The 72,089-nt window shown below is 36.7% G+C and overlaps 1 protein-coding gene across 2 annotated transcripts; it reads right to left on the reverse strand.

Moving 5' to 3' along the window:
• Positions 1 to 6,714: 6,714 nt before the first annotated feature.
• LOC145601664 (uncharacterized) lies at positions 6,715 to 23,677 on the reverse strand. 2 transcript variants are annotated; one of them, XM_081657714.1, is made up of 10 exons: positions 23,432 to 23,677; positions 18,930 to 18,998; positions 18,723 to 18,847; positions 18,471 to 18,631; positions 18,060 to 18,129; positions 15,705 to 15,759; positions 13,561 to 13,644; positions 9,013 to 9,051; positions 7,182 to 7,228; positions 6,719 to 7,030 (listed from the first exon to the last, which is right to left on the reverse strand). In XM_081657714.1, the coding sequence occupies exons 1-10, from the start codon at positions 23,501 to 23,503 to the stop codon at positions 6,928 to 6,930; spliced, it is 825 nt and encodes a 274-aa protein (XP_081513840.1). In that variant the 5' UTR covers positions 23,504 to 23,677; the 3' UTR covers positions 6,719 to 6,927. The 2 variants fall into 2 exon arrangements, with proteins under 2 accessions (XP_081513841.1, XP_081513840.1); XM_081657715.1 differs by lacking the exon at positions 13,561 to 13,644 and having other exon boundaries at positions 6,715 to 7,030.
• Between the last annotated feature and the right edge of the window lie 48,412 nt (positions 23,678 to 72,089).

The following is a 72,089-nucleotide window of genomic DNA, read 5'->3' on the forward strand; positions in this document are numbered from 1 at the left end:
TATTGAACATGTTATTTTAGAAGTACTCAATGTTATTTCAGATTTTATGACTTTAGAAGTATACTATTTTTATAACTAGTAACATTATTTTAAAACTGATAAATGTTTCTAATTACACTATTTTAGAAGTGAATCGCTAAACGACGCCCACAAATTTATCACATCGCCCGCATTTAATGAATGAAATTACAATGTTACCCCTAGTGCCAAACCGCCAAACAACCGCCACTACTGCCCACCTCCGCCTAATAACCACCCTCACCACTGTCCACCACCACCCAACAACCACCCCCACCACAGTCCACCGCCGCCCAATAACCACCCCCCAAATGTCGCATCTCCACTGCGGATGACTAAATAATTTTTTTTGCCGAAAAATGCTCCAACCGCCCTAAAAAAGCGATTTGACCATGGTCAAACCGCTCAGGCAATACGGTTTGACCGTGGTCAAAACGCCCAGGCTAGGCGGTTCAACCATGGTCAAACCGCCTAGGCAATACGGTTTGACCATGGTTGAACCGCCTAGCCTGGGCGTTTTGACCACGGTCGAACCGCCTAGCCTGGGCGGTTTGACCACGGTCAAACCGTTTTCCCTAGGTTGTTTGACCATGGTTGAACCGCCTAGACAGGACGGTTCGTCTACTTTTCCGGCGAAAAAAAATAAAGCGGTGGTGGTGGTGATTTAAAGTGGTGGATGTTGTTTTACGTCGGTGGCAGTGGCGGTGGTGGTGTTGGGTGGTGGTGGTGGTGATTTTAAGTGAGGAGAGAGAAAGAGGTTAAGTTAGAGATTGGGGGTAATAACGTAAATTCATTCATAATTTGCGGGCGATTCGAGTAATTTGCGGGCGTCGAATAACAACCCCCTTTTAGAACTATTTTTTTTTTTGAAAGGATTTTAGAACTAATTAATGTTATGTTTATAAATAGAAGCATGTTATTTTTATAACTTGGAATAATATTCCAATTCTTATAAAACATTATGTTATTTTATAACCAAAAGTATGTTATTTATATAACTTGCAAATTAACTGTTAAAATACATATTATTTTTAATTGACGTTATGTTATTTAGATTAAACTATATGTTACTTTTCAAAAAGAATTATCAAATTTGCAATTGCACAAAATCGAGCTGCCTTGCCCTAGCAGGTTGGTTCGTTCCTCTGTCATTATCAGGAGCTCTTGGCGAGGAATCTGCTTGCCAAAGCCTTACTCAACAAGTGCCATACAACTTGCCTTGGTTCGGGACGAAGCCAAGCCGATACAAATCGAACATCATCAGCCTTGATTCACAGCAAATTTCGCAAAATCATCTTCCATTTAGAAAAGTAATTGGCAAAAAGAGGAAAAAGAGTGATTGATTGGATTGAGAGAAAAATCAAAACGAAAATTTCGCAATTAGAAAAAAGACGATTAAATTCATTGAGATTGAAAAGTAATAGAGGGAAATAAAGTATATCAAGAATAAAATGGAGCAATTCGGGAAGGAGGGGACAATATAGAGGAAGCGCTGAAACACTGTCGTTTTGAACCCGGAGTACCATGCTCACGGTACTCCGGGAGTAAGGAAGAAATTGCGTATATATATATATATATATATATATATATATATATATATATATATATATATATATATATATATATATATATATATATATTAAATAAACCATCTACACTAGCCTAACCAAATTACTCAAATTGAACAAATTCGATTATAAGAGCACTTATGACAATAAAACAATAATGTTGTTTTATTAAAATAAACACATAAAATCAAATTTGATAAATCTTATTTATGTCCTCTAAAGCTATTGAAAATGGTGTTTTTTGTGGACACACACATAGAGCATATAAGTCAAGGGGTGAGGGAGTGGCGTCCACCAATTATGTGTATATCGCTCTTACTATCATATATTCATATTCAGTTAGAAAGAGTAATAAATACAAAGTACAAAAAACTGACATATGAGTAGCAATTTAATTAAGAAAAAATAAATTGAATTTTCAATTACAGTTATTGTGGAGTAAATTAAGGGCATAATTGATGCCAAGTTATACCAATTAAATATTAAATGTTATAATTTCCAATTCCAAAATCATGTTTAAAGGTAATTTCAAAAATTACATATCATATTTAAAGCAATTTAAGAAAATGTTCCAAGTCTTTCTTCAAAAAAAAAAAGAAAAGAAAAAGAAAAGAAAATGTTCTAAGTCAAACAAAATTGATTAGCATAATTAACAATTAAGAAAGGGAAAGAAAACCCCTTTTCAACTTTTTTTTTCTTTTAACATTAAAAACTTATTTGGTTTATGAATTTAATTAGTATATCCTATTGTAAGCTAATTGTCCAATTAGTTTGCTATGTCACTTGGAATTTAAAAAAAAAAATAACCTTCTTTGTAGCTAGTTTATGCCTCAATGGTTAGCTATTAGCCTGCTATTGAATGAGTTTGGCTTTCTCAATTACTTTTTAAATTTCATTTTACTAAAAGGTCAATCTCCTATACTTTGGAAACCTTTTCTTAAGCAAACTAACGTGGGCAAGATAACTATATTTTTTAAATTTAATAGTCAAGCTAATAGGTAGAGACTTTTGGAATTTGCAAGCAAATCCTCAGATATAATCATTGGAGGTGCTCAAGGTGCAGTTTTTTTTTTTTTTTTTTAATTTTTTTATGTATAGTAACAAATAGTCGACATAGCTATTTATTTCGTAGTTTACGCACACAACATATGCATATAGTTGCTTCTTTCTTTTAGATCAATCTTTGGGTCCCATTTTTTTTGTTGATTTATTGCAAAAGGTTATCATATTTAATCATTTTGAATACTATTACCCATATTTGAATCATATAAAATATATATCATTAATAAATACTATGCTAATCATAAGTGCAAATGTGCAATAAATAAGGTACCTTATGAAGTTTCCATTATCTAAATGTAGGAGTCAAAGGGGATACTTAATCTATGTTCAGTCTAACGTACAATAATTGCGGTTTAGATTGCAAGTCTATTCAGATTTTAATTTGAAGTTCCATTTTGATTGATGGGAAAGATTCAAAGAAATGAATTCTCAAATATCAAACCAAGATATTTATAATAAAAATTGAAAATTAGTGTAGGAAAGAATATCAAAGAAAAGCCCATTATAAAAATAGAAAAGGGCTAGAAAAGATTGATGGTAGACTATGGGTTATTGTTATTTTTAGGGCCCAACCTTTTTTTTTTTTTTTTTTTTTTTTTTTTTTTTTTGTACGGGAAGGGCCCAATCTTTTTGATGATAGGTAACATATATTAAAGCAGTCCAAATAATTATATGTGCCACATGGTAATCTCCCTATTTGTTTTTTATTTGATATTATCATCAAATTAAAAAAAAAAAAAAAAAATTAAAGTTACCTGTATAAGATTTAAGCATGTAACCTTCAATTCATACACTAGATGCCTTACCACCAAAATAAGTCATAGTTTATGTTCTCTTCTGAATACAAAATATTAATTTATAGTGAATGATATTATGTATAACAAATTTAATAACAAGAATTAGACATAGGTTGTCAAAAAAATTAAAAACAAATAAAAAAAAAAGAAGGTATTGGTTATTTGTCCAATCCCATGAGAGGGAATTGTAATCTAACAATCCAGTTTTCAATTCCGAATCTGGATTAGCCCAAGATCAAAAGGCTAAACTAGGTGAAAAAAAAAAAAAAAAAAAAGACATTGGTTATTTGTGATGCCTTAGTTTTATAATCTAACCTCTTTTTATTATGGAAAATTTGTCTAGAAGGGACATATATGTTCACCTTTTGTTTGGAAGGACCTTATATATTTAAAGTGGTGAGAAAGGACTTTATAAGTCTATTTTGTTGTTTGGGCTGACCTATAAGGTCAGAATCCGACCATTGATTTTTCTTCTCCGGTGTTGACCTCACACGTGACTGTCACGTGACCTTAAAAAAAAAAACCCTCCCCTTACATTTTTTTCCATATTTTCCCTCTATTTCCCCCTTTTCCCCCAAATTCTTTCTCTCTCTCCTCAAGATGTTGTTCCAAACCCTTGATCTACTTATCCCTTTCCAAGTCCACAACATTAAAGATTCTTAGAGCAGCTCATTATGCTTAAAAACAAAACCACAAAATTCGAGGAGTCCACAAAATCCCCAAATTACGCTTCAACCACAAAATTTGAGAAGCAATTACATTAAAAACCTTAATTTTGAAAAAAAACAAAAAAAAACATTGATCTTACCTAGTGCTAAACGTACTTAATTGAAGTAATGGAATGAATTCGATCAACTTTTGAAAGAGAATTGAAAGTATTAGGGTTGGGAACCCACGATTTTGAGGAGAGAGAAAGAATTTGGGGGAAAATTAGAGCAACAAAGGCGAAATGGGTGAAAAATGTGGAAAAAAAAATAAGGGGTAGTCATTTTTTAAGGTCGCGTGACATTCACGTGAGAGCTGGAGAAAAAAAAAAAAAAAAGTCAATGGCCAGATTCCGATCTCAAGGTCCCTCCAAATAACAAAGTAGACTTATAAGGTCCTACCTCACCACTTTAAATTTACGGATTTTTCACCATATGCCCGTGAGTTATTTTTTTATTCACCCATGAAATTTTTTCAAATTCACCATATACACTCAAGTTTCACAAAATTGTCACAAAATGCCCTAATGACTAACGACAGTTAATTCTGTTAGTCATTAGCATTAAGTATGCCACGTGGAGGCATATTATTGATTATTTAAAATTATTTTATTAATTATTTTTTTAAAAAAAAAACTTTTAAATTTTTTTTAACCACCTCCAACCACCTTCTGCTGCGCTAGGCCTCCTCCCTACCACCGCCACTCTCCTCGCCACCGGTGCTAGACCCCCTTCCCCACCGCGCTGGCGTCGCCACCACCCATTCCCCCAAGCCTCTCCCCTTAAACCGTATAAAATTAAACCATAACCCCTTAAACCGTAAAAACCTTTCCCCGCTTTTCTACCTTCACTTAAAACTAGCCACCACCTTGAAACCCCTTCACCAACAACACAGATTCCCTCCTTCCACATCGCCGCTGCCCAATTTGGTTGAAAACACCACCTAAAAATTCTAAAATCCCAAATTCGAAACCCTAGGTTTGAATTTTGGGTGTTTTTCTTTTAGGTTTGGCATGGTGTTTGAGAGGGTGGAGATGGCATGGGGAGGGACGATTTGGGTTTAGCGGCACAAGGAGGTGGGTGTAGAAGTCGAAGGTGGGGAGGGGAGATTTTTTCGAGGGAGAAAAGGGGTTTTGAGTTTGAGTTTGAGGTTGAGGGAAGGGTGGTTCACAAGAAGGAAACGACGCATAGGTTGGGTCGCTGGTGCGGTGTGGCTAGGCTGGGTCGTCGTCGGCACGAGTGGTGGTTGGTGATGGGTCGTCAGGTGGTGGTTGGGGCTGGATGTGGTGGGTTGGCTTTTTTTTTAATAATTAAATAATTATTTTAAACTTTAATTTATTTAAAATCCAACCAATAAAATTCTGCCACTTGGCATACTTAGCACTAATGACTAAAGGAGTTAATGTCTATTAGTCTATTGAGCATTTGGTGGCGTTTTTATTAATTTATGAGTATATGGTGAATTTAAAAATTTTCATGGGTATATGGTGAATAAAAAATAACTCGAGGGCATTTGGTTAAAAAGCAGTTAAATTTATAAGGTCTTTCCAAACAAAAAAGTGAACATATATATCCCTTTGAAACAAATTTTCCTTTTATTATTTCAAACGCTTGCTTAAGCTTTTATTTAACTCTAATTTTGCTTTCTTTGGCTTTTGTTTAACCCCAAATATAGTCTCCTCTGCCAATACAATATCATTTACAAAACTTACATGGAAAAAATCTTAAGGGATATCACAGTACTAAATAAGCACATTTTTTTGTACCAAAAACAAATCTATTGGAACCAACTTGAATTTAGGCCTATTTTTTGTACCAAAAGCTCCCCCGTCCCTTGCCAAAAATCCCCTCCCTCGAAAAACACCCCACTGTCGCAAAAACCTTAAAAACTCACCCCTTTCTCGTAAAACAGCCGGTTGGCCCTCCTCTCACCCTCAGCCCCGGTTGTACGGGGAAGGAGGGGTGAGTTTTCAAGGTTTTTGCGGGAGTGGGGAGTTTTTCAGGGGAGGGGATTTTTGTCCTGGGACGGGGGAGCTCCGGCGAATGACGAAGGAGGGGCGGTGAGTGGTATGGTGGCTGGAGAAGGTAGATAATAGGTCTTGTGAGGTGGTGGAAGTGGTAGCTTGTTTCCCTTTGTTATACAAAACAAACAACATAACAAATTTGGGGGTTGTTCATTGAATTCCTTTTCTTTCCCTCTATTCATTCCATTCCAGTACCCCATGCGAACCAAACGGCCCTTGAATGGCTGGATGTGTACAATAATTATGTCAGAATCAACTGCGGCCAACTCTCTTCCATCACGGCTCTCGAAGCCTGAATCCGTATATTTTTTTTCTAGCATCTTCTCTAACACTATCAAGCCATCTACAAAACCACCCAAGTTTAAATAGTCACTAGAGCCACTACTACTGCACTAGCCTGTTGGAACTTTCAAAGTTATAACTCGAGTGGGAGTATTATTCCAGTATTAACGAAAGTTGGGATTATTCTACATAAATTAGACAAAGTTGGGATTATTTTTTCTAATTTTTCCTAGTTTATAAGATACATCAATGATGTGGGAGAGTGCAAAGTGGTGCCTCAAGGGTTGTGTTTAAATCAAATTCATCGGTACTCAACTACTCATTACCTATCATATTGTTTTGTTTATGACTTTGTACATGTAATGGAAGAACTGTTAAGATTTTTATATCATCCTTACAAACAATTTACAAAAATTAAAGCATGCACCAAAGAAAACACTTACAGCAACAACAACTATAATCTCTCAGGCTGTTATGACCCATTTTGGGACAACTTCATCTTAAGATCCTTCAAAGCATCTACAACTTCTGTATCCAGATTGTGTTTTAGCAATTTCCCTTGCATGGAAGTCGATCTGAAAATTAACTTTGGAATGAGATTGTACATCTATAATATGGAAAAACAAGTATGCAAGCATGACAAAAGATCAAGTCTACTAGAATTTGAAGCTGCTTAAAAGGTAAAGTTGCACTACAGCAACATCACATTTTACATAAATGACACACCTCTGCTCTTGAAGCATTCTCTCCATCTCCTTCTTTGAAGCCTTTATCTGTAAACCATAGCAAATTCTAAAGTCAGACAATAATGAAACCATGTCATCTATAATACATACATAAATAAAAGTAGTAATAATAAGAATAATAAATAAATAAAAATAAAATGGAAAATAGATGATATCTAGCCCATTTAAATTGGTGGAAAACAAAATAGATTCTCAACTATCAGAAACCCAGATTTTTTTGGTTGAACAGTGTTGGAAGATCAAAGAAAAGCCCATTAGACAGAGAAAAGAGCTAGAAAGATTGGTGACTGGGTTTTTTCTGTTTCTGGGGCCCAATCTGTTTGATGTGTAAAGATACTTCAAAAAGCTACTCAAGAAGACAAATATAATGTCAAGTTGATATCTTCAATGATGGCATGCTCCATCAGAATTCAACATTCTCACAATATCGAACTACAAAGACTTGTTCATAACTAGCACCTTGAATTTACATGCAACTAGGTTTTAAGACTGGGCAATACCCTTACAAAATTAATCAGATATTGCTTGGTTCAGTGGTTATGAATTTAATATACAAACTTGAGGCTTTAGGTCAAGTCTTGCACAAAACATGTATGTGCAATAATTTTAATTGTATGTGAATCACAAAGTAAGATATCTAGTGGCTTCTAAATTTATTTAGGAATACTTTTTAATATACTAGTACAGATGATTTGCTACAAATCTTGCTTGTATCGATCAATACTTTTTAATATATTAGTACAGATATTTTCACCAACTCGTTTTTCTTCATCAAATAATTCTACTCTTTCCTAGCATCTCCAATCTTCTTTTCCAATGGGTTCCTAAGTTGATGAGTTCATGATTAGCACATAGGCAAAATAAATCGACTTCGTCAACTTCATTTCTGTCACCGTAGATGTGTGGGTGTGTTCGAAGATGAGGCTGATATTTCATTATATTTATTAATACTAATTCTAAGACCATATTTTCACAATACTCTTCTATAAATACAAAATTTAAGTTTATAAGGGTGTGTTAAAAGGTAACAACAATTTTGAATTTTGTAAGCTACTAATAAAATCATTGCCTTGTAATTAAAGGTTTGTTTGACACTAATAATTATAATATTGTCTTTCTTCTACTTATTAGCACTCCCAGAAAAGGGTGAATTGTTATTTCACTTCAACCCATTGTCCAAAGAGAAATAGCTTAAAAAACAGAGGAAGCATCACCTTTGAAAATAAAACAGAATTGTGAAACCATGTTTACAGCCCATTATATTTTAGCTTCAGGATATTAAAAAAGGAAATTGTGCTCATTTGTGCACCGGATAAGAAAAGCTTTCACTGTTCAAGGTTACATCCCATTAGTATTTACATCAAGATACAAAATTTTATTAACTTTAACTCTAACACCAACCCCATCCCCCGACCTCACAAAACATTTTACAAAACCATCTACAAAATTCAAGAGAAAAGTTCCAACACCTTCCCAAGCAACCAATGAACACAATCCAAAACAACCAAGGAGGTCAGAGGCTGCATTATTTTGAAATTTTGTCGCCATCAAGTTGTGGAGGAGGAAGAATGTAATTTAATGTGCCAAATGCAAAGGAAGTTAGGGGAGGGCACGGGAGTCGTGCAGTGGGGGGTGAAGATGGCGATGATGAGTTGTATGGGGGGATTAATGGATTAAGGTTACATAAATGGGGGTTGCGAGGAGGTAGCAACATAGATATCGTGTGGCTTTTAACATTTCACAAGATGTTGATAAATCACATGGAGAAAATAAGAGAAAATAATGTTATAAATATCAGTTTGTCAGCAAACCTCAGTAACCAGTGCCTTGCTGCTCCAAACAAAAGCTCCCTGAAAATATGTGAAATCAACATTAATTATTATAGATGAAAGATAATATAATGCTATCTCAAATACATGCATGCATAAACAAATGTGAGTTGTTCCTCAAATTGACCAACTTGTGAAAAAGAGCACAAGGTTTTCCTGCTAAGGGTACAATAGTTCACATCTGATCTTCCCTGGACTTGCTACTCCGCTCGTTAGCTTCTGCCTAAACTTCAAATTTCTTAAGATTAACTGAACCAGCCATAGTCCTTGAATGAAATTGCTGTATTGAGAAATCTCATGAGGAAAAATGGTTGAAAGTATGTCCTTCAAACAATGTGTATTACTTTAAATGATATTTTATAGGATTGAAAATAGATAACGATTGAAAATTGTAATTAAGCTATTGGTATTTAGCCAGAAATGGCTATCAATTAGCATGCATAATGTAATTGGACTTGCAGCTTAGCATAAATTGATCTTATGCACAGAAGCAAAGAACAAACCAACAATAAGCAAAATGGACGAAGCTCGTAGCAAGGCCGCATTATCACATCACCATAAGCCAGCCTAAAGGTCACGGGCCACATTAGCTCTTCACTGTTCGATTGTACGCAAAGACGGATCCAGGGGCGGGCCTGCCCTGGCCACGGCCCGCCCCATGCCCAGAAATTTCAGTTTATATAGTTAATTGTAAAGTATTTATACCTGAGTTGGTCTCTAGCCCTTTAGTGTCTACTTTGGTACAATAAGTAGTGGGTTCTATTCCTACGACAAGTGTATTCTGTTTTTCTATATCCTTTCTTTTATCTATGTAAGTTTTTAAGATCAAATTGTCATGGGAAGGCATGGTACAAAGGTATATTAATGTTCTTATTAGGTTCATCGCTAAATGATTGACAAGTGTATTACTTTTCATCATAATCTAACAAAAAGGTTTATTCCTAAATCAAAGAACCTTGCTAGAGTTCCCTGGCCCTGCATGAATTACCTAACGCATCTCATGATTCTCACCAATTGAGAGGATTAGAACATTGTTTAAGAATTTGACATAAGGACAATGACAATGGATATTGATCCCTCACTATAATGAAATTTCTTCTCCATGTCTTCCCAACTCAAACCTCCCATAAAACAGTGATAAATCAACAACGTAAGATATGTGCAAACCATTCAGCATTAAATGTAACCTTTACCCAAACACCACAACTAACATTAGGTATGATGTGTTTTAAGAAGACTCAATTCGTACCCTTAATAACAATACCCTAAACAACCAATGTTATCTCACACAAATTGCATCCTCACAATAACATACACTTCTTTAGGTTTCTTTTATTTTTCTTTTTCTCCAATCTTATAATATCAACTTTTTAATATAGATAAGAAAGTTACACAACTAAAATAGATAGCTAAACTGAATTACATTTCCAAACTTTCTTGCTTCCACTTATTATATTCCTATAATTTCTTACTCTTTCATTCATTTTCCTTTATTATTCAATAAAAACTACTGCATTTGGTATTTGAGGAGATAAACCCATAAAATAACTCTCTCGACCCAAATCACTACATAATTTCGCTTCATGACATAATTAAACCTTTCTTTTTTACTTCCGTACGATCAACACTTTATGCTCTTCAACGACATACCCATCCACATAACATATATTATTGTCAACTTTCCTCCTTTGTAAACTAATATATTAACATGATACACTTTATACCATCTTCCACTACCAATGTACTTATGTTCGTACTTTGTCAACTCTCCCGATGTTAACAAATTAGCACATGCATTGGGTACATATCTCAACATTGTTGATGGATTGAATAACACCATTATGGAACCTCATTTGCATATTTCCCATGTCTTCAACAAGTCACTACCCATGTTTATTTACCCAAAATCACCTTATAATTAAAAGCTATCAAAAATTGTTTTGTCACGACACACATGAATTGAGGCAACAAAATCTAACATCCACTTACATGGAACCATATCCTCGTTATCAATTTGAGTCATATATAAATCATCACCATAAACCACATAGGAGAAATCACCTTTCGTTGTTCACTTTCACCTTGCCCAAATTTCCTTATCTTTTATCTTTTAAATTCTTCAAGTTTTCTTATTTTGGGGCAATTACATTGCATGTGACCCTTCTTACGACAATAATTGACACTCTAAAGAGCTATAATCTCTTGGCAAAGATTTTAATCTATATTTTGGGTCATCGTTTCTCCATTTTCTCTCCCTCTTTCAAAACCCTCCACAACATCTATTTGTGTTATCATGTAGCACATTTTTCCCTCACAACTATTGTTGCTTCATTGAATGTAATTTTCTCCTTTTCTCCTTTCCCATAGCATAATGGGCATCTAGAATTTTGGTGATGAAGCCAATAACAATAGGGCATGCTCTCACAACTCCTATCTAGAATTTTCTCATTGGCATCTTGCAATAACACACTAACTGGGTATTGTGATTTTGTAAACTTATAAAATATTCCATTTTCAATTCGCACAATTCCCAATAGTCACCGCAAATTCTTTGCAGCTTCTCTAAAATGGCCACCTCTCTAACAAGACCTTCAAATCCATCTAACCTAAGATATCATACTACATATCTTACATAGCCCACTCCAACTTGTGTGCTTTCCTTCTCCACACATACATCCAAATTATTTTATGCTAATTATCTTCAACAATAATCTTCCGCGCTATGAAATTTTGGTGTACCTGTTTCATATTTCCTTTACGAGTTCCACTAGTTACTCTTTACCTTCGTCAGAATATCATCCTCTTAACACCCACTCTAATGAATGGAAAGAAATTAAACAACAATATACAAAAAGTAACACAAAATATTTACAGGAAAACCCCTTTGCAACGATAAGATACAAACCACTGTTCGAACCTCCAAGAACAAAAACCTTAATAATATTGATGTACAAACATAAAACACCAAAACTATTGTCAAGTACAATGTGTTTAGGGCGACTACAATTGGTACCCTTAATAATGATACTAGTAATCTGATCAACCCTCACCACCTAATGATATGTTTATTCTACACCAATTACTCCATAAAAAAATATAGTTTTTTACGTTTCTTTTGTTTTTCATCTTCCCCTCTCATCATTTTTATAAAAACTTTCAATATAAATAAGAAAGCTTCACTACTAAAATATATAGGCTAAAATGAATAGCATTCTAAAACTGTCTTGCTTCCACTTATTACACTCCTATAAATTTGCTTTATTTTTCATTTGGTTTCCTTTCTTACTTACTACTTCCTCCGATCCCCTTGTATTGTAGCTGGACTTTTACACTATTCACCCACTCTCTTAGACCATCAATTGTGAATCATATGTAAGGAAAATATAGTTTGTGTGACCTGTTAGATTCATCTCAATTCAAACTTTAAAACATCAACTTTTTATAATTTTTACTTATTGAAAATTATAGATGATAATGGTTAAATTTGTGTGATGGGAAGCTTAAAACTCAACATATTGCAACGTTTATGGTGCAGGGGAAATACAATATTTGGCATTTGGGGAGATCAGCCCTACAAAGACTTTGGTGCTCTTTTTGTAGAATATGTAGCCTCTACCTAGTCATTGGTTAGCTTATAAGGCCTTGAACTATGTATCATGATGCCCTAAATATGGCATGTTAAAATCAATATGAAGTGGCAAGACACAAAAATCTTCCTAACTAGGTTAGTTCTCGTGCCATGCACGGTACTTTTCAATAATTGATTTTAAAAACATGACAAATTAAAAAATGATAAAAATATTATTTGTTGATTTAATATTCACATTTTCTTATTTAAGCTCGTAGCTTCTATTACATGGTAGAAAAATCAAGAAATTAATATATAATTTTTTTTTTTTTTTTTGTAACAAATGTAAATAATTTATAATATGTCTTTCATTCCTTAACAAATTGTCCACATCCACATGTCACAAATTACTTGTATGTTAAGAATATTATTTTTAATTTTTTTGCTTAACTTATTAGTTGTCAATATTTTTTTTTTGGAAAGCTAAATCAAATCTTCTACTGTAATATATTTCATATGTAATTATTACTTATATGTAGAATTTTTTTTTTCTTATATAAGTTTTTTTTAAAAAAAAATAAATAAATAAAATAAAAATAAAATAAAAAAATTAGGGACACACCAGGAAATGACGCGTGTCATTGCTGGTGTGTCTTTTAGTATATAGTATTGATAGGAAATAATTAGTGTTTTACCTGTCCATTTGGTAGATATTGATTAAAATAAAGTGCAAGGAACTTCAAGGTGCTTTAATTAAAATATCCCAAGTGTCTAGAAATTTTTCATTCAGGTATCATCTACTTTCTTTCGACATATAGTTCAAGCCTTCAAGTTCTACAAGGGATAAGGATGATTGGAGAATCTTTAAGAATGAGAGAAACCTTTTCCAATGAACTTCCCTCATCATTCTTCACATTTTCCCAAACTCATTGCTTATAAATTAGACTTAGAAGATTACATACCGCTCCATGAGCTGCATGTTGTTGGGCATGATCAGAAGTCACTACCCAAACCTTGGGACAACCATCCTCCTTTAACGCCACAACCTGGTTTCACAAATAGGAAAGACACAAAATGGAAAATTATGCTAAGCACAAGTAACAATTCCAAGCAGCATAACTGAACAATTGGTCTTGTATGGATCCGGTCTACAATAAATTATTGTAGACACAAAATTTGACACTTTCAAATAATATAATCACATTCTGGATGATATAATCACTTGTTTAAATGATATAATTATCTTTGTGTGAGTCATATTTTGAATTATATAATCTCATATTAAACCATTTAATGAGATTATATAATTATCTTTAGGATGATAAAATTTAAAAATCATCTTTTGAATGATGTAATTTACTATTTGATACTTTTTATAATGATAAATTCACTTTTTGAGTGATATATTTACATAACTGTTTCAGGATGATATAATCACTTTTGTAGTAATATAATCACATATCGTATGATATAATCACATATCGTATGATATAATCATATTTCGTATAATATAATCACATTTCGTATGGTATACTAGAAGGTTGGGTCTACAATAAGTTATTGTAGACCGGGTCTATTCTAGTCTTTACCCAGAACTAAATCAAATAGACATTAAAGTTAGAGCAAAAAGATAAACAAGTGCTAGTTTGATAACAAGTGCTAATTCTTACTCGGTATATTAAATAAGATAATAAAAAGTACTTCATCGGTCTAGATAAGTCGGCAAATATTCCTTTGTGGGAAGTTTCTTCTTAACTGACACGTTTTGATTTTGGTAACGTATACATGAAAATATGTCAATTCTACCCTCACTAATTTTTCTTACCCCTCTTCTATCTCCTTTCACTATATCATATCAATCCTAACTTTCTCACTCCATCATCATCCTTAACATCAGCTTCATCTTCTTCACAATAGTTTTACCTGTTTAGTCGCGTAAACCCTTAAATAATGAATTGATGAATCCTTTTATTCAATCTAGCACTTACCTAGAATATAAATTGATGAATCCTTTTATTCAATCTAGCACTTACCTAGAATATAAATCTCACCTCGTCTCTCTCTCTCTCTCTCTCTCTCTCTCTCTCTCTCCCTCCCTCCCTCCCTTGCGCTTCCACCTTTCATGGTTTGACCCTTTCTTTCCCTCTCTCCACAAAAAACAAGCATCCTTTTCTAATGGATAGAATCTCGAAAGATGCAAAGTGCGAAAATTGCATGTAAGAGTTCATATCTTTTTCACCAGCAACGTTTCTGACAAGTGAATCTAGGCCATGATCCATAACCAAATTTGGAACCCTTACTGGAATTACCGCCCTTTTCCTACCATATCTCCCTCCTTTGGCTTCTCTGGAGATTTTTCAAAAAGGGAGTCTGGAAATCGCAACCTAAGACGATGGTAAGGAGGGCAGTGTTGGGTGGTAACGAAGACGAGGAAGAGAATGGTTGGGTTTTTAGTTTGGAAAGGGAGTGGAGAGAAGGTTTTAAGGTGAAGAAGAAGGTTGGGATGGCTAAGGAATAAATGACAATGGGTGGGGTTGCAACTGGTTGTTCTGTTAACTTGTCAAACAGATTAGCCATATGAAGGTAGGTGCGTAAAGGTAAAGGCAAGATAGTATAAACACTTTTTGTCTTTTTCCTTTCACTCTCACATCACCTTAATATATGTGCCAAAAGAAACCTTTGAACTAATTTGGAACAGAGGAAGTATACTAGAGGACGCTGATATTATGATGTATCACAAATGATAGATGATATTACTTGGGATTAGTGGTTCGTTGAAATGATAATTGATAGAGTGCTACATAGTAGGACTGTGTATATGAGTAACTTTAGAAAATTTCAAATCTGCTCAGATTAACTGGGTTCTGTCTTTTCTGATCAGGAAGTGATTATCTAATGTTTAGCTCACAAAATCCGATTCTAACAAGACTTCTCTTTTGAGCACAGATTAGTTTGTAGTATACAGAAAAGTAGAGGAAAAGAACCAGCAGAGAAAGAGGAAGAACGGGAATTCAACCAGGAGGATTAGGAACGTTCAGGTGAATTATAATCTTCAAAATTTTCTTAAATGCTATGGCAAATAGAGTATGCAAAATAATTCATGTACCTCCTTTTCTATCCATGAATCAGCACAAGAATCCCCAGAGAAAACTATGTCCACCCTACAAAATAAAAATTAAACAGTTGTAAAAATTGCAACATGAACATAGAACACATGAACTAACGGATTACACTTTTGTCTAATCAAGAACAAAAAAAGAGTCAAATGAAAGAAGGATACAACCTAGAAGGAGAAGATGCCTTCAAAACTGAAAAGTGATTATGACAAAGAGAGAGATAAAATAGGAGTACACAGTGATTTAAATAACTTTTGAGAGCCTAGCCTTAAGGAAACTGACAGTTATTTTATTCCATAATAAATCATGAGGATTGGCAAGTCCTGAAAAGATAAGAGCATCCCATTCCAGAAAAATGCATTTGACCAATAACCTTCTCCTTCCCCCACCACCCCCCCCCCCCCCCCCCACCATCTCTCTTAAATAGTCGGTTACATTCTCCATTTAAATGAACATCAAGTTATTCTGTCCCAACTAGCATTAATGGAACTTTAACACAGGCTTGTGGACTATTTGTTAGGGCTCTAAATCTCCGTGTAGAAGGATGAACAAAGCGAGGAAATCACGCATCAAAGGTTGTAATCTTTAACTATTATGTAATTTGCAGTTCCATACTATGTATATGCATGTGATCCTTGTTTCAGTGTTATGTATGTGATACATAAAATTTCGCTTAGTATACCTAAAATCTACATGTATTACAATTATGATTTTTGGTGATAAGTTAGTTATGGTTTTTCATTTATTAGTTATAACTTATAGGATTGGGTATAGTTATGATTTTTGGTAATTAGTTATGATTTTTAGTAATAGCTACGCCTTTTAAGTTATTATATACAATTTTGAGTTATTAATTATTATATAAGATTTTGAGTTATTAGTTATGCTATTTTCGGTTTAGTTATAATTTTTTAAATTTAGTCATTGTTTTAGAGTCATCAGTTATCGTTTTCGAGTTATTAGTTATGGTATTCGCCTATTCAGGTTAGTTGTGGTTTTCGAGTTTACAGCTTCCTCATGTTTATTTCGTATAATCAGTCATTACTCCTAGTCTGTCACACAGTTATGGTTCTCAGACTTCAATTTGGGGATTAATTAATTATTGGGGTGTAAATAATGGTAATTAGGGTTCAAAGGGTGAGTAAAACATTGGTATAGCCCCCACTAGAATAATTGCATAAAATCCATCATATTTGATATTAGGTAGTTATATTTTAGTAAAATAAGTTGTTAAGGTAGCTATTTCAAAAGATATTAAGTAGTTTTTCACAAATATTCCCAAGAGGTTCAGAAGCATCGTGAAGGGTTACAATAAGACTTCTACAAAGGGTATTGGTAGTATTTTTTGCACCACCATTAGCCCTCTTATGTTAATATTATATTTCATGTGGGTTCAAGAGAAAAAATTAATTAATCTACTGCCTTTGCTGGTCATATAAACTTTTAGCACAAACCCCCACTCTATTTTTACAAAACAAAAAAAAAAAGGAGGCTACATTAGTAAAGCTGGTTAGCAACGGAGCTGGAGAAGTATCACAATCGCATGAGAATGAACACATTAAAAAATAAAACTTTAGTCAATTTCTTAAGGGAAGGAGATAGAGGTAGAGTTGAAACTAAAGGAAAGCATAAAAAGGATATGGATCCGAAGAAAAAGATGAGTCAAACATGAATATAGAACTAGTACGGTAAGACCATAAAAATAGTCTCCTTGAAACTCATTAAGCCAGAAAGTTTTCTAAGATGCCCAAGAATTAAAAAATGAGTTTAATGAAAAAATACAAACAATTTTGACCTTTTTTTTTTTACTATTAAATTACAAGATGTGTACTTCCAAAATATCAACTTTTATAATTGTTACAAATAAATAATTTAAAATATGAATGGTCAACGCTGTGTATTAACATGCGTGACAAGTCAAAATGGAACAGATAAAAATATAGACGAGATAATTATATATTAGTGCACTCAAGTAAGCACTAATTGTTGATCATGAATAGCCACTGCTAAAGAATTCAGCAGCAGCAGCAGCATCAAGAATACTACAGACAACACAACTGGTGACTTTCTTGCTGTACTCTTTCCATAGAGTAGCACAAAGCTGTCATTCATACATTTCAATTAATCTTTTTTTTTTTTTTAAGTGGGATACATTTCAATTAATCTGATATCATATTTGTCAACACTTTCAGCTTAAGGGTATGATTCCAGGGTTATAACAACTTTTTTTTTTTGTCACTATTGATGCTTGAAAATAGCCAGTATCTCCGAATTACCAATGATTAGATGACCACAACAAGCTAAAGAAGCATAGAGAAAGTCACTTGAGCTTTAGAAGAGCATACCCGGCAAAAGTTTCTTTGTGAGTAGGTAGTCCAGACATCATAGCATCAAATACAGTCACCACCTTAACTTCTGTCAAAATTTTTAAAATTACGATATAAGTAGTGGCGCTAAAGTGTTAACAGCAAAGTTACAACCAAAGCAAGCCATGCCATTTCAATCAAGTATACACACAAACACACACACAGACACATGCAAATGCTACAGATTTTCACATGTTCAATGGACAGCTAGTGGATAGGCTTTCTTCTTTAGATACCCAAAATTCAATCTATAACATTAAGGAACATTTTAGAGCTATTTTTCATGTAATTAGTTGATTTACAATCCTTAATTATGTGACTATATATTGTTATTGTTATGCAGAAATCTTTAGTCAGTAAATTGCAAAATCTGAGAAGCAAAGCACAAACCTCTTACCAAGCTGAACTGGACAAGTTCATCAATTAACTTTTGCCGGGCTATATCAAGTCGTCCACTACTGAAATGCTTCTTCAACTTCACCCAATAGCCACAAACATTATAACCATCAACAAGCAATACAGGGGCAGCACAGTCAACAATCTGATTTGTACTGCATTAAATTGTTGAACAGAAATATCTTCATCAAAAGCTGAGAAGCAAAACTTAAATTAACTATAGGTTTGACCCGGGAGGAAACTTACTAATAGAGTGCCAAGGTTGGATCCTTATAGAGTTCTGTATCTGGGGGAAGGTCTTCCTTCTCCACCTTCTTTCGACGATAGCTAGTAGCTGGCTTAGGTGTGCTGGATTGTTTACTCTTGAACTCCTACAAAAACAACTATCTGGAGATTAAAGGTCAAGTCATCAAAACTAACCAGAGCTCTTCATACACTAGAAATTTTTGATACCTTCCATAACTTCAAAAATTGCAAATTTTGTTTAACATTTGTTGTGATCCTTGGAGGAGGTTCGGAATCCTACAGAGGGCCAAATTAATCAACATCAAATCTTTGTTAGCAGTCCTCAAGAAAGATGCATTCACATTAGTGATCAATCGATGCAAAGTTTTAAGCAACTTGACAAATGAAAACTTGAATACTGTCTGAGATATATTTCCCAAATATAGCAAGTTGGAACTGTAGTGAGACACTTCAGGGTATGAATTTTTAGTACAGTTATGGTGATGCAGGAGTCTTGGACTAACTGCATGTCGAGAGAAATAATAGAATATAGAGGAAGAGAGAAACTAATAGTGAGAGAGAGAGATCAGAATTTAGAAAGAAAACCAGAGGATCATATTTTTCTTGAATGATGTTTACAGCTCTGTATTCATCTATGTATGCAAGATAACAAGACAATCAATTACTGTACAGGAAAAAGCTTCTTCTAAACTCTAATCACCATAACTAATTTCCTGAAATTCTGCTGACTTCTTAAACTACTTTTGGCATGAAAAATCCAACTAATAAATTAAAGTGAATTTGGTGCCTAAAACTGCTTACTTCGTATATTGTAACATTATAACACACGGGCAGCTTGAGGAATAAATAAAAACGAAGTAAATGTGTAGAGAGAGGGAGAAAGAAAACAGGCTTCCTATATATAGAGGAGATAAGGGACGGATAAATCATGAAGAATACTGTTGAGAATGTTAACTTACTTTAGTTTATTAGTTGAGACTGAATCAATCATCCAGAAAGCTTGATCTGTTATCTTTAATTAATGTAATTCCCATTTCATCAATCAAAAATCTCGACTTGTTCCTTTGATTTTGGTCTCGATTTTCCTTTTTATTAGTCATAACCAGTACTTCTAAAGAGACTTACAAGAATGAGAAACAAAACAAGAGGAAAGGAAGATGAAAGAAGGTACTGATGCTTTGACACTATAATTTAGCCTATGTACCATCATCTCCAAGAAGAGTAGCAATAGATTTCAAGAGTATGTTACATCAACCCAAATAGATCAACCTCAAAATTAGATACCGTTTCAGCGTTTCCCTTTAACCACCACTTCAAAGGACATTCACCTCCTATATATAAACTTAGACCAGAAGCGAATAAAAAATAATCATTTCTCTATGCAGTTACGTTTGTCAAGTCGAAGGATGATCTAATGAGACATAAAATTCAAACTTTCAAAGGACCTAAAAGAAGTAGATAATACTCGAAATTGCATCCACTTGTAACTTTCACTCTTTTCTTGAATATAAGCTATGTAGAACTTTATTTCATTCTCAATATCAGCTATGTACAATTCAAGGAGGAAAACATCTATTGTAAAGAACACATTTTCTGATTAGTAATCTAAAAAAAGCTGAAAATGAAGAAAGTATGTTACAGTGACCACAAGTGAGAGGAGAGGTAGGGAGTAAAAGCCTTCACGTGGCAAGCGGCTTTCATGTACTATTGTGCACCAAAATAAAGATATGACACATACAGCTAAAAATACACCACCTCTACAAAATTTAAATCTATGTGTCATAAAATTGCCAATAAACCAGCTTCATAGTTTATATAGTCTTAATCTAATTTACTGTTACCAGAAAATGATAAAATAAGATAACAAAAAGTGAAAGATCAAAGTCAGAGAAAGGAGGCAATCTGGCTCTTCTTACTAGCCATAATAGTTACACCTACGAGCCTTGGAAAAGCATCGGCTATGCAGGATTTTAAATTTCTTCTTCAAGCACATTCCCCATTTGTATCCCCTTTTTTTGTCACTGCTATGCAGAGAGGCAGGAATGCAGGATATTGGAGAAGCTTCAATCTCAATATAGTCATGGAAGATAATTCAGAACAATGAAATTTCCATATTATAGCAACTACAAGCCCTAAATAAGACTCTGTAAATATCCATTACACCTAACCATCAGATAAATTTTCTACCTTAATCATGGAGAGCAATGCAACAAATTTTAATGCAGCCTGCTCTGGCCCATTTATTAGGGGACCAAGAGAAACTAATGTCGCAACTTTGTATTTGCTGTTCCACAAGCCAGTAAGCCACTGCTGCAGCTTAGCTTTCTTTAAAAAACATAATAAAGAGATTCAGAACTTAGAACATCAAAAACCAATCACTACAGGACTATTCCTAGTATTCTCAGAAAGAGCCCCATATCCCACTCCTCACTTATAATTCTAAACCCCTCAAAATATTTCGAAAGCTACACTCAAATATAATATTCCCAATGCCCACCCCATGAGACGAGTAGATGACAAATTTTGAAACCTTCTTCTTCCACTATCTAATGGCTTAAAACCTCAACCTCATGCTTCCATCTGATGTTTTATTCTATATAAGCTCGTTATCCCTCACTATTGGAAATCCTAAAAGGCCACTTCAGCTAGAGAATCACATACATAATGCTTAGATGACAAGAGCTCGAGATCTCCGATGCTATTCAGATAGGCATACTACTACAATGGCCTACAAAATCCCTTTTTTCTATCCTCTCAGACCTTTCTCCATCTGGTGAACCTACTAGCCTGAATAGTGACATGATAATGAAGCAAACAGGTAAATTGACAATGCTCTACAGCACGCAAAACTTTCCTTTTTATCATTTAAATTATTAACTTGAATCCCCTGGGTTGATGGATCTAAATCATCTTATGCAAATTTTAATTAAACTATTTGTAAAGCAAACCATTTGAAAGCACAGATAATAAAAGCGTGTGTCCATCTTATAAACATTGTTGTAATCAGTACAAAGAATCATACACAGATCAACAGAGCTAATGAATATAGAAACCGTGAAAATTAAAAAACACAAGTTTGGATTCATATGCAAATAATTATTCCCTCCATTCAGAAACAATATACATATTATCCTAACCCCTCATAATCAAGTAAATGACACAATATTACTCAAAAATTTTACTCAGTATATTCTAACTTGACCATTCGCAAACCAACCCCCAAAGAGAAAAAATACTCAATCTCATTTTTCCATCTGTTTCATAAAGATGTTTTAAAGTTTCATATGAAGTCTTTCCACAATAATGTTCCTGTTTCCACCTTAATCCTATAATGACAATGAAAAGTCTCTAACCTTACCCGACCTCATAGGTCCACTTTATCTATCTAATACTCCCTTCGCTCCTAAAATGTCACTATAATTTGACTTTAACACAACTTTGACCACATTTTACTAAAAGATAAAAATCAATTATTACTGTGTCACAGGATATCAGTGGAGAAAGTCTCCACCAATAATTACTCTCCTCACTAATGAGAATAACAAGTATCCGCTTATACTTTTAGACCTCATGTTGGTACAAAAGCCAACATGAGGTCTTCAAGTACCAACAGTCTTGTTCGTTTTAAAAGTACCAATGGACACTTGATATTGTCATTAAAAAAAAAAAAAAAAGAGAGTAATTATTGTTTTAGACAACCTCCTCAATGTATACTCTTATTTATCATTTTTGTATACTTCTATTAATAATTAATTTTATAATTATAGTTAAACTTGTGCATATATACTAGTCAAATTATTGCAGTTGTCTCTATACAAATATCTCACTCTACCCCCCATAAAGTCAAATGGAACCTACTTACATTTTTCAATTCTTGATCTTTGTACGTAAAATGACATCTTCATAGAACAGAGCAATTACAAATATGATAATAAAATCAATTACAATATACTTCTGGTGATCCTTTTTGTTCTACTCACTTCCGGATTAGAAAGGTTCAAAAACTTCTCATGTAAAATCTATTCATGCATGTATGTTAAAAAAAAATTCCCGTCAATTTTCCTCTATTTATTTGGTGAATGTGCCAAAATAAATAACCTTATTTCATTCAATATAATAATTTAAACAAATTTCCGTCAATTTTCCTCTATTTATTTGGTGAATGTGCCAAAATAAATATTCTTATTTCATTCAATATACTACGTAATAATTTAAACAAATTTCCACTAATTGAATTTTCCAATGCATGATTTCAATTTTTATCCATCATTATCTCTCCACAATCACCTCTTATCCCTCTTTTTTTCTTTTTTCTTTTTTTTTTTGGGTATTAAATAGTGGAACTAATTAATGGAAAAATAGAATCACTTTTATAATGGTTTCCCTTATTATGATTCATTGTTTTTTAATTAAATCCTCGCTTTCAAATGTGAAGAACAAATAGGACATAGGAGGGAGTAATATTCTAGTTTAAAGGCAATCATTTCCAAACATCCTAAAATTGTATAGGCAATCATTTCCAAACATCCTAAAATTGTACAGATTATTTACCAACAATTTTAATCATTATTCCCCAAACAAATACAATTCAATCCTCAAATATTAAGTAAACAAATAATCCTCTATAATTAAGCTGACATGCAATTAAATTAGCAAATTACTCACCAATTATTAAAAATAAAAATATGGTTTCAAAAAAAAAAATGTACCTTCGTGGATTGAGATTTCTTGACATTGCCGGCAACAACAACGATGCTACAGGGTCGTAACGTTGATTTCATAGTTTCAAAGAGTTTGGAGTTGCAGTGAGAATCATTCGTCTTTCCGCAAAAATTATGAGATTCATACAAAGATTAATCAATTTTTGAATACTGTTTGAATTGTGAAATTGAAACCGCAGTTGAATACTAAAAGTTGGATAATCGTCTGATGGGGAATGACTGAGAGTATTGTAAGCCACAACCCACAAGAGGAAGTACTAATCATTCAAGGTCTGTGATATATGAGAAAATATATAAGGAAGGGTAATTCAGACTTTTCGCAAACCATAAATGTCTAAAGTACTTCTGTAAATCAAATTAATACTCCTAGAGCTAGTGGGATTAGAGCATTGCCATGCCACATAAGCATTTAAGCTAATTATCATTTTAGCTACTTTTTGCTCCAATGGCTAGCTATTAGCTTAGTATTTAAGTGAGTCTCACTTCCTTAATTAGCATTTGAATAATTCATTTATTCTATTTTTTTTAATGTTGATTATTCTTTTTTAAATGTTGAACTGATCATTACGTTAATCTATGTTGAGCATTTGGAGTAATCTTTTTAATGTTAAAGTTCTTATTTTATAAATACATAGTAACGAAATGTAGAACAAATAGAGAATGACTAGTTAATGGTTACAGAATATGGAGAATATACTAACATTTAGGATTAAAATAAAAAAGGGTTTTTCTACATTATAAACCTCCAATTTTCCGTTTTCTACGATGTGTCCTCCCTTTTTGAGAAATCTACACTGTAACCTTAAAATATATTTAATTTCTATATGGTAACCTTGCCGTTAACAAATTCCGTTAGTGGGGCCTACTCACCATTTTATAATATTTTTTTATCAATTTGTGTGTTGAAAATGGTTCCGTTAAAGGTTTTGGGGGGTACTTTGGTCCAAAAGATCCAAATTGAGCTCAGATTTAGTAAAATAATAACACAAATGCCTCGTTTTGCATATTAAAAATGTCTCGATTTGTGTGTTTACGTATTTAATATGCAAAACAAGACATTTGTGTCATTTTTTTTGTGAAATCTAAGCTCAATTTGAACCCTTTAGGTCCAAAATACCCCCTAAAACCTTTAACGGAACCAAATCTAACACGCAAATCGATAAAAAAAATATAACTAACGGAATTTGTTAACGGCAAGGTTACCGTACAGAAGCAAAATGTATTTTAAGGTTACAGTGTAAATTTCTCAAAAAGAGGGGGCACGACGTAGAAAACGGAAAGTTGGAGGGTTATAATGTAGAAAAACCCAATAAAAAAAGTTGATCAAAACTTAAAATTTTAGGGAGATTTTTCCTCAAAAAATTTTTTTTTTAGGGAGATTAATTAAGGTCTAAGCCTCCAAAACGACTCCAAATATGCTCTACTAGATCCGTGTTTAGTTGATGATGCATATACTTATCTTGAATGGCTACATCTCTTTCAAGAAATGCTTGAAAATCCAATGCATGCCCTTGATGAACATCTTCGACAGTTGTTGGTGAAAATCACCTTGATCAAAGTTTTTGGAGTATGTGTGGCGTTCATCTTCAACAATCATGTTATGCAATATAATACATGCATCCATTATGTCGTGTAGTCTACTTTTATGCCAACAACGTGCCACTCCACGAACTATTGCAAAGCGAGCTTGAAGTACTCCAAATGCTCGTTCAACATCTTTTCTTGCACTCTCATGCCTTTGCTTGAATAGAAGCCTTTTAGGGTCTTGAGGTTGTGTAAAGGTCTTGACAAATGCAGCCCACTCTAGATATATACCATCTGTAAGATAGTACCCCATATCATAATTGGTTTGATTGATAGTGAAATGAACCTCTGGAGCTTTTCCTTGCAACTTTTCTTGAAACAAATTTGATCTACTCAATACATTGATGTCGTTGTTTGACCCAGCAACTCCGAAATATGCATGCCATATCCATAGATCTACTGAGGTGACTGCTTAAAGCATGATTGTTGGGTACCCATAATCACCTCTAGTATATTGCCCTTTCCATGCAGTAGGACAATTTTTCCATACCCAATGCATACAATCAAGGCTTCCAAGCATACTAGGAAAACCATGATATTTTTCGTGCATTTCAAGTAGTCGTTGGACATCATTATAAGTAGGCTTTCTCATGTACGCATCTCCAAACACGTCTATAATAGCACAAAAAAATTAAAATAAACACTCTAAGGCAGTGCTCTCACCTATTTTAATGTATTCGTCAACAGCATCAGCTGGACTGCCATATGCCAAGATGCGAATAGCAGCGGTGCATTTTTGAAAGGGAGACAACCCCAGTCTTTTTGCAGTGTCAACTCTTTGTTGGAAATATTCAGAATGATCAATTTCAGAATGATCATTCCAAAACTGTTTCCAATCAATGTAATAATGTAGCAAACATAACACATTACTCTATTCCATACTTTGCCTTAATAATCATGCATATTTGGTCGTGATTTTTCCTTGTGCCTTCATCCATAGTCGAAGTATCCTTGAGTAGTACCTCAAAATCAGTTTGACGAACATGTTCTTGCATCAATGTAAGTCTTTTTGTAGCTAAATCTTCAAATTGATTCCACTTTTCCTCAACAATTTCAGAACTTGTTTTCTTACCCCCCCCCCTTCTTCCTTCCGCAGCTTTCGCCGCCTTCTGACCAATCAGACGTTCATCTAACAGTTGCACATGCATCATCTTTTTCACTAGTATCATGGTTAGAGGTATATGTACCCGACCTTGATAATTTTGTTCTCTTTAATGAATTGCTTTGTTTTGTGGAAAATACTTGCCATTTCAGATCAACGTGTAGGACTTCCCAAGCATGTAGGTAGGAAAACTTTCTTCCCTCATTTACGTTCAGAAAACAAAATTTTTGCCTTATTAATGATGTCTTCTTCATTGTTCCCACTTGGATGACTTTCTTTTCCTTGTATGTAGCACCCATTAAACTTACTAACATCGGCACTCATTTTGAACCAATGGTTAAACAATTTATTAATTGGTATCTCTGGCCCTTAGCTTCTTCTTTCCATGTATTATAGTATTCAGCTATGTTTTGCCAGTACAATTCCTTAGTTTGATGGTTGCCTTTGATTGGATCCTTTGAAATGGTTATCCAACTCTTGCATAAACCAACGTCTTTAATTTGGCTCCATTTCAACTTAATAGTTTTGTCATTACCTTGATTGGTTTTCTCAGCATTGTAAGATTGACTAAGAGGAGTTTGGGATTCGTCACCCAACCTTGTAATTGGAGACTCTTCATCATCCAGCCTAATAATAGGAGACTCTTTGTTGGTGCTTAAGTCTCCTATGACATCTCTTCTTGTGTTTTCATGAGCCAAATCTTGTTCATGAATGATTGGAGGACATGTTAAAAGTCCCGGATGAGTTGGACGATAATTGACAGGCTAAAGTCGTATCACCTAATCAAAAATAATTACCTAAGTCCACTAGCTTATGCAGATAGGGAAGTAGGGTCGAATCCACAGGGAAACAAGTCTTTCTACTCCTAATTAATAATTATAATCTAAATTATTAAAGTACCAATATTTGTTGTGATTATAAACTATACTACGAAGATTATGAGTAAGGAGAATAATTAGGGAAGAAATCAATAATAATAAAGCCTAGGGCATAGGTTCACTAGTAAACAATATTCCAGGGTAAAACACAATAATCAATCATCAATGCATTAATTAATCAGATCATAAAGGGATTTCGCTAGGTATTACAATGACAAAATTAATTTACCGGTATTAAATCTCATCTCTCGAATCTCGACCTAACCATTTATAAATTAATCTGCCTATTGAAACTAAGCCTAAACATCAATTCTCATCTCTCGAATCTCGAATCAATATTGCTAAACTCATACAATTAAACCTGGCCAAATCTAATTGCATAGCATTTAAACAATCAATAGGAAATCAATTAAGCATTAATAATCAACAATCATAAAATTACCCCTTCGTATTATTTATTAGATCCCCATAAACCCTAGAAAAGGAACTACTCAGACATAATTAAAACCAAGCAAAACATAATAATTAAACAAGACATGAAGAAATTGAATGAATAAAATACTGAGATTAATTAAGAGAGAAATCGTACCAAGACGGCGGAATTACAATGGAGTTTAAGGAACAAGAGGGAAAATAAATCTAGAGAGAGAAAGTCTAAGTAGAGAGAGAAGGAATTAAAAACTAGAGTAAGAGAAGTGAAAAAGAGGTCCTAATCTTGCCTAATAAAATTGCATTAATACTAAGCAAGCACTAATCGTTAAACAAACTGAACGGAAAATAATAAACTCCTAGGAACACTCGCGCCCGATCGGGCAGTGGCTCGCCCGACCGGGCCCGCCTTTTTTTTCCTCAAGTGTCTTCTCGCGCCCGGCCGGGCGCGTGCTCCGGGCGCGGACACTCTTGAAAGGTTGCTTCGCCCCGCCCGGCCGGGCGCGCCTTCGGGCGCCCCTATTTTGGTTTGGGCGAGGCTTTTGGGCCTCGAGTCTCATCCTTTGGGCCTCCGAACTGAGCCCTTAGTCACCGATTGATACCTCCGATCGGTCTTGGGCTATCGAATGTGGTCGCGGTCTTCCAATACTTGTAGATGCTCCTCGAAAACCCGGGAAAATGCTCCAAGTACGCAAATTCCTACAAAACTCAAGCAAAACTACCAAAGCACTGGAAAACACAAATTAGTAATAAAAGTGGCTCGTAGGAGCCAAAAACACTACTAATTACGACCAAGAGACGGGGGTAAATATATATATAAAATAAACACATCAATAATCTGGCCTAACTATGCGAGGATGATATGTTTAGAAATATGTCTTTTGTGGATATGGAGTCATAGGACTATAGTAATTCTCAAAAGGATGATGAAGAACCAGTCGAATTGCAGAGGGTTGAGGATGTGAGAATTTTGGAGTTGGAGCATGAGAGTTTTGATTTTCAGAACTAAAACAATTTTCTAAATAATCATAGTAATACGGGTCTTCAAAATTATCCATATGAAAATTAGATAGTGCAAGAATACTATGTATTTCAGAGTATGGAGAAACAAGTATAATGAGTTGCAAATTAAATAATGGTGCTTTTTTTTGAAAAAAAACTAGCTGTTGTAAAAATTAGGTAGCAAATAGAAAGTAGATGTTGTAAAATATATTTACCAAATAAGTAGTAGTCGTTGGATACAAATTGCATGGGAAAGGCTTAATTGGTGGAATAACCAATTTATTTTGGCAAGCTAATTTGCTAAGCCAAGCTAATTGTGTTTTTAAGCTCCAATGGTCTAGCTAGTAGCTAGGGAATTATTGAAATTGCAAGCAAGTCCCTAGCTACAACCATTGGAGTTGCTCTTAGTGGAAGGCTAATCGGAGGAAAGAGAATCTAAAAGTAATAAAATTGGGTCCCACTAGTTAATGAATTAAATATTATAAAAGCTTTCCAAATAAGAAAATGGAGCAAATATACAAAAACAGCTGCAAAAGGAAAATGGAACAAATATTTAAAAACGGAGGAAGTACCATTGTAATTCAAATAACAATAGATAGTTGATTTCAACTTAAAAGTTAGAGAAAATTTCAAATAACCTATTAAGTTTGTCAAACTTCAGTAATATTATTAATAGTCTCAGTGGTAGAAAATTACGGTTCAACAGTATAAAAATAGTATTCAGTGAAAGATCTCATATAACCCGATTTTTCTTAAGCAAATTTACTAGTTGTCTTGTTAACATCTATTATATTTTTAAAAGGGTTTTTCTATACAGTAACCCTGTTTTTTTCACTTTTCTACGTTGTGCCCTAACATATATGACTTTCTACACTGTAACCCCAATATACTTTTTGTTTCCATAAGGTAACCTTGCCTTTATCCTACTGTTAAAAAATTCCGTTAGTGGGGTCCACTCTCCATTTATTAATATTTCTTTTAACGAATTGCTATTCCGTTAAAGGTTTTGGGGGCTATTTTGTTCCTTAGGGGATCCAAATTGAGCTCAAATTTGACAAAAAAATAACGTAAATGTCTCGTTTTGTGTGTTAAAATGTGAACACGTAAATCGAGACATTTCTTAATAAGCAAAGCGAGACATTTACATTATTTTTTTGCCAAATCTGAGCTCAATTTGGAACCCTAAGGGCCAATAAAGCCCCCGAAACCTTTGACGGAATACCAATTTGATAAAAAAAATATTAATAAATGGAGCGTGGGCCCCATTAACGGAATTTTTTAACGACAGGATAACGGCAAGGTTACCGTATGGAAGCAAAAAGTATATTGGGGTTACAGGATAGAAAGTCATATATGTTGGAGCACAACGTAGAAAAGTGAAAAAAACAGGATTGCTGTATAGAAAAACCTTTTTTAAAATTATCAATCTTAATTTTAGTAGTTGCATCGATTTGGTATTAGAGCCATACACATAATTTTAATCTAAATAGTAGATTAAATTAATAATTAAGTAAAGCTAGAGAATAGTAGACCTTCTACTGAGTGTAAAAAGCCTGATTGTAAGCACTACTATCATATACCTAAAAATACTAATAATTTTGGCCTAGTACTTAATCATATTGTAGATCAAATTGGTGAGGTTAAAGTAGAAGTTGATAGCATACATTGTCGTTGCATGAGCAGTGAACATAAGCTATTAACAACAATATCAGAGATCAATAAAAATTTAAGTGATAAGCTAAATGAACAAGTTAAACAAGTACAAATTGCTTTAACAAACGAAGTTAGACATCAGTTTAATAAAGAAGTATCACCTAGTAAAGAAATAATTATTCCTTATATATATATATATATATATATATATATATATATATATATATATATATATATAATGAGCCATCATCTTCAGGAGAAAACGCTTGAAGAATTACAAGTCTTATTCGATAAGGAAGAAGACCCTGATAAGCTTAACAAAATCATGAATTTAATTTCCGAAAAAGGAATTGCTTCTGATAATGAAATAGAGGAAAATAGCTATGTTACTTTAGAGGAAGATTTATATCAACAAATGGGATTAATGAAGTTAAATGATCTAAACTTTTTACCCATAGAAGTTGTCCAACAAAAAATTGAAAATAAACTTTGTAAAAGAGTAATGGATAATAATGATGTTAGAAAAGAAATTATTAATAAAAACATTAATGTAAACAAGGTTATCCAAAGACCTAGGTGTTTAGGGTAAAAATACCTTGGACATGTGGACCAATCAGAGAGGTCCACGTGTCCAAGCTGGACAGGTCTCCATGGACCACTCCCCAGCTGACACGTGGCAACCTCAGATGTTAGCAGAATTGCGACCTTCAAGGCCCAATTCCCGAGAAAACCGCAATGTGGCGCAGCCCACCAAACCTAGGTCAGAGTGACCTAGGGAGGGGCACTTAAACCAACAACCCTATAAATAGGGAGATATTCCCCCATCTTGGGGGCACAATCAATCATTTATTTCACCCACTTTCTCTCTCATCAGTGAACCCATGATCTCGAAATCCGAGAAGATCCTACCTAAATTTCCACACCTTTTTACTCTCTTTCAAGTGCTAACTTGATCATCGGAGGCGAGCTCCAACCACCCAGAGTCTTCATTAATTTTGCAGGTACAACTCGCGCCAGACTAGTGTTCGAGCTGTAACTTTCCTGAGGGACAAAAACACCCAAAACATTTGGCGCCGTCTGTGGGGAGAGTATCTCAAAGATGGTTCAAGAGTCTGTACCATATAACACTGAAATGGTGACCCCCAACTTTTATAACACTGAAATGGTGACCCTATTTTTTTCAATTATACAAAACGACCCCAATTAAGAATTTATTTTCACTTATAACCATATTTCACTAAATGGTTAATTTAAACTAACTATGGTTAAGTTAAAAACTTAAAAAAAAAATCTGACGGCGACGCGATCCCAACCCCACGATGCTTCCTCTCTCTCTCCTTTCACTCTTCTCCTTCCACCACAACTCTGTCCTCTCAGTTTTTTCTCCGCCTCAATCGAACCCAAACCACCGTGGTTAGGGTTTCGGCTGAGGTGTGACGACTCTGGTTAGGGTTTATTTGAACCACTTCCACCTTTGTCAAAACCCTAAATGGATGGTTTGGGTTGCGGGTTGGGTTGCCACGAGTGACCCTAGTAGTGTTGGTCGTGGGTCGAAGAAGAAAGAGAGAGAGAGAGATAGAGAGAGAGAAAGAGGAAGGGTCTTGGGTCTGGTGTGGCTGAGGGGCTGGTGGCGGCGACTTGGTAAGGCTGAGGTGTAGTCGTAGGTGGTGGCGCCGGCTGGGAGAGGGTGATGGTGGCTGGCGAAGGTGGCTGGGTGGTTTTAATTTTTTTAAATTTTTTTTTTGCTTTTTTTTTTTTTTAAAATAAAACTAACCGTGGTTTAATTTTTTAACCAAATAAAACTCATTAATGTCATACCTATAATAAATTTCTTAATGAGGGTCATTTTGTATAATTGAAAAAAAAGAGGGTCACCATTTCAGTGTTACAAAAGTTGGGGGTTACCATTAAGAATTTCCCAATATAATATTATTGTTATATATATGGATCAATTGTGTGGTTTATGTAGTAAGAAATGATAATGTGAATTTTTTGGGTATTATCTTTTTATAATGAGGTCCACAATTGTATCTAATAGTTTCACAAAAAGCTTGCATCATTTGTAAAAAGGATAAAATTAAAAGTATAGCAGATGAAAAAACTGATACAATTTGATTGGTAAATCAATGAAACTGGATTGGCCCTTGTAACATTAATGTTGGAGTTCCGATTATTGGCATAATGTGATGGAAGCCATACTTGTAACATTAATGTTGGAGTTCCGATTTATTTTCTTTGGGCATATGAAAATTGTTATAAGTGTATGATTATGATTTGAGCAACAATAATTTAAGAGGATGTTTGAAATAATATTAGTCACGTAAAATCTATTACATTTGGACATAGTGAGTGGACTTTCTTCAAAACCTCTAAATAAATCATGTACAATTGTATCTAAAAATTTGTCCACCTCTAAATAATTTGCTAACCTCTAAAAACCATAACTACCTCACCCCTAAATCAATTGCTCACCCTGTTTTGGGTGTTTTTTTGTCCCTCGGGAGAGTTACGTCACAAAGTCTGGTCCGGATCGAGCCGTACCTGCAAAAACAAGAAGACTCTGGGTGATGGAGCTACGCCTCCAAAGATTAAGTTAGAAACTTGGAATAGAATAAAGAGGTGCGGAAATTTAGGTGGGTATCTTCACGGATTACGAGATCAGGTGTTCTCTGATGAGAGAGGAAGTGGGTGTAATAAATGATTGAATGTGTCCCCACGTGGCGCCTGTAACACGTGTTTCCCTGTGAGAGGTGAATAGTGAAAACGACTAGTAAAATATGAGGTGTGAAGGGGATGCCCCCGTTTCACCCCTTTATAAATAGAGTTTTACCCCCCTCCCTTCTCTCACTTTTTTCACAACATGGAATTTTAGAGAGAGAAAGAGAGATTCTAGAGAGAGATTCTCTGATCCCGCCTGCATCAGATCTTCGAGATTTCCGTGTGCGTACTTGACAACACCCGATCACCCGTCTCTAGCAGATTTCAGATCTTTCAAAGTTAAAGTAAGGTAACCGCCTGTACCCTCTTTCAGCTTTTTCTTCATTTCCGTCTGTATAATACATTATTGTTCCGTCTGTATACATATTCTTTGAAAATAAAAATGTGGACTCCCATCCACACACATGGCACTGCCTAGGACATTTAGTCGGTCTCCTGGTACGGCTGAATCTAGAACCGGGGGTACCTTTTGTGGACAGTCGGAACTGCTTTGCTCATCTCCGAATTCTTCCCTCTCAGTGCTGTGCAGGACACAATAGCGAGAGTGAAACAGACGGCTGTTAAGCCCAAACGACGGTGCGCTAGGAAAGTGCACGCAGATGAGGTTGTTAGAGATGAGGACTATGATGGTCCGAATGAGCAGGACGGTTCCACAGATGGTGCCCCCTCTTCCCCAAGTTACGTAAATGAAAGGGAGGTAGACGGCAAAGATGCCGCCTCCTCTCAAGAGTTGGAACATGGGTCAGGCGGTGGAGAGGCCGCTGAGAAATTCGGATCAGAGGCTTCTGGCTCTAATCAAGACAATTTTGCGGCTGACTATCAGCAGCCGGCTAAAACGTCGGCTTTTCCTGACCATACGAAGACAAGGATGTTGCCGGGTGACATAGCCTTGTTGAAGAGTGGCTTCGAAGCCTTTAAGCAAAAACACCCCTTTGGAGAGGGGTGGGATATTATAGTTCCGCCTGGGGATGCATTGATGGCTTGGGGGGCGATATTGATAACGCAGACAACTACTTTGTCTGCTACGAGGCAGTAATAGAAGCCGGCCTCCGCTTCCCTCTTCAAAGGGGGATTCACAAGATTCTCAAACGGTACGATCTGGGCGTCTGGCAGCTCACCCCGAACTCTTGGGTCAATATTCTGAGCTATATCACCGCCTGCAAATTTCAGAATATAGAGCACAGCTTTGCAACCTTCGCTCACATGCATTACATGAGCAAGGCCCTAGGCGGCTAAGGGGCGTGGTACACTCTAACCACCCTGCCCCAATACTTGATGACTTTGGACAAGGTGTCCAAATGGACCGGGTGGAAGGAGAAGTTTTACTTGATCTCCTCCCCCTCGCTGAGACACAACTAGACCCTGTGCCGGTATAATAAGGAGTCGGCTCTCATGGGTAGGAAATGTTCCCTTTCTTCGATCTCTTCTAGAGTCCCGGAACAATTAATGGAGCCGGGATTTTTCGAGACCACAACTGAGCCCTTGAGGGATGGGACTCAGATAATTGTGCCAAAGAACTAGATCCCCCATCCGGACCTTTTTAAGGACGAGGCCTTTTTGTCCGCCTGTGGGTTAAGCTCCATGTTTCCCAAGGGTAGATCCACTTTACATCCGGTAGATTTGCCGTCTTTGTTTACATGCTTCAATTCCTTTAATTGCCTTGACTAAAATTTTGTTTGCTCCTTGTAGAAGAAGCGCAAAACATGGTCAATCCGAAGAAAACCTCGGCTAATTCTGCCGCCCAGCTCCGCAAGGAGCAACTTCTGGCCAAGAAGGCAGCTGTTGAGGCTAAAGAGGCCAAGAAGGGCGGGGTAAAACCGCCTAACCTGTTTGCTTTATATTCAATTTTTCCAAGTATTTTGCCGGTTGTAACTCTTTGCTTTTTTCCTTTACAGGGTGCCGGCAAAACCATTCCTCGTTCCATCTTCAAGCTTATCAAAAGGCCGGGTGATGAGTTGAATAAAACTCCGGCTGCCAAGGCCTCTAGGAAGAACCCTTCCCAGTCAACTTCTTCCGCTAAACCGGATCGTCCTACGACCGGGGGCAAATTGCCTTTAGTTCTGAGGGCTCTGAATGAAAGCTCGGAGCGCTCGGCAAAGAAAGCGCAGGATGCCTCTAAGGCATCAAAGAGTTGTGAGCCACTCAATGATGCAAGCGAAGCTGCAGCGGCCAGGGAGGGGGAAACTCCACTGCCCCAGACTCAAGGTAAGATCCGTATTGAACTTCCTTGGTCGTTTGACTACATGCGAGTCAAGACTATGGTCGACCCTTCTGGAGGTTCAGCAAGCAACCGACAACGGATGAATGCCAACTATGCTGTAACCCTCTCACCCAGTACTTCTTATGGTGCAGATGTTACCTCCGGGCCACCTGACCTGCCGGCGTTCACTAAAAGGATGGTGAGGAATCTCACCCGGACGGAGAAGAACTTCGTGCCTGATCTGCAGGTGGTGGATTTTGACCAGATAATGGGCCAGCTGGCGGAGGTAAGTTATTCTCAACTTAACACTTGTTTTTCCTTTTTTGATTTTGTTAAGTACCGGCTGACCCCCCTTTATAGATAATGCTGAGAGTGGACGGACTATGGGGCCCCTTAAGGCGGAAGCAAAAAGAGGTAAATGATGCAAAACGGAGTGCCACTCAAAATCTCAACTCTGTTGAATTTGCTAATTATATGTCTGAAATTAAGATTAAAACGGTACCGTTGAAACAGGAGGAGCTGATCCGGAATCTGACGACTGCTAATGACGTTGCCACCACCCGGGCCAATGACCTTGAGCAAAAACTGAAGAATGCTCAATCTGACCTTAAGGCATTAGAGGGAGCTGATCAAGAGAATACAAGGCTCCGGGCAGACGTTGCCCGATTGGGGATGAAGCTGGTCAACCTGAGGAACCAGCACCGGGATGAGATTTCCAAGGAGCAGCGCCGGCTGGTCGAGGAAAACGAGCGGGACAATGAGGTGTAGGAGATTATAGGTACTAAATGCGGAATTAACATGAATCATATTCACATAGCACCAAACCAAGGATCTCATGCATAACACATAAAGAAGTAAGAATTATACCTTTGAAGCGTGATTCCACGATGATCGAGCAAGAACAATGGGGAGATAAAGAACCTCAAACGTGATTCCTCTACTTGGTCCACGGGCACGGATTAAGACCTCCACTAATGCTAGTTAGTCGCGAAAGAACACTTCTATCAACCTTCTACGGAGATGAACGAACGATCAACTAGCCAAGAACCACCGCGCAACACCACGTGGCCACTAGGGGTGGCCGGCCGTGGATGAGAGGGGAGAGAGAGGGCGTGCGTGAGTAAGAGAGAGGGTGAGGGCTTTTGGATGATGGTTGCTTGATTCACAATTCACTGTGTGTAAATTGTGACTTTTCAATCAACCCTAGGCAAGGCTATTATTTATAGATCGTATCTCTAAATAATAGTCCAAGTCCAAGTCCAAATCCAAGCCCAATTCCTAATCCCACTCAAACTATACTTAGCCCACTCATGCTTATGACTAATTAATTGCTCATGAGGCCCATTAATGGGCCTCTAACTTGCTTAACCCAATACCCTTGTGTGTGACCAATATAGGATCCATTCTAAAGGGCTTTGGGCTATTTGACTAGCCCAAAGATCATCTCTCATAGTCTAGCAACAGAGGATGACGCCCCAATAAAATGAACTTATTATCTCCATAATAGTGATCCTTGATATATCTAGTAATTGCACTTATCGAAGACACAATTCCTTCAATCTCCCACTTGTCTGAGACAAGTGCGCAATATTCAAATTCCTTAAGTCATTTTGTGTCGATTTGATAATATGATTGCATCTTATGTAATCTATATTAATCTACAAATCGTTTCTTGAAATCTGAGTCAGAATTACAAAACAAATGGTTACTATATAACACATTTGAGCACGGCCATGCATTTTCTTAATTCTCCCTCTTCAAGAGGCCAAAACATGACACATTCCTAAATAGGAAGACTCTATCCAATCTCGTGGCAACCAAAGCTCCCACTCAATTTCTGAAATAACCAGGAAACACTCTTTATAATCTCTAGTTACGGGAAGACGTTTGATTGTACCACAGTTATATCATCCATTGAATGAAACCAATGTTCCACTCATGTCAAAGGAATCCACTAATATATCCGGAAGTTCTATACTTGAACTTCAAAGTTGGTCTATAGTTCGATCATGCATCATTCATGCATATCCATGTGATTGACCGAGCTTCACTACACTCCCATAGCCCATGAAACTGCGCTATCCAATCAATCTTAACATGCTAGTTCAGTATAAGAAATCATTTATGTCCACTTTAATGATTCCGAACTAGGAACTTGATAATATATGAATTTTGTTCACCTGTGGGGTTTCATTAAAAAGGTCATTAACCTAGTGAGCCCATCAATTCATAATTATTTTGGACATTTTATTTAATATTGAAACCACAATTAAATAAGAGAAAAGATAATTTCTGATTAAACATAATTCTGCAAATGAATGTATTACATATGCAATTTATTTTCTCAAAACAAATAACAACTTCTAATTACACCATTTGCTTCAATCCAGTTACACTAGTATGCTTCTCATGCTTAGGCATTGGAAGGGGTTTAGTAAGCGGATCAGCGATGTTCTCATCCGTGTGAATTTTGCTCATCTTGACATCTCCTCTGTCAACGATCTCTCGAATGAGGTGAAACTTCCTCTCCACATGTTTGGATTTGAAGTGTGACCTAGCTTCCTTCGATTGAGAAATAGCTCCATTATTGTCACAGTATATCTCAATTCCCTTTTGAGCACTTGGTACGATATCCAGCTCAGTCAGGAACTTCATTATCCAAACAGCTTCCTTAGCTGCTTCAACAGCAGCCAAATACTCTGATTCTGTCGTAGAGTCTGCGGCAGTGCTTTGCTTTGAACTCTTCCAGCTCACTGCTCCTCCATTCAGACAGAAAATGTATCCAGATTGAGATCTGAAGTCATCCCTGTCTGTTTGGAAACTCGCATCCGTATAACCTTTGACAACCAACTCATCTTCGCCACCATACACTAGAAACATTCCTTTCGTCCTTCTCAAGTACTTAAGGATGTTCTTGGCAGCCGTCCAGTGTGCTTCACCTGGATTTGCTTGAAACCTGCTGCACATGCTTAGAGCATATGCAACATCCGGCCTTGTACAAATCATGGCATACATAATCGATCCTATTGCAGAAGCATAAGGAATGATAGCCATACGTCTCATCTCATATGGCATAACCGGGCATGCATTGAGATTTACTGAGCGTAATGCCATGGGACATGGGGAGAAAACCTCTCTTGGAGTTTGTCATCTCAAACCTGTCAAGAACCTTATCAATATAAGTCTCTTGACTTAGTCCAATCATCCTTCGAGACCTGTCTCTATGGATCTTGATTCCCAAAATGTACTCGGCTTCACCTAAGTCTTTCATGGAAAAACAACTCTTCAACCATTCCTTGACTGACTCAAGCATTGGTATGTCATTTCCCATGAGAAGTATGTCATCCACATACAAGACTAAGAAAACTACGCTGCTCCCACTAGACTTCTTGTATACACAAGGTTCCTCTTCGCTCTTGACAAAATCAAACCTTTTGATCGCTTCATCAAAGCGTAGATTCCAACTCCTGGATGCCTGCTTCAATCCATAAATGGATTTCTCAAGCTTGCATACCTTTCTAGGATTTTCCGGATCTTCAAAATCCTCAGGTTGTGTCATGTACACTTCCTCCGTCAAGAACCCATTCAAGAAGGCGGTTTTGACATCCATCTGCCAAATTTCGTAATCGAAAAATGCGGCAATCGCTAGAAGAATTCGAATGGACTTAAGCATTGCTACTGGGGAAAAAGTTTCATCATAGTCAATACCATGAATCTGTCTGTACCCTTTTGCAACTAGTCTTGCTTTATGGATGTAGGCATTTCCATCCTTGTCTGTTTTAATCTTGTAGACCCATTTGCAACCAATGGGTTTTACCCCATTAGGCAAGTCTACTAGGGTCCACACTTTATTTTTAGACATTGACTCCATTTCGGATTTCATGGCCTCAAGCCATTTATCTGAGTTGGGGCTCACCAAAGCTTGCTTGTAGGTTGTGGGTTCCTCATTCTCCGATAAGAAGATTTTAGAATCCTCAGTTAACAGAACCTCGACAAACTGTTTGTTTCTGATTTTGGCAGACCTACGTGGGGTAGGAGCAACAGTAGAAATTTTCTCTCCAACTCCTTGAAGATTTTCGCATGAATTAGATTCAAGTGGGACGATAAGAGTCTCGCTGGTGGAATTAGCTTGCTCCGACGCATGATTAATCGTTTCATGCGCCCTCACCTCTGACGTGGTGTTATCCACATCCATTTGTTGCTCGTCTCGAATTTCTTCGAGAACCACTTTACTCCCACTTGGCTTTCTAGATAGAAATTCCTTTTCTAGAAAGACACCATCGCGAGCAACAAACACTTTGTTATCTTCGCGATTGTAGAAGTAATACCCTTTTGTTTCTTTAGGATAACCCACAAAGAAACACTTGTCTGATTTTGGGTGTAATTTGTCGCTTTGTAAACGTTTTACATAGACCTCACATCCCCAAATCTTGAGATAAGACAATTTTGGAACTCTTCCAGTCCATAACTCATATGGTGTCTTCTCAACTGCTTTGGACGGGCTTCTGTTTAGTATATTCGCAGCTGCTCCTAATGCATATCCCCAGAATGATATGTGAAGATCAGTAAAGCTCATCATGGACCTAACCATATCTAGTAGAGTCCTATTTCTCCTTTCTGACACTCCATTTAATTGAGGTGTCCCTGGAGGGGTTAATTGTGAAAGTATTCCACAATTAATCAGATGTTCATCAAATTCTTGGGTTAAATATTCGCCACCACGATCAGATCGTAATGCCTTAATTGTTTTCTTAAGCTGGTTTTGTACTTCATTCTGGAATTCTTTGAACTTTTCAAAGGCTTCCGACTTGTTCTTCATTAAGTAAATGTAACCATATCTACTTAAATCATCAGTGAAAGTAATGAAGTAATTATATCCACCCCTAGCTTTTGAACTCATTGGTCCACACACATCTGTATGTATGAGTCCCAAAAGGTCACTAGCTCTTTCACCTATACCCGTGAAGGGTGACTTAGTCATTTTTCCAAGCAAGCATGACTCACAGTTTTCAAATGATTCATAATCAAAAGAAGAAAGGAGTCCATCCTTATGTAATTTCTGGACGCGCTTTTGGTTAATATGTCCAAGCCTACAATGCCATAGGTAAGTTGGGTTTGAACCATCTGTTTTCTGCTTTTTATGATCTATGTTGTAGATATGATTTGCATATTCTAAAACATACAAGCCATTGATTAACTTAGCATTAGCATATAACATATTTTCTTTTGAAATAAAACAACGTTTGTCTCTTATTTCAAATGAAAAACCTTCAGTATCTAAAACTGGAACTGAAATAATGTTTTTAGTAATGCTGGGAACAAAATAACAGTTATTAAGAACTAAAATGAGTCCAGAAGGAAGTTTCAAATGATAACTCCCAATAGCAAGTGCAGCAACTTTTGCTCCATTTCCTACTCGAAGTGTTACTTCCCCTGGATCTAGCTTCCTACTTCCTTTCAAGCCCTGCACGTCATTAACGATATGAGCACCACAACCGGTATCGAATACCCAAGTGGAAGATGAAGTAAGATTAATCTTTACAACAAAAACATCAAGTAACTCCTTACCTTTTGTTTTCACTGGTGCATAATGGGGACACCCTGGTGTATGGGCTTGCCATCCACCACTAGGGCTGTACACCGGTCCAAAACCGGACCGGACCTGGACCGGACCTGTTGGGACCGGGACCTGAATCTCTATTTTTCGAGGACCGGGGACCTGACCTGAATCAACAGGTCCGGTTCCGGACCAGACCTGAAAAAACAGGTCCGGTCCGGTTTTGGACTTGATTGGACCTGTTTTTTTTTTTTTAACTTTAAAAAATCAATTTGAAAATAAAAAAAATACATGTTAACCAAATTCAACAGCTTTATATTGATGTTTAATAATAATTACAGTTTCAGATTCTTCTTAAAAAAAAAAAAAATTCAAATTCAACCTGAAAATTAAAACAAATTAAAAATAAAAGGAAAAAAACAATAGGAAGCACTCTTAGCAGGCAGCATCGCAGCAAGAATTACCGCACCAGACTTTAAGCCCAGATATGGTATCGTTGGGTCGCCAAAATCACGCATCTCGTGGTCGCGAATCTCGCAATCGCTATTCGCTAGAGCCACGCATTCGATCTGGTGGTTGCGTGGAGCCGCGGTGGCCAAGGTTTCTGCAATCGCGCGATCTGATTGCCAAGGAGTTCGGCGCGGTGGCTGATGCAATATGCAAGGGGGTTTTTTGCGGTGGCCTAGTGTCTGGTGGTCGCCTGAGGGAAGCGTGCAGCCGAGGCAGGGTGTGCAGCATGCGGGATTAAGGCCTTGAGGGTGTCGGCTGAGAGAGTTAGAGAGTGACGACGTAGGGTTAGAAATGAAACTGATATTTGTTTTGAATTTTGAAAAAAAAAAATTATTTTTTTTAAAAAAACTCGATTTTACCGGGTTTCAGGTCCAGACTTGAAAACCCCGGTTTTGGACCTGATCCGGACCGGAAACCTTGAATTCCAAGGACCGGGACCGGACTTGAATCTACAGGTCCGGGTCAGGTCCGGTCCCAACAAGTCCGGATCAGGTCGGTTTTCAGGTCCGGTCCTGTTTATGTACACCCCTATCCACCACAATAGAAGCACTGGCAATCTCTCCTAATCAGGTACTCCTCAGCATGGTTAAGTAAGATGTTGATCAAATTCGCTGATGATCCCTCATCATTATGAGAAAGTCTCACAATGTCAAAACCAGCATGGAGCGAGAACAAGATAATGTCACGCGCATAATCATCATCGATCGGTTTCCCGAGGACATCCATTTGGTTGATCATATCAACCAATTCATTGACATGGTTCCTCACTGACTGACCAGGTAAGAGTTTCTTTGCCATTATCTTACCATGAATCCTGTAAGTCTCATACCTTAAACTGTCAGCCCAGGAATAGTAAATCTGAGGGATCGAGTTAACGATCTCTCTTACATGTGGATCGTTGGCACCTCCGCTACCCAATGCCCCCATGCCACCTCTACAGATAGCACGAAGACATTGATATAAGTTGGTCACCTCATACCGTCTGAACCTATTATACCAACAGTTTGGAATAGATTCCAGTATTAGGTTCTTGACCTTTAGTGCATCCAAAACTAATTTTGCATGCATTTCAGGGTCCTGACCAGGAGCACACTTGTTCTCAATGGGTAAATACAGGCGAGCATCAAGCTTGAAGCTTGTGAGAACATTTCTCAATTCGCCCTCCCATTGCCTGTAGTTTATGAGATTAAGCCTTAAATTGAGTTTCATTGGTAAATCTGTGTTGTCATATAAGTTATTCATCTACAAACAAAAACAAAACGAGGCAAAATTCAATAATTATGTTTAATAAATTTAAAGTACCATAAGTAATTTTAGAATTTATTGGTAACTTTAAAGCATTCATTCAATATTTAAATGATCCCTATTGAATAAAATGATTCCAAGATCCTTTATTTGTGCAATAATTAACCGGACTTTGGCCCTGCCATCAACCATTACATTTTCAAGGTGAGTAAACTCTTTACTGATTACAACTCTTGTAATTCTTGGTTGAATAATTAATCATCACATGTTTAATTATTACCCTTAGCTTCAAGGTTCTAAACTTTGTCTTTAGGTAACCCTGTTGAGTATAACCAATTAAAAGTGTAGAATTTGTCCTACCCCCACTCCCCAATGAAAATTATGATGCTCAGCTTTGGCATGACCCATCACAAATGTCAAAGGTTTCATCAGGTTTTTAATTGGAAAAGCTGCCTCAATATTACTGGGATCTAGATTTATTATGTTGTGATTATATAGTGAACTCTAGCGCATCATCAAGCAACATAAATAAACCTAAACATGCATAATCTACTAATGCAATAAAACATGACATAGTATGGCCCCTTAATCCTAAGAAAACTAATAAAGTAAAATGCTCCCACTTGAACCTTCATGGATCTCATCCATCTTGCTCCATTGGGCCTTCACTTCATTGGTTTTTGGATCAACTGCAACCTGTAATTTTATTCTATTCTATCTACTACTTAAATAAAATAAAATAAATTACAAAAATACTCAACGGTACGCAGACCGTATTTAGATTACAAAAATACATCACGATGCGCAGATCGTATTTAGAATCTATGGGCCATACTAGTCTATATATATAGCAATAAACAATATCATATATTATAAAGTGCCATATAATAAATCACTCATCATGCTTTCCTAAACTATAACATCAAATGATCATAATGAAGGAAACATGGCTATAAATATCTCATATTTTAATTAATTAATTACTGTAATTAGATAATATCATATATTATTCATGACCAATCATAAAATATCATATATTTTAATTTTAGGTATGAGATAGAATCAAATCTTATTTGAAATTATGGAAGATAAATCATATTTATTTTCCATGATTATCCTAACTAATTTAGGAATTCTATCCTAATTACTAACCAATCACATATTTTAAATCAATTATTATCCATAAATAACTATGAGATAATCACATTATTTAATCAATTATTATCCAATTAGAATCTTTTGCTCCATAATTATCCAAACTTAACAAAAATAACAACTTTAATTTTGTTAATTATCTTTTCAAAATTTAAACTTATCCTTTTTTTTTTTTTTAAAAAAAATTGAAATATGATTTTATCTAAAATAAAATAAAATAAATTTTTTTTTTTGAAAAAGCCGCGTCAGCCACCGTGGTGTGGCCAGCCGAAGCCAGCCACGGTGGCCGCACACCTTACGGTGTGCGCTGCCCCTGCAGTGACGCAGGAATAGCAGCAGCAGCACACGCAACGGGGTGGTGCACTGCTGCGCTGCCCCTTGCTGCCTGACCCAGCCCCGCCCCTCCCTTCTGGACCACCAGTAGCAGCACCGCCGTGGCAGCGCCACCCAGCCGCGGTGGCTGCTGCTGTAATTTCCTTTTTTTTTTTTTTTTTTGATAAATTAAAACAAAACAGATTTTGTAAAAATAAATTAAACTTTATGTGGTCCTATTAATTCCAAAATTAAATCATATTGAATTTTGAAATTAGGGTTCTTGATGAAATTAATCCCCAATTTAATTTAACACTTAAATTAAATAATTTGATCATGAAAAATTCATAATTTTAACATGTAATCAAATAGATTAAATTCCTTAAACATATTACCATCGAAATAAATCAAAATTAAACACAAAATTTCACAAATTAGGGTTTAAAATTTCGAAATTTTCGAAATTAGGGTTTAGGGGTTCGAATTTTTCGATTAATTTGGGGCAAAATTCGGATCAAATTAAGGCTAATATGGAGCAAATTAAACACCTTTAATGATTCTATATTGTTAAATCACATTTAAAATAACAATTGACTCATAATTAAATATTCTCCCTCCTAATTGAATTAAAATTGTGGATTATCAAAGAATTATTACTCAATATATGTAAATGCAAGAGGCTAACTGATACCATTGTAGGAGATTATAGGTACTAAATGCGGAATTAACATGAATCATATTCACATAGCACCAAACCAAGGATCTCATGCATAACACATAAAGAAGTAAGAATTATACCTTTGAAGCGTGATTCCACGATGATCGAGCAAGAACAATGGGGAGATAAAGAACCTCAAACGTGATTCCTCTACTTGGTCCACGGGCACGGATTAAGACCTCCACTAATGCTAGTTAGTCGCGAAAGAACACTTCTATCAACCTTCTACGGAGATGAACGAACGATCAACTAGCCAAGAACCACCGCGCAACACCACGTGGCCACTAGGGGTGGCCGGCCGTGGGTGAGAGGGGAGAGAGAGGGCGTGCGTGAGTGAGAGAGAGGGTGAGGGCTTTTGGATGATGGTTGCTTGATTCACAATTCACTGTGTGTAAATTGTGACTTTTCAATCAACCCTAGGCAAGGCTATTATTTATAGATCGTATCTCTAAATAATAGTCCAAGTCCAAGTCCAAATCCAAGCCCAATTCCTAATCCCACTCAAACTATACTTAGCCCACTCATGCTTATGACTAATTAATTGTTCATGAGGCCCATTAATGGGCCTCTAACTTGCTTAACCCAATACCCTTGTGTGTGACCAATATAGGATCCATTCTAAAGGGCTTTGGGCTATTTGACTAGCCCAAAGATCATCTCTCATAGTCTAGCAACAGAGGATGACGCCCCAATAGAATGAACTTATTATCTCCATAATAGTGATCCTTGATATATCTAGTAATTGCACTTATCGAAGACACAATTCCTTCAATCTCCCACTTGTCTGAGACAAGTGCGCAATATTCAAATTCCTTAAGTCATTTTGTTTCGATTTGATAATATGATTGCATCTTATGTAATCTATATTAATCTACAAATCGTTTCTTGAAATCTGAGTCAGAATTACAAAACAAATGGTTACTATATAACACATTTGAGCACGGCCATGCATTTTCTTAATTCTCCCTCTTCAAGAGGCCAAAACATGACACATTCCTAAATAGGAAGACTCTATCCAATCTCGTGGCAACCAAAGCTCCCACTCAACTTCTGAAATAACCAGGAAACACCCTTTATAATCTCCAGTTACGGGAAGACGTTTGATTGTACCACAGTTATATCATCCATTGAATGAAACCAATGTTCCACTCATGTCAAAGGAATCCACTAATATATCCGGAAGTTCTATACTTGAACTTCAAAGTTGGTCTATAGTTCGATCATGCATCATTCATGCATATCCATGTGATTGACCGAGCTTCACTACACTCCCATAGCCCATGAAACTGCGCTATCCAATCAATCTTAACATGCTAGTTCAGTATAAGAAATCATTTATGTCCACTTTAATGATTCCGAACTAGGAACTTGATAATATATGAATTTTGTTCACCTGTGGGGTTTCATTAAAAAGGTCATTAACCTAGTGAGCCCATCAATTCATAATTATTTTGGACATTTTATTTAATATTGAAACCACAATTAAATAAGAGAAAAGATAATTTCTGATTAAACATAATTCTGCAAATGAATGTATTACATATGCAATTTATTTTCTCAAAACAAATAACAACTTCTAATTACACCATTTGCTTCAATCCAGTTACACTAGTATGCTTCTCATGCTTAGGCATTGGAAGGGGTTTAGTAAGCGGATCAGCGATGTTCTCATCCGTGTGAATTTTGCTCATCTTGACATCTCCTCTGTCAACGATCTCTCGAATGAGGTGAAACTTCCTCTCCACATGTTTGGATTTGAAGTGTGACCTAGCTTCCTTCGATTGAGCAATAGCTCCATTATTGTCACAGTATATCTCAATTCCCTTTTGAGCACTTGGTACGATATCCAGCTCAGTCAGGAACTTCTTTATCCAAACAGCTTCCTTAGCTGCTTCAACAGCAGCCAAATACTCTGATTCTGTCGTAGAGTCTGCGGCAGTGCTTTGCTTTGAACTCTTCCAGCTCACTGCTCCTCCATTCAGACAGAAAATGTATCCAGATTGAGATATGAAGTCATCCCTGTCTGTTTGGAAACTCGCATCCGTATAACCTTTGACAACCAACTCATCTTCGCCACCATACACTAGAAACATTCCTTTCGTCCTTCTCAAGTACTTAAGGATGTTCTTGGCAGCCGTCCAGTGTGCTTCACCTGGATTTGCTTGAAACCTGCTGCACATGCTTAGAGCATATGCAACATCCGGCCTTGTACAAATCATGGCATACATAATCGATCCTATTGCAGAAGCATAAGGAATGATAGCCATACGTCTCATCTCATATGGCATAACCGGGCATGCATTGAGATTTACTGAGCGTAATGCCATGGGACATGGGGAGAAAACCTCTCTTGGAGTTTGTCATCTCAAACCTGTCAAGAACCTTATCAATATAAGTCTCTTGACTTAGTCCAATCATCCTTCGAGACCTGTCTCTATGGATCTTGATTCCCAAAATGTACTCGGCTTCACCTAAGTCTTTCATGGAAAAACAACTCTTCAACCATTCCTTGACTGACTCAAGCATTGGTATGTCATTTCCCATGAGAAGTATGTCATCCACATACAAGACTAAGAAAACTACGCTGCTCCCACTAGACTTCTTGTATACACAAGGTTCCTCTTCGCTCTTGACAAAATCAAACCTTTTGATCGCTTCATCAAAGCGTAGATTCCAACTCCTGGATGCCTGCTTCAATCCATAAATGGATTTCTCAAGCTTGCATACCTTTCTAGGATTTTCCGGATCTTCAAAATCCTCAGGTTGTGTCATGTACACTTCCTCCGTCAAGAACCCATTCAAGAAGGCGGTTTTGACATCCATCTGCCAAATTTCGTAATCGAAAAATGCGGCAATCGCTAGAAGAATTCGAATGGACTTAAGCATTGCTACTGGGGAAAAAGTTTCATCATAGTCAATACCATGAATCTGTCTGTACCCTTTTGCAACTAGTCTTGCTTTATGGATGTAGGCATTTCCATCCTTGTCTGTTTTAATCTTGTAGACCCATTTGCAACCAATGGGTTTTACCCCATTAGGCAAGTCTACTAGGGTCCACACTTTATTTTTAGACATTGACTCCATTTCGGATTTCATGGCCTCAAGCCATTTATCTGAGTTGGGGCTCACCAAAGCTTGCTTGTAGGTTGTGGGTTCCTCATTCTCCGATAAGAAGATTTTAGAATCCTCAGTTAACAGAACCTCGACAAACTGTTTGTTTCTGATTTTGGCAGACCTACGTGGGGTAGGAGCAACAGTAGAAATTTTCTCTCCAACTCCTTGAAGATTTTCGCATGAATTAGATTCAAGTGGGACGATAGGAGTCTCGCTGGTGGAATTAGCTTGCTCCGACGCATGATTAATCGTTTCATGCGCCCTCGCCTCTGACGTGGTGTTATCCACATCCATTTGTTGCTCGTCTCGAATTTCTTCGAGAACCACTTTACTCCCACTTGGCTTTCTAGATATAAATTCCTTTTCTAGAAAGACACCATCGCGAGCAACAAACACTTTGTTATCTTCGCGATTGTAGAAGTAATACCCTTTTGTTTCTTTAGGATAACCCACAAAGAAACACTTGTCTGATTTTGGGTGTAATTTGTCGCTTTGTAAACGTTTTACATAGACCTCACATCCCCAAATCTTGAGATAAGACAATTTTGGAACTCTTCCAGTCCATAACTCATATGGTGTCTTCTCAACTGCTTTGGACGGGCTTCTGTTTAGTATATTCGCAGCTGCTCCTAATGCATATCCCCAGAATGATATGTGAAGATCAGTAAAGCTCATCATGGACCTAACCATATCTAGTAGAGTCCTATTTCTCCTTTCTGACACTCCATTTAATTGAGGTGTCCCTGGAGGGGTTAATTGTGAAAGTATTCCACAATTAATCAGATGTTCATCAAATTCTTGGGTTAAATATTCGCCACCACGATCAGATCGTAATGCCTTAATTGTTTTCTTAAGCTGGTTTTGTACTTCATTCTGGAATTCTTTGAACTTTTCAAAGGCTTCCGACTTGTTCTTCATTAAGTAAATGTAACCATATCTACTTAAATCATCAGTGAAAGTAATGAAGTAATTATATCCACCCCTAGCTTTTGAACTCATTGGTCCACACACATCTGTATGTATGAGTCCCAAAAGGTCACTAGCTCTTTCACCTATACCCGTGAAGGGTGACTTAGTCATTTTTCCAAGCAAGCATGACTCACAGTTTTCAAATGATTCATAATCAAAAGAAGAAAGGAGTCCATCCTTATGTAATTTCTGGACGCGCTTTTGGTTAATATGTCCAAGCCTACAATGCCATAGGTAAGTTGGGTTTGAACCATCTGTTTTCTGCTTTTTATGATCTATGTTGTAGATATGATTTGCATATTCTAAAACATACAAGCCATTGATTAACTTAGCATTAGCATATAACATATTTTCTTTTGAAATAAAACAACGTTTGTCTCTTATTTCAAATGAAAAACCTTCAGTATCTAAAACTGGAACTGAAATAATGTTTTTAGTAATGCTGGGAACAAAATAACAGTTATTAAGAACTAAAATGAGTCCAGAAGGAAGTCTCAAATGATAACTCCCAATAGCAAGTGCAGCAACTTTTGCTCCATTTCCTACTCGAAGTGTTACTTCCCCTGGATCTAGCTTCCTACTTCCTTTCAAGCCCTGCACGTCATTAACGATATGAGCACCACAACCGGTATCGAATACCCAAGTGGAAGATGAAGTAAGATTAATCTTTACAACAAAAACATCAAGTAACTCCTTACCTTTTGTTTTCACTGGTGCATAATGGGGACACCCTGGTGTATGGGCTTGCCATCCACCACAATAGAAGCACTGGCAATCTCTCCTAATCAGGTACTCCTCAGCATGGTTAAGTAAGATGTTGATCAAATTCGCTGATGATCCCTCATCATTATGAGAAAGTCTCACAATGTCAAAACCAGCATGGAGCGAGAACAAGATAATGTCACGCGCATAATCATCATCGATCGGTTTCCCGAGGACATCCATTTGGTTGATCATATCAACCAATTCATTGACATGGTTCCTCACTGACTGACCAGGTAAGAGTTTCTTTGCCATTATCTTACCATGAATCCTGTAAGTCTCATACCTTAAACTGTCAGCCCAGGAATAGTAAATCTGAGGGATCGAGTTAACGATCTCTCTTACATGTGGATCGTTGGCACCTCCGCTACCCAATGCCCCCATGCCACCTCTACAGATAGCACGAAGACATTGATATAAGTTGGTCACCTCATACCGTCTGAACCTATTATACCAACAGTTTGGAATAGATTCCAGTATTAGGTTCTTGACCTTTAGTGCATCCAAAACTAATTTTGCATGCATTTCAGGGTCCTGACCAGGAGCACACTTGTTCTCAATGGGTAAATACAGGCGAGCATCAAGCTTGAAGCTTGTGAGAACATTTCTCAATTCGCCCTCCCATTGCCTGTAGTTTATGAGATTAAGCCTTAAATTGAGTTTCATTGGTAAATCTGTGTTGTCATATAAGTTATTCATCTACAAACAAAAACAAAACGAGGCAAAATTCAATAATTATGTTTAATAAATTTAAAGTACCATAAGTAATTTTAGAATTTATTGGTAACTTTAAAGCATTCATTCAATATTTAAATGATCCCTATTGAATAAAATGATTCCAAGATCCTTTATTTGTGCAATAATTAACCGGACTTTGGCCCTGCCATCAACCATTACATTTTCAAGGTGAGTAAACTCTTTACTGATTACAACTCTTGTAATTCTTGGTTGAATAATTAATCATCACATGTTTAATTATTACCCTTAGCTTCAAGGTTCTAAACTTTGTCTTTAGGTAACCCTGTTGAGTATAACCAATTAAAAGTGTAGAATTTGTCCTACCCCCACTCCCCAATGAAAATTATGATGCCCAGCTTTGGCATGACCCATCACAAATGTCAAAGGTTTCATCAGGTTTTTAATTGGAAAAGCTGCCTCAATATTACTGGGATCTAGATTTATTATGTTGTGATTATATAGTGAACTCTAGCGCATCATCAAGCAACATAAATAAACCTAAACATGCATAATCTACTAATGCAATAAAACATGACATAGTATGGCCCCTTAATCCTAAGAAAACTAATAAAGTAAAATGCTCCCACTTGAACCTTCATGGATCTCATCCATCTTGCTCCATTGGGCCTTCACTTCATTGGTTTTTGGATCAACTGCAACCTGTAATTTTATTCTATTCTATCTACTACTTAAATAAAATAAAATAAATTACAAAAATACTCAACGGTACGCAGACCGTATTTAGATTACAAAAATACATCACGATGCGCAGATCGTATTTAGAATCTATGGGCCATACTAGTCTATATATATAGCAATAAACAATATCATATATTATAAAGTGCCATATAATAAATCACTCATCATGCTTTCCTAAACTATAACATCAAATGATCATAATGAAGGAAACATGGCTATAAATATCTCATATTTTAATTAATTAATTACTGTAATTAGATAATATCATATATTATTCATGACCAATCATAAAATATCATATATTTTAATTTTAGGTATGAGATAGAATCAAATCTTATTTGAAATTATGGAAGATAAATCATATTTATTTTCCATGATTATCCTAACTAATTTAGGAATTCTATCCTAATTACTAACCAATCACATATTTTAAATCAATTATTATCCATAAATAACTATGAGATAATCACATTATTTAATCAATTATTATCCAATTAGAATCTTTTGCTCCATAATTATCCAAACTTAACAAAAATAACAACTTTAATTTTGTTAATTATCTTTTCAAAATTTAAACTTATCCTTTTTTTTTTTTTTTAAAAAAATTGAAATATGATTTTATCTAAAATAAAATAAAATAAATTTTTTTTTTTGAAAAAGCCGCGTCAGCCACCGTGGTGTGGCCAGCCGAAGCCAGCCACGGTGGCCGCACACCTTACGGTGTGCGCTGCCCCTGCAGTGACGCAGGAATAGCAGCAGCAGCACACGCAACGGGGTGGTGCACTGCTGCGCTGCCCCTTGCTGCCTGACCCAGCCCCGCCCCTCCCTTCTGGACCACCAGTAGCAGCACCGCCGTGGCAGCGCCACCCAGCCGCGGTGGCTGCTGCTGTAATTTCCTTTTTTTTTTTTTTTTTGATAAATTAAAACAAAACAGATTTTGTAAAAATAAATTAAACTTTATGTGGTCCTATTAATTCCAAAATTAAATCATATTGAATTTTGAAATTAGGGTTCTTGATGAAATTAATCCCCAATTTAATTTAACACTTAAATTAAATAATTTGATCATGAAAAATTCATAATTTTAACATGTAATCAAATAGATTAAATTCCTTAAACATATTACCATCGAAATAAATCAAAATTAAACACAAAATTTCACAAATTAGGGTTTAAAATTTCGAAATTTTCGAAATTAGGGTTTAGGGGTTCGAATTTTTCGATTAATTTGGGGCAAAATTCGGATCAAATTAAGGCTAATATGGAGCAAATTAAACACCTTTAATGATTCTATATTGTTAAATCACATTTAAAATAACAATTGACTCATAATTAAATATTCTCCCTCCTAATTGAATTAAAATTGTGGATTATCAAAGAATTATTACTCAATATATGTAAATGCAAGAGGCTAACTGATACCATTGTAGGAGATTATAGGTACTAAATGCGGAATTAACATGAATCATATTCACATAGCACCAAACCAAGGATCTCATGCATAACACATAAAGAAGTAAGAATTATACCTTTGAAGCGTGATTCCACGATGATCGAGCAAGAACAATGGGGAGATAAAGAACCTCAAACGTGATTCCTCTACTTGGTCCACGGGCACGGATTAAGACCTCCACTAATGCTAGTTAGTCGCGAAAGAACACTTCTATCAACCTTCTACGGAGATGAACGAACGATCAACTAGCCAAGAACCACCGCGCAACACCACGTGGCCACTAGGGGTGGCCGGCCGTGGGTGAGAGGGGAGAGAGAGGGCGTGCGTGAGTGAGAGAGAGGGTGAGGGCTTTTGGATGATGGTTGCTTGATTCACAATTCACTGTGTGTAAATTGTGACTTTTCAATCAACCCTAGGCAAGGCTATTATTTATAGATCGTATCTCTAAATAATAGTCCAAGTCCAAGTCCAAATCCAAGCCCAATTCCTAATCCCACTCAAACTATACTTAGCCCACTCATGCTTATGACTAATTAATTGCTCATGAGGCCCATTAATGGGCCTCTAACTTGCTTAACCCAATACCCTTGTGTGTGACCAATATAGGATCCATTCTAAAGGGCTTTGGGCTATTTGACTAGCCCAAAGATCATCTCTCATAGTCTAGCAACAGAGGATGACGCCCCAATAGAATGAACTTATTATCTCCATAATAGTGATCCTTGATATATCTAGTAATTGCACTTATCGAAGACACAATTCCTTCATGAGGCCCGTCTCAGAATTGCTTTGGGTCTCCTTTACCCAGACGTAGACTTTGAGGTCTACAAGCTTATGTATGATTATGCCACTGCGGTGTATGATGCCCAAGCGCTGGGAGAGGCAGCCCCGCCTCGATTCAACACTTGGGCTTCTGAGCTGGGATATGAGGTCTCAGATGAAGAAGGGCAGCAGGCAGAAGGCCAAGATAACCAAGAGATCCAACCCCAGACGGCTGAGAATCAATCAGAATCCCTCCCTGCAGGTCAGGACCAGCCGGAGCAGCCAACTCAGCAACCTTGAGTAAGCCACTCATTTTTCTGCGGCAGTCTGCCATTAGCTTTCTTTTCCGGCTTGCATGCCGAGTATCTTTGTATTTTACCGACTATGGAGTCGGGTAACAATATTTTTCTTTCTTTAATTTCACCGGATGGGAATTCGGCTAATAATATTATTCAGCCTTTATGCCGATTTTAATTGAAGTATTCCAACCCAGTCGGTTTTTTTTTCACATATTGCATTTGCGTTTGAATTTTAAATTTGCATGTACATACTTGATATTTTGCCATATACTTGATATTTTGCCTAACTTTTGAAAAGCATGCGACAGATAGTAATCCGGCTGTCCTTGCCCCTGGGCGGCTGTGTGTTTGGTTTCATCTTAGACTAATTGATTGGCTTGGAAACGTTTGATACTTTGAGGAGTATGAGATGTTTGTAAGCCAGTCAATCACAATGGTGATTGCCCCAAACCAAGTGCACAGCCGGCCATTAAACAGGCGTCCCAGCCTCTTACCCGGGCGGTAAATGACCGTGTGGGGTGGAGTGCATGGCCATTACACAAAACGCTTTTGCCCCAATGGGAGGACTTGTGTAATTTTGGAATAAATAATCTAAGCAAGAACTTCGGTCGATAGCCGGGTGTTATCTTGAGATATTCGGCTACTCGAAAACTTAGTCGTTCTTTAGAGTATTAGGGTCAGATGGCTATAAGTTGACCATTTAGGTCGTTCAATCTTTGCCGTCTGCATGCGTACGTAGAGCAAACAATAGAGTGCTCTCTACAACGATTGCACCCGGAGGGGTGTTGCCGGATGCCATGTTTCAAACTAAAACAGGTGATTTTATAAAGTAAGCAACCATCTGGCCATAGGCCTCACATCCTAGTCAAGACCGGTTGTGTAGCCACTAAGCCTTTTTGTGCTAAGCTTATTTTCTGCTAAGTTTCAAACTTAGCTTTTTTAATGAAAGCGAATGGTCTGTCTGGGCATTGCCTAGACGGCGTAAAAACAAATAACATTAGCAGTAATAAAATTGAAAACAAAAAGTAATTTTTCATTAATAGACTTCTTGTTTACAAAAAATTTACAACTCTCAGATGTAGTACTTTTTTAAGTTGTCAACGTTCCAAGTTGTCTGTCGTATGGTGTTTCCAGGCGGTAGGTGCCATCCCTAACTTCATCATAGATCCGGTAGGGGCCTTACCAATTAGGAGTTAGCTTTCCAAGCTCATTGGTCCTACCGGTTGCCTCCATTTTTTGTAACACAAAGAAGCCAAGTTTCAAAGGGCGCTTGTGCACTAACCTGTTGTAGGCTCTTGTCATTCTCAAACGGTAAATCTCATGACGTAGGGTAGCATTGCCCCTGCGTTACGGGAGTGTGTCCAATGCCAGCCGCATGGCCTCCCAGTTTGCCTCTTCATCGTAAAGCATGACTCGAAGATCGAGTCGGCTCATAATGCTCGATGGGAAAGACGGCTTCAGCACCGTATACCATGAGAAATGGGGTTTCGCTGGTTGCCCCTTTTTCAGTTGTCCGGATGGCCCATAGGATGTGAATTAACTCTTCTGCCCATAAACCATCGGCTATTTCAATTTTCTTTTTGATGCCGTTTGAGATGAGTTTGTTGAAGGCTTCAACTTTGCCGTTTGCTTGGGGTCAGCCAACTGATGTAAAACAGTGTGAGATCCCTTGATCTCCCAACCAAGTTTTAAGCTGAGGCGTTTCAAACTAAGGTCCATTATTAAACACTATAAACATAGGTACTCCAAACCGGGTGATGATGTTCTTCCATATGAAAGAGATGACATCCTTTGTCTTGATGTTCTTGACCGCCTTAGCCTCCACCAACTTGGTGATGTAATCTACAGCCACAAGAATATAGCGTTTTCCGCCTGGTGTAGGTGTATAAGGACCCAAGATGTCCATGCCCCATTTAGCAAACGGGATTGGGTTGTGGATTGCCGTCAGATCAGTAGCAGGACGATGAACACGCTTGTTAAATCTCTGGCATTTGTCGCATTTCTTCACCATCTCTTTGGCGTCTGTCTCAAGGGTAGGCCAAAAGTAATGCTGCCTGGCTCTGACAGCCAGAGATCTGCCGCCTATGTGGGAGGCGCAGTATCCCACATGCAACTCTTCGAGAACTTCCTTCCCCTTTTTTGGGGTAACACACTTCAATAACGGTGTAAGATAAAGAACCTTAAATAGTTCTTCGTTTCTCATCTCGAAGTTTGCAGCTTGCTTCTTAATGACGGCTGCTTCCTGTGGTGAATTAGGAAGCGAGCCGTTTGTAAGGTATGCCCGGATGCCATCCATCCAGGTAGAGCTTCGGTCCAAGATTCCAATGGGCTCTTCATATATACTTCTTTTTTTAAGACTTCCCAAAATACTGACCGAGGCGTATCACAGCAGGCGGAAGATGCCAATTTGGACAAGGCATCCGCCTGGTTGTTGTCGGACCTAGGCACTTGACTCAGACGAAATTCTTTAAGTGTCCCAGCCTCTTCTTGATTGCCTTAAGATATTTGATCATAGCCAGATGGGTTGCTTCATATACACCCTCATACTGACAAACGACCAACTGCGAATCAGAATAGGCATCAATCTTTGTTTCTCCTGCCACCCTACACATGCGGATTCCGGCTAGCAGGGCTTTGTACTCCGCTTCGTTGTTTGAGGCCTGAAACTTAAACCGTAGTGCATACTCAAAGTTGTCTCTTTCTGGAGACTCATAGATAACGTCTGCACAACAGCCGTTCTTTGTAGAGCTCCCGTCTACATACCATACACTTTCCAAACTTGATTAAGATTGTCCGGAGAAGCCGGTCGAGTTATTTCAACAATGAAGTCGGCAAACGCCTGACCTTTCACTGCTTTTCTTGGCTCGTAAGTGATTTCAAGACTTTACATTTCAATAGCTGTAGGGAATATTTTAAGCATTATCCCAAACTTGATCCCCATTGTGATCATACACTTAAGCATGGTGGCGACCAAAGGGAAAGAAGCTAGAGCAAAAGAGTCGCCAACAAGTTTTAGGAACTTGTAAACTGTTCACAGGGTGAAGGTTACACCCCTCAACGATCCATGAGATCGTCAGCTCCAAAAAGGTCTGAAACCAATCAGGGTTCGGGGATGAGGGTACGAATCTAATCTAAAATAGAAAGAACTCGCCCTATAAACTAGGCCTCTACTTTATTCTACTCGTATTCATGTGCGCTTTCTAGCTAACATGAAATCATTAGGTTAACCCTAAACCTGTTTAATCTATGTTGGTTGAATATTAATGCACAAATAAAACTATTATTGGCGATCACTTGAATTAAAATCATATTAGCCTAAACCAAATTATTAATTATCTTATTAGGCGTGATTTCAAATACAAATTCCCTTTAAACAAGCATAAAAGACGTGATCAAGCAATAACAAAAATATACATCAAGCAACATAATAATCATCATAATAAGCATCATAATCATGTTAACAATAAAGCATAATAACAATAGCAAGATCCTAGGCATGATACTAACATGATTAATAACAAATTAAACCCTAGCATGTCACTAAACAATAAAGATCAAAGCTTTAAACCTAACATGATACTAACATGATATTAGAAGGAATAAAAGGCAACCTAAGCATGATTCTAGAAAGTAATAATAACATCCTAACATGATATTAGGAATTAATGAAATTTAAGCATGCTTTCTACATCGAAATAAATAAATAGGGAATAAGCTAATTACTTTTTTTGAAGCCGTGTATCTCTTTCTTATAACAAAATACACGCGATAGTCAACTTTAATAAAATAATAATCAAAGAATTAAATTAAATAATTGAAAGAAAGAGTTAAAAAGTTTAGACTAGATTTGGGACCAAACCCTCATAAATTATCAACTTTTCACGTCTAGCGCGAAGGCAACTTCGAACTTGGCTAGGTGTGTCGAGATATTGCAAATGCGGTATTATGTTTGCAAAAAGGGTTGGCTAGAAATAGAGAGAGAGAGAGAGAGAGAGAGAGAGAGAGAGAGAGAGAGAGAGAGAGAGAGAGAGAGATAGAGAAAGAGAATCAAGTAATTCTTGATGAGAGTTGATTGTATTTGATGATTGAAAATGGAGGTCCAGGGAACCTATTTATAAGAAAATAGTCCGAAATTGATAAAAAAGAGATAGAGTTCAAAAAGGAATAAAACAGCATCCAGTCGCTAACGACAGAGCTCGTCGACAGGCGACGAACCTGTTGTCAGGTGGTGTAACAGTTTTTTGCGGATTTTGTTTTTATCATATCTTTTGATCCACAAGTCCAAATAAGTCATATAATATGTCGTTGGAAAGGTCTTGAAGTCTACTTTCAAACCCAGTTAGAATAAGATTAAAATCCTTTTTAGATAAAAAGATATGGCCAAAATAGTTGTTGGTGTCAGTTTTGGATAGAGTTTTGTATTTCTTTCAATTTTTTTTCGTTATAGCTCGGAATTAATATTATAATATATCATTGGAAAGATAATTTCAAAATCTATCCAACCATATAAAATTTGGATAAATATTATGAGGCACGAAAATAATATCTGATTGTCTTTGATCTTCTTTAAATTCGAATAGAATTAGGACTTTCAAAAAGAGTAGTTTTATTCAATTTCAAACTCTTTGAAACATAATTATGAATCCTAACTCCATTAGGATTTAAGAGAATCTTCTAGAGTATTCTAGAAGACTATAATTCATTGGGCCGTATGTAAGAACCAAATCGGGTCCAGTTTAGTATTTTGGCCATAACTTCCTCATTATTCATCGGAATTGAGCTTATAGTTTATCGTTGGAAAGGTCTTTTCGAGCCCAATCTAACTACACCATTATTGGACCCTTATCATGGACAAAACTAAACTGGACTGGTTATTTTCATAAAATAGAGCAGGTTTCGAAAACAGAAAGAAGGGTTTTTTAATAAAAAAACAACCGCAACACTAGACTTTTCACACTTTCACTTCATTCGATTATCATTCGACATGAAAAGGTATTCATCACTGGGTTTGGTTTTGGGGAGACACAAATGGGTGTCTACAATAGCCCATTTCAACATTCTACCGGATGACTCCAAGGTGGACATTGGCAGCTTGAGGGGCTGATTGGTGTAAATTACCACCGGATGTGCCAAGAAAAAACGCTTCAACTTTTTGAATGCCATATAAAGAGAAAGACCAAAATTTTCAACCATGGGGTACCGGAGTTTAGCATTTTTGAGTATATGGCTAATGAAATAAACCGGGAGCTGAATACTGTCTCTCTTAGCAAGGAGAATGGCACTGAGGGCATGATCTGAGGCGGCTAGGTACATGTACAATGTCTCCTTAGGCAGAGGGTTAACAAGCCTTGGCAAAGAGTGCAAGTGTTCTTTCAGCTTCATAAAGACCACCTCAGCATCATCCCCCCATTCAAATATGGTATTCTTCCTGATTGCTTAGAAGAAGTAAAAACATTTGTCACCTGACCGGATGAGAATCTTCCTAATGCCGCCAAGCAACCGGTTAATCTCTAAACTTCCTTGATAGTGCAGGGTGACTTCATGTCAATTACCGCCTGTATCTTCTCCGGGTTAGCCTCTATCCCCCTTTAATTTGATCAATCAGGAATCCGAGAAACTTCCAAGACTCAACACCAAAGACACATTTCTTAGGGTTCAACATGACCTTATGCCGCTTGAGGGTGGTGAAGGTTTCTCGGAGATCAGCAAGGTGATCCGTCTGTAGCTTGGATTTGACTATCATGTCATCGATGTACACCTCTACATTTCTCCCAATTTGATTAATGAAGACTGTATTAATCATCCGCTGGAAAGTAACAGGTGCATTCTTCAAGCCAAACGGCATCACCGTATATCAAAATAACCCCTGATCAGTGACGAAGGTTATCTTTTCTTGATCTTTTTTCCACAGGGGAATATGATGGAAGCCGGAATAGGCATCCATAAAGCTCATCAAGGCATGACCAGTTGTAAGAGTCGACCAGACTGTCGATCTTTGGAAGCGGGAAACTGTCCTTTGGACATGCCTTGTTGAGGTCTAGACACACATGCGCCTGGTTCCATTCGGCTTTTTTACAAGCACAACATTCGCCACCCAGTCCGGAAAATTACATGGCCGAATGAACCCAGCATCCAACAATTTTTTGACTTCAACAGCTGCCGCCTAACTTCTTTTGTCTGTTGGGGTATGGTGAGTCCGACTCACCGCGGAAACAACCCCACCCGAGGAACCACTCGCAATAATTAAAATCACAAAGCATAAATAATAATCACAAAGAAAAGATAACGAATCTTACCCTCGAAGCGAGCTTCGCCCAAAAACCGAGGCTCTTACTTGAAAGCTACGAGCACGTCAAGCGCCGCGCCTCCGACGGTATCCACCCACAAAAAGGCAAACACAACTTTAAGGTCTACTACCTTGGGGTTAGCAAGGTCCAACCAAAACCCGAGTGTTATATGAGTTTAAGAGTTTTCCCAAAAATTATGGAATGCTCTTTTTAACTCCCACTCAAGCACTTTACTCCAAATCCCAAGGTTGGTATTTATAGAGGAAAGTATGAGTGGGAATTTCTATCCCATCAATGTGGGATCATGAAATTCCAAAAATTAATTTAAAGTTAAATCAAATTAAAATTGCAAACTAATAATAAATCTACAAGTGGCATTACCATGTGAGATGGGTTGGTGAGGACCACATGGAGAGTAGGGGACCATACTTGCTCCCCATTCAATACTCTCCTTGTGCCACATGTCCTCACCCACTTACTCCCATATTCCAAGCTTCCCCTTAACCCACGGCCCTATGGCCCGAGCCAAGCCACGAGCCAAGCCCGAGCCCGGCCCGAGCCCAGCCCGCACCTAGCTCGCACCCAGCTACTGCTGTGGCGCGGTGCGGCTGCTGCTGTGCCTAGCCGTGGCTGGCCGTGGCTACTAGCACGGTGCGCTAGCTCGCACCAGCCAGCCATGCTAGGCTCGGCTTGGTGCTTGCTAGCCACCTTTGCTAGGACATTTTTGCCCCTAGCATTCGGATGCTCGGGGCACTCCGATGCTAGGGGTCTTTTGGGAATATGGTCGATTTATTATTATTTTGCGTGTCTCGTCATTTATTATTTCTGACTCGACTTCCGACGCTCTAAGCTCGAATTACCGATGTCTAAATATTTAACACTCGGGCGACGAATTAATTTCTTCCGAATTAATTCGTCGAGTTGGTTCGCATATATTTGCTTGGGTGTGACCCGAAGGGTTCAGTCAAGATTAAGCTGTAATATTAATTATATTAATATTACTGATCGGAAGCGGCCTCCACCCAGGCATTCCGATCACTTGACCTTACTGAATATATTAGCTTTCTAATAATTCTGAACCCGCTATCAGAATAATACACTTGTTCGAAGGACACCATTCCTTTCATTGTCGCCGTGATTTCTTTTCTTTTGCCGGATGGGCTTCTTTTTTGGATCCACGGCGAGTTTCTGGACAGCGAGATCCGGGCTGACGCCTGACATCTCTTCTACTTTAAAGGTAAAAATGTATTTGAATTCTTTCAGAAAAAGGTGCAAGTCTGCACCTAATGTAGCATAAGCAGTCGTCCCAACCTTTACAATACGCTCTAGACGGCTGTCGTCCAGAGCAAGATCAATATGTTCACCGGCCGGATGGGGACATAGCTCATCTGATCGCTCTCCGGTCAGTGGTTGCTGTTTCTTCTTTTTCTTCACCTCCACCAGCTGAGCAGCTTTTCTTTTCTTTCCGGCTGCTGGTGGGGATGGGTTGGCATCCCTGACTTCGTCAAGGTCTATTGGCTCCTGCCCTTGGCCGTCAGGGGCCACAGTGGGCTTGACGGCTGAGAGGTAACACTCTCGAGCCGTCTTCTGATCCCCATTCAGGGAACCAACAAAGCCATCATCCCTCTCATACTTGATCAGCATGAGAAAAGGGATGGTCACTGCCTTGGCTTCGTTGAGAGTGTGGCGACCTAAGATTATGTTATAGGCGGTCAGCTCCACAACTACCAAGAACTTGACGAACATATGTCGTCCTTCTCCTTTTTCTCCCAGCCGGATGGGTAAGTCAATTCTACCAACTGGGTACACTATCCCACCCCAAAACCAACCAAGGGGTGGGTGACCGGGTGCATGCTGCTGGGCTTGTACTTCAGCTTCTACAAGCACTTGAGGCTGATAATGTCCGACGAGCTGCCGGTGCCAATAAGGATCCACCCAACCAGCTGATTGGCGGCCTTACATTCAATGACGACCGGGTTGTCAGGCGGACGGTGGACGCTGCCCCTGTCCTTCTCAGTGTTAAGGACGTCTGGGAAGGTGGAGCTGGCAGACACCTTTTCATCATCATCAGCCGTGTCCATTTTTTGAAGATGGCTCTTGGTGCCTCGGATAGTAGGGCCACCACATGAGAACCCGCCTGCTATTGTGTAGACCGACTCCTTGTAATTTTCCGAGCTACTTGTAGGCAGGGAAGTCTTAGATGACTGCCCCGGGTTCTTCTTATTAGTCCCTCCTTTGGACTTAGACATGTAGGACTTCGGCATCCCCTTGTCAGCCAGACGGTCCAACGCCCTCTGTAAGCTAAAGCAGTCGTTAGTGTCATGGGCAACTTCATCATGGTATTGGCATAATTTGTTCTTGTTCCGTGTCTGGACGAAACTTTTCATCGAATTCGGCTTCTCTAGCGATAGCCGGTCCTTAATCTCCATGAGGAGGAAGTTGCAGTCCTTGTTAAACTCGTACTTGGGGACGTACGGTTTAAATTCTTTCTTCTTCTTCTGGGACGGCTGGTCAGAGTCACTAACCGCCTAGACTTCTTTTCTCTTTTTGCTCTCTTCTTTTTTCTTCGCCGGCTAAGCAGTCCGACTGTCTTTTTGTTTGTCAGAATTCTTAGAGTCAGACTGAGTGCCAGGCGAGCAGAGGTCGGTTGCCTAAATATAGATTTCTGCCTCCCTTAGCGCCGTCTGCAGGGTGAAATCCCCCTTCCTGACGAGGTCAAACTTGAAAGTTGACCCGTCCTTCAAACCCTTGAAGAACTCTGTAAAAGCTACCTCGTCAGATAGCCCTTGTATCAGAATTCTTATCAGATTGAACCGCCTGGCATAGGAGCGAAGCCCTTCTCTCTCCCCCTGCTTAATGGTGCTCAAGTCAAGACTTGTTTTCTTCGCAGGGATGTTCATTGAGAAGTTAGAAGCAAACAAGAAGGCAAGCTTCTAGAAGCTATCAATTGAACCAGCTGCCAGATTGCCAAACCATTGTTGGGCAATACCCTTCAATGTAGCCGGGAAACAGCGGCACCACTTAGCATAATCCAACCCCTGTAGATACATGAGGTTGGTGTATGCCATGAGGTGGTCTTCGGGGTTGGTGGTACCATCATAGGTACCAACCAACACATTCTTAACCTTGGCCGGCTGAGCCGCCTCGGTTATATTCATGGTGAACGCAGACGGTTGTTCACCAAGTTTGAGCAGACGGAGCTGCCAGTCTAGAGGCTGGACATTGTTGTATGTCGTTTGACCGTAGTAGGTCGGCTGCATGTATTGAAGGTCATATTGACCCTACTTCGCCTGAGGCGCATACGGGAATTTTCCGATCATGTGAGGGCCAATGTTGACGCACTTGTCGCCTGTTTGGCTCTCATGTAAGGACAGTGAGTTCCTTATAGAAGTTTCTTTGAAGCTTTCTGGAAAGCTCGAGGTAGAGGCTGACTTAGACAGCAGATGGTTTCTCCTCCGCTCAATGATGTGCCGAGCATCGGAGGCTGATTTCTTGCTCCAACCCGATTGATCCTGCCGGGTGTTTCTCTGCGGACCCTTCGGTAGAAGGATCTTTGTCCAGTCAAGTGTTGCGGATGACTTCTCCTTGGGATGTGGAGTTGGCCGCTTGTCCTTGACTGGCTTCTTCCTCTCAGCTAGAGGAGTCTTTTTAGCCGGCTGACCCTTGCTAGAGCCAGCCTTGTTTTGGTTTATCAGATCCCTGATCTCACCCTTGAAACTAGTCGTGAATTTCATGAGTTCGTTCCGGGTGACTGGTGCTGTTCCTCTGGCCGTCTGGGTTTCCCCTTCTGGCTGCCCAGAGGGTCTGCTTGGACCCTCCTGGCTTGTATGGCGTTCCAACTGATCCTTGGAACGGGTGTATTTGGAAATGAATTAGCCATCCTTGGCCACATACGTCTCCACATTGTCATCATCATCATCATCTTGGTCAGTAAAGACCTCCAGTTGATGTACTGGTTGAGAAATGCTTGAATTTATCGATTGAATAACCGACTAAGGGTTGTTTGGATCAGGAATTGGTACAGACTCTTGAACCATCTTTGAGGTACTCTCCCCACAGACGGCGCCAAATGTTTTGGGTGTTTTTGTCCCTCGGGAGAGTTACGTCACAAAGTCTAGTCCGGCTCGAGCTGTACCTGTGAAAACACGAAGACTCCGGGTGATGGAGCTCCGCCTTCGAAGATCACGTTAGAAACTTAGAAGAGAATAAAGAGGTGCGCAAATTTAGGTGGGTATCTTCTCGGATTCAGAGATCAGGTGTTCTCTAATGAGAGAGAAAGTGGGTGTAATAAATGATTGAATGTGTCCCCAAAATGGGGGAATATCTCCCTATTTATAGGGTCGTTGGGAAAAGTGGCCCTCCCTAGGTCACTCTGACCTAGGTTTAGTGGGTCGCGCCTCAAAGTGCAGATTTCTCGGGAATTGGGCCTTTGAAAGCCGCAATTCTGATTATTCTCTGAGGTTGCCACGTGTCAGCTAGTGAGTGGCCTATGGTAACCTGCCAGGGCTTGACACGTGGGCCTCGCACATTGGTCCACATGTCTAGGGTACTTTTACACTAAATAAATTGTTATAAGTGTATGATTATGATTTGTGCAACAATAATTTAAGAGGATGTTTGAAATAATATTAGTCACGTAAAACTATTACATTTGGACATAGTGAGTGTACTTTCTTCAAAACCTTTAAATAAATCACGTACAATTATATCTAAAAATTTGTCCACCTTTAAATAATTTGCAAACCTCTAAAAACTATAACTACCTCACCCCTAAAGCAATTGCTCACCCCAAAATAGTTTAATCACTCCTAAAGAATTTGGTCATCCCTAATTAAATTGTTGAGCCATATAGAATTTGCTCACCTCTTAAAATCATATACATTTAACTCACTCCTAAATAATTTGTTTACTCTCAAAAACCATATACAAATTAATTCACCCCTAATAATTATCCACCTCTAAATAGTTTGCTTATTACTGAATAATTTGTCCAATCCTAAAATCATATACAATTACTCCACTCTTAAATAAATTTCTCATCCTAGTTGTGGGCGTATGCTCCCACAATTTTGGTAAGGTATATATTAATTATAGTGTGTTTTGTTCCTAAAAGTGATAAAAGGTTGATATTTGTAAGTGACAAAGTGCTTTTATTTATTTGTCTTATTTTGGATAAATGGTTCATTTTCTTTCTTTCTTTCTTTCTTTTTATTTTGTTTTTTTTTTTTTTTTTTTTGACAACAGTAGAAACAATTTTCTTTCATTTCAAAGAGGTAGGATACCGAGTTCTATTTAAACAATCTATAAAGGTTTGAAAACTGTTTTTATCGCTCAAGCTCTTTGGTTTACATTAATCCCCAATTCATGATATATGTTTATTATGATTTAATTTATCATTTATATTAGTTATAAGTTATACTCTCTTAATAATTATCCTTAAGGTTGTATAACAAACATGAATAGGTTCTCCTTGTGTTGTTTTAGGAAAGACCTCTTAGGGATCTGTATAGAAGAGTAAGTTAAATTTTGACTTGGTAGGTTGATTAAATATGTATCTCTAAGAGTACTAATGTGTACATGAAAATATAATGTATGTTAATGCGTTTCTTTCTCCTATAACTACTCATTCGTCTTGTACGTACAATTTTGCAAATTTCAAATACGCATTTAAAACTTGATACCTTCCTTCCCCTCACTTTCATTCTTTCTCGTTTTGCATATTTCACAAATAAGTGAATGCTTATTAGCTTGAGAATTTAGTTTTTCAAGAAACAAGACATTATATCTTCCATCATTTAGTCTCTCCCTCCTTTATTGCCTAATGATTTAGCAAAATTTACAAAATTAATCATTACTTGCGACCCCCATATTCTCATTTCCCTTCTCAACCTTGTCCTTCTTCCTTTACATTTTAACACTTAACTTATATGGTTATACAAAGTTTAGAATAATGTCTACAAGTACTATTTACCTAATTATTTATTAGATACTAACGTTGGCCTTCTAAGAGTTCTTAGCTTAATCTGTTTCTCTTTCCTCAAAGCCCCTCGTGTTTTTTTTCTCTTTGTTTCACATTCATAATTTCTCTCCAATTCCCTCTTCCATAGCCTCTAAGTCTTTTTCGCAATAAAATACTAAGAATGGAAATAACAACAGAAGTCGCCTCGAGATAAATTTAAATCTCTCTAAGAAATAATCCCCTATTCTACTTAATTGAATATAAATAATCATTTATCATTAATCTTTTTACTAATTACCCTGTTTTGTTAATCCTCAAACAAAACGAAAAATATTGTGTAGAACGGACTCATGTGAGTCCGTTCTTTTAACAAGCCCGCGCGCGGCCCGTTTTTTAATAGTTCGGCCCGCGCACGGCCCGATTAATAAATATCACTGATTTTTTTGATTTTTTTAAAAAAAAAACAAAATTCTTCCAACGTCCCGACTTTCTCCTTCTTCTTCTTCCCCACGTTTTCTGCAGTTACACTCCATTACTATCAACTTACCTACATTTTCCCTAAAATTTCGCATCACTCCATTTTCTAGCTTATATTTTACTTGCATGTACTTAATTTTTATTTTTTTTACATAAACCCTAATTTTCGTCATCCTCAACTACATTAATGGCTGACCAACCCCCTGTTGATGATTCTTCTCCTTTAAAAGTTTATATGAAACGAACTAAACGATCATCAAAACAGCCTCCGAAGATAGTTGAAATGCCTGAAAGGTTAATAAATTTCTTAGTTATATTTAGGTTATTCTTTTTTAAAAACAAATTGTCACTCATTTATTTTTTTTGTTCTTGTTCTTCTTCTGTAGGGATGATTCACAGCATTCGAAGAAGAGTGGTCCTAAACAAGGTTCTAAACGAATTCGGTCTGTGAGGTGTGATATATGAAATGAATTCTTTTAAATTCGGAAAAATATTGTTTGTATATTAAGATGCACGCCGGGTGTTCGATCAAATGCAAATTGTTGTTTTTACTTTGAATATTCTTGTGTAGGATTATGTTATTTTTGATGTAATTACATTTGTTGTAATTTTGATTATTTTGAGGATTGACTATTATATAGTCAGGAATTATATTTTTTATATCAGAAATAAGCATTTTATTATATTATCTTTAATTGTATTATTTTATTTTGATAATAGTATATATTTTTCAGGATTTAGATGATTTTCATCAGAAATTAAGTTCTTGTTGTCTGTATTCAAATTACTTCATTAATGAATAATTTATGTTATTTTTGATAATAGTTTATGTTTGTCAGGATTTAGATGATTTCCATCAGACATTAACTTCTTGTTGTTAGTATTTTATTACTTCATTCATGAATAATGTATCTTCAGTCAGTATTAAGCTTATTTTGGTCAGAATTTAAGTTAATTTTGTCAAGAAAAAGATAAGTAGTCTCATAAGTAAGATTGCTTTTATCAGGGATAACATATTATTGTCAGCAATAATTAAGTTCTATCTTTTATCAGGATTAATATTATTTTGTTCATAAATGAAGATATTGTTGTCAGAAAAATATAATTATGCTCAGAAATAAGATTATTTAAATTAGGTCAGATATGTGTCATTACATTATGCCTGTCAGGAAAAAGATAATTATGCTAAGAAATAAGTTTACTATCATCAGGGATAACATAATTATTATCAGGAATAAGTTCGTCTTATTCATCTTTTTTATTTTTCAGTGCTCTTATTGAAGATGATATTTCAGACCTTGAAATTGGTACTAAATTTGGTCCTAGTTATCTTTGTATAATTATGGAAGATTTTAGTGATGAGCAAAAGAACGATGTAATAGAGATTGGTTTTGGTGGATTGCTTCATATGAATTTGCAGGAAAATATCAGTCATCAATTGTACAACTATATAGTAACTCATTATAATCTCATGCTAGAAATCTTATTGTTGGTAAAAAGGAACATGCAATTCATATTGATAGTTCTGATATTGCTGATGTGTTGGGTATTCCTTTTACTGATATACCTGTGAAAGAGATTTCTAAAAACAAGAAATCAATCAGTCTTGATGAATATTTGAAGAAAGAGTGGAGGAGATTTTTGGGTTTGGATATAGAGGATGACTCTGAACAGGGAAATGAAGCTGAAGCACAGAAGCAAAAGAAGAGGAAAACAGAAGAAAAAGTTGTTCTAAGTAAGAAGGATTTTGAAAAAGAGGTTCAGGGTAGGAAGAAGAAGAAGACATATATCAACATTCTTACTTATAAACTGTTTGAGAAATATAGACATGGTGGTCCCGAATTTAAAAAGATGTTTGTTATGTTTGCTGTGTCTACATTCCTGGCTCTAATTGGTGATAAGTCTTCTAATTTTAATATCATCAAGTCTTTAGAAGATGTGCGTTTCATTAAGTCCTTCAATTGGGCTGGTTACGTTATGGATTTCTTATGTGGGTCAATAGCAGATTTTCAAGCCTTTGTTTTGGAAAAAAAAAAGGAAGGAAAGGAGTTGAAAACAAAATCTAAACAAGTAAATGGCTGTCTAGTTGCTTTTGTAATTGCATTTTTACAAAAGTTTGAGTTTGGGACAACTTTACATCGCAAGCCGTTTATTTTGAACTGGAGTTGTGAGAGTTTGAATGAGAGGATTAAGTTTGTTGCAGATAATATGGATTATGGTAATGTGAAACTATACTCTGCTGCCATACCAAAACAATATGCTGGCAAAACTGAACAGGCTCTTCTAAAAACTTTAAGGCTGGACAGTATTGAATTTAAGATTGAAGACAGTGATGAAGATGAACATTTGGATGAAAGGCAAGTTGCAAAGAAGGAAGAAAAGAAGGAAGATCAGGTTGTACAATCTACTAACTTTGAATTGAAGGATATAGATGACAAAGCTAGATATGTAATGTACAAGATTCCTAAAGAGTATTCTACTGATGCTGAGATTGATTATATGGATATCGATGTAAGTTTAAAATTCCATCTTTTTATTATATTTTTATATTTTGTATAATTTGCTTTTATCATAATCAACATTAATATTGTCAGTTAGAAATTAGATTACTATTATCAGCAATAAGAAACTGTTTTTCAGGAATATGGTAATTTTGGTCAGGAAATGAAATTAATATATTAAGGTTATTGTTGATAGATTTATTTACATTGTTGTAATTTGATAATACATTATTATTGTCAGGATTTACTATCATATTATCAAGAATTATATATACTTTTTATCATAAATTAGCATTATCTAATATTATCCTTAATTCTATTATTTTATTTTGATTATAGTATATGTTTGTCAGGATTTAAATTCTTTTCATCAGAAATTAAGTTCTACTTGTCAGCAATAAGAAACTATTAGTCAGGAATAAGATAAATACCCTCAGAAATTAGATTACTATTATCATCAGTAAGTAACTATTAGTCAGGAATAAGAATTATGTTATTTTCCTACATTTTACTTATTCATTTTTTATTTTATTTGTTGATTAGCCTGTGAAGAAGAAAATGATGAAATTTGGTCGAGACTTGAAGATTGTATCAGAGAACCAAATAGACTTTGCTATTGATTTGAAGGATGAAGCAAAAACATATTCACAAGAATATCAATCTCAAGGAGAGGATGATTTCTATTCTAAACCTGAATTTTTAGCAAAAATTGATGCAATAGTTGAAGCTGCAATGCAGACTAAAACTTTAGCTACTGATTTGGATCAGTTTGATAAAAAACTTAAGTCTGATGCAATTGTAAGTTTGATTACCTTTATTATTATTATTATTTTATATATATTAAAATCATATTAGATATATATCTGATATTATTTTTATTTTGTATAGGTGAATAATGTTATTTCTGATCTTGGTTTGCAAAAAGATCAAATTGAAGATAAAAAACAAAATTTAGAGGATGCGAACCAAGGAAGCAAGGAACTAGAGAATAAGGCAGATGATTTTAATGTTTTGAATGTTGTTCAAAATTTGGATAGAGAACCAGAATTAGTTGAAGGCACAACACCATCAGAAAAAGAGGTGCATTCAGTTAGTAATGAAGGTCTTCTTAGTTCCACATCACCTCCAAGAACACCAAAGAAACCCAAGGGTCTCAATGAAATTTATTCTTCTGCTATGAATGAGAATCAGGCTAGGCTTGTGCAAGAAGGGAGGAGTTTCCTCAAGGGAGATACTTCTCTGCCTAGATTTACTTTAATTACTCCTACTCCTCCTACTTCTCAAGATCCACAACTATCCCAAGAAGAAAATGTACAAGTTACTGAAAAAGAACTTCAAGAAACTTCTGAAAAAGAAAATGAAAAAGACAAGGATGATGACAGCACATCTAAGGTGTAATATTTGTATTTTAACTCAATAATTTATTTTAATAGTTATTGTGTATAACTATCATATTTTATATAAATAAATGTGTTTATTTTTCTATTTTATTGTATTTATTTTTATTTGTATTATTCATATGCTTTCATGTTTTTAATAAATCTGATGATGTTATTCAGTCTAAAGCTACAGAAGAACTTTCTTTAGCTATTTATCAAGGCCATCAGGTAATAATTTTTATTAAAAATTTTCAGGAATTTAATGGTGTTTGTCAGAAATTATATATATTTTTTTAAGGAATTCTGAGTGAATTAGATTGAGTTAGTCAGGAATAAAATTGTCATTGTGAGGAATTAAATTACTTTTATCAGGAATTATATTATTTATGTTAGGAATTAGATTGAGTTAGTCAGGAATAAACTTGTGGTATTCAAGAATTTGATTGAGTTAATCAGGAATTAGATTGAGTTAATCAGGAATAAACTTGTCATTGTTAGGAATTAGATTGTGTTAGTCAGGAATAAACTTGTGGTACTCAGGAATTAGATTGAGTTAATCAGGAATAAACTTGTCATTGTTAAGAATTAGATTGTGTTAGTCAGGAATAAACTTGTGGTAGTCAGGAAATAGATTGTATTATTCAGGAATAAACTTGTGTTAGTCAGGAATAAACTTGTGATAGTCAGGAAATAGATTGTGTTAGTCAGGAATAAACTTGTGATAGTCAGGAATTAGATTGAGTTAATAAAAAATTAAACTACTGTTGTTATGATTTATATTATGTAGTATAGATTATTATTGTTATGATTTAGAAGACTTTTGTTTGATATTTATATTTTTTGTTTTTGTAGGAAGCACAACCTCAGCCTAGAGATGCATGTTCAGTTTTAGAATTGTTGAGGAATAAAAGTGTTCCTGCTGAATTCCAATTGAATCTCCTACTGCTGTTACTGCTGACATAATTGTAATAGATAAAACTCCTGCTCCTCCTAGTATTGATGATGAGTTTATGGTATCAGGAAAACAGCCTCCCAAAACACACATCGAGTTAATTGATTTTGATAGTACTCCTAGTGCTACAGATGTTCCTGGTGAATCTATTCTTATTCCTGCTGATAAATATTCTGGAAAAAGGGAGAAGAGATTTCATGAATTAAGACAAAGGCAGGAGGAGAGATTGCAAGCTGATTTGGTAGCAGCTGGTGATTCAGATTGGGTTCTACCACCTATTCACAAGATTTTAATTCAAAATAAAGACATTCTTGTGTGTAGGAATTTGCAAGAAAACAAGCCTTTGTATCACAGAAGCTTGTCTGAACATGAAATATACATGTGTGATTACTTGTTTTTTATGCAATATTTTAAGTAGCTTGAGTTAGATCCTACTAGTGAAGATGAGGGAGTTAAGAGGCGTAACAACAGTCTTTATGTGCAAGATGTAGGTACTGTTATCTGTTAGTTTCCCACTGAAGATCTTGAATAGAGTGATCTTATTTTGGTTAAGGAGGAGTTCTGTTCCCTACATCCGTCTGTGTGGGTTTAATTATGCTATTCATGATGCTTGGGCTACTATGCTCAACATTGAAGAGAGCAAAATAACTGACAGAGGAGTTTTTCAATATAAAAGATTTGTTTTTCAAACTGAAGTTGCTGTAAGTTTTTTTTTTCTTTACTTCATTAAGAAATAAATTTTATTTATAACATAATATATTTAATATATTTTTTTGTTTTGCAGAATCTTACATGTAGATACTTAGAAAAGAGAGCTATTTATAGAAAAGAAGTTGAAAAAAATAAAGAAAGAGGAATTAGTTTTGGAAACTTTGAAAAATAACCCAGAAGAGTATGCTAAGTTTAAAGCTAATTTGAAAAAAATGGAGCTTGATTTGCAATTGAAACAACATAAAGGTGAGGAAATTTATGACAGCATTTGCAAGTGGGTTAGGCGTTTTCCATCGATCAACATAGCCGAACCCGAATTGGTAAATTTTTAACTTTATTTTCTCTTTATATATTGTATATTCAGGAATAAGCTAAACATAGTATGATATAAGCTTTTATTAGTCAGATTTTATCTTGTTATTGTCAGGTTTTATATTATTTTTGGTTAGGTTTATGGTGATGTATTAGCCATGTATTAAATTATTTAATTGCTTTTATCAAGAATTAAATTACTTTAATCA

Source organism: Chenopodium album, chromosome 21 (genome assembly GCF_948465745.1).
Source record: "Chenopodium album chromosome 21, dcCheAlbu1.1, whole genome shotgun sequence".
Classification (NCBI taxonomy): domain Eukaryota; kingdom Viridiplantae; phylum Streptophyta; class Magnoliopsida; order Caryophyllales; family Amaranthaceae; genus Chenopodium; species Chenopodium album.

Coding starts and splice junctions, on each gene's coding strand:
- LOC145601664 (XM_081657714.1), bottom strand. CDS start 23,503: ATGAAATCAACGTTACGACCCTGTAGCATCGTTGTTGTTGCCGGCAAT. Junction 18,632..18,722: donor CCAACCTTGGCACTCTATTA/GTAAGTTTCCTC, acceptor AATTTAATGCAG/TACAAATCAGATTGTTGACT. Junction 9,052..13,560: donor AACATGCAGCTCATGGAGCG/GTATGTAATCTT, acceptor ACATATTTTCAG/GGAGCTTTTGTTTGGAGCAG.